The following is a 72,089-nucleotide window of genomic DNA, read 5'->3' as shown; positions in this document are numbered from 1 at the left end:
CCCCTTCATGCATTACCTTGGTATGACGTCCAATACTCATTGCGTCATATTCATGATAAGCCTTGGAAAGGCTGGTGATATCCTCATTGAGCATGTTTCCCTTCTTGCATCTCCTACTATTCTTCTTTGCACCATTGACACACACTTACACCACCCTTTAAGCTTCTATAAGATTATGCACGATTGATGCGTGTAGGAGACTCTAGGTAAACGTTGTAGCAGCAGATTGTGGAGTAGAGCTAAGCATTTCAGGACTCCAGTGTTACTGATTTCTCTCTCTTGCCTTATTACCTCATGTATGTTCTTTTGAACCAATGTAAACTTATAAAAGTTCAAATTCTTAGTGGATTTTGTGATGTGTGCCCTTTATTATTCTCAGATGTACTTACTGTGATCGTGGGTATGCTTATATTGGAAAGTGATTATACTATTATGGAAATCCTCCTTATAGGATCCCAAGATTGGAACCTGCCTCAGGAGCCGAGAATGGGGTACTACGGAGGCTGTCGCAGCCAGAACTGGCCATCGGGTTCCTTGTGAGTCTGGTTACCGAGTCTGGGGCATGACAAAAACTAAACAAATAGGTTAGGTAATTAAAAGATAAAAACATGCTCCTTCAAAATGAAAATCACACACTCCTGTTTGATTTAGAAGAATCTAGAAAAATCGCCAAGATAAACTATAAGTTTTCCCAAAGTGGTGAGAAATTAGAGAAACTCTTAGGAATGGGAAGACCCGGTAAGGACAAGTGTGGCTTAGGATATGAAAAATCAAAATCAAAAACTGAAAAAGTAGCATAAATGACTGTAAGATCTGCCACTTCAGAAAGTAACACAAGAACTACTCCAGTTTGTCATTTATGTGGTGATTCGGGTCATTATAAGTTCGAACGCATGTCTCCTAGGAGGACTCAACATAGCTCTGGTCAGAATCATGTTGGAAAATTCAAGCCAACCAGAGAAATGCAAAATGTTTGGAGTCAACCTAGGAATATGGATAAAAGAGATTTACATCCACCACCACCTAAAATGAAAAACAAGGAGCTATTAAATCAAGTGGTTGAATTAAATAAGAAAACAAAATCTACCACAGTCAAAAATCCTGTCACGAAATGGGTAATAAAAGAAAAGAGAAATTGTCTGGTTATTCATTCAAACCATATACCAGGCAGTGAAACTAAATGGTAACTAGATAGTGGATGCTCAAGACATGTAACAGGTGACAAATCTCTCCTTACAAATTACTCAGATCTTAATAATGGAATTGTCACCTATGGAGATGGAAGCACCGCTAAGGTAAATGGACATGGAAATATTAAAGGAATAAACTTGCTTAAAAATGAGAATACTTTTTGCATAAAAGAATTAACTCACAATCTTCTAAGCATTTCTTAAATATGTGACAATGAGCATATGGTTAGATTCAACAAGGAAAAATGTGAAATCCTAGACCTCTTAGGAAAATCAGTTATGAAGGATTTTCACACAAATAACCACTGCTATGTCATCAAAGATAAAGGAAAGGATGATCCCTATGCCTAGAAATATTGAGCATGAAAGACAAGTCCAGGTCATGCATCAAGATCTGGATATTTGCTGAAATGATGCAATTTTGCTGAGCTCTTAATGATATATCTGAGGTTCCTCACCTCAATCTTTTTGTATATAAACAGTCTAATGTTTATAATTTCGATTTGGATAATGCCTGTATAAAATTTTGCTGTGTATACTATTGATTCAAAGATATTCTATTCTATACATGAGAATTTGGAAGTGCGAAAAAATGAAAATTATTCATTTTCGATATGTCTGTTGATAAGTCATTCTCGATTAATCGAACAATGGTCGATATCATCGACGCCTCTGTGGAATGTGAAAAGTCTTATGATCGAGAATGATATCGAAGACAATTTTGATAACATCGAGTGGGGTATCTCGATATCATTGAAACACTGGTCGATGATATCGAAGATTGCCACCCAATAAAAAGCGGTCGAGTGGAAAAATTCATTTTCTTTTCATAAAGGCATTTCACTTTTTCCTTGCTCATCCCCACTGTCGGAAGAACATTGGTGGGTCCCAGAAGCTCCTCAAAACTGGTATTACCCTTCCATTCCTTCCATTTCAGATTTTATCTTGCTTTTGGTTGGGTACTTTCAGTTTTTTTTGAAAGAGGAATTTCGTCCGTTCTTTCCAAATCTGTCTTTACGGGTAAGGACAAAGAAAAGGTGTCTGGTCTTGGGGAGTCCTATAGAGTCTCTCGATGAAAAACCCTTGCTTCAAAAGAGAAAGCAAGAGCTCCTGAACGGGGGACCCCCACTTGTTAGAGGACACGACAAACTTCACATGGCGAGTCTTAATCTGACATACCAGCCCCTCCTCCGGAGAGAGCAAATCCACTTCCAGCTAAATAAATGGGTAGGAAGCTCATTCATGAGAGGAAGGTAGATAGGGACTGTTTAATACCTAACAATCTAGAGTAACTTTTTGTTGAAATTGGTTGGTTGTCTATTCTTGACTTCGGTGGGCCATGTCATCTTGAATGAACATGCAACTTTCTCACTGCTTGTCACTCACCCGTGTCTGATCCTCCTTCCATCATGGTATCTCTTGATGGTGATGATGTACTGATCACTCCTGCTACAATTGCAAACATCCTAGGGCTAGAAATATCACTCGATGGTCTCCCTGAAATGGACCTCAAAAATGTTGAAATTTGGTCCATGGTTACTAAATACCTCTGTCATGGTAGAGACATTCCTTGGCACCAAGGAAATGCATTAAAATCTAAGTTCGTGGAACCACGATTTTAGATCCTACACGGTATCTTCGCCATAAACATCTATCCTAGAACTACTAACCGGACCGATCTCACAGGATTCATGACCATGATAGTGTATTCAATAGCCAACGAGATAAAAATCTGCCTCCTGACTTTGATTGTACATCAGTTGGTCTACGCCGTTCATATATCCAGGGACCTTCACCTACCCTATCCCTGGATTATAAACATGGTATGCAATGCCATTGGCTTCCCAACGACCAGTGATCTGGAACTTCCCCTCCAAGTCTTCAATAAGAACAACATTCGAAGGATGGACTTGAAGTTCCATAAGTATCCCGAGGATTCAGAGGAAGGCATACAAGAAAAAGGTGCAGGAGGTGTAGGTGATGCTCCCACTGAAGAGACTGAGACGACTGGAGATGAAGCTCCTGGACCTCATCAAGCACCATTGACATCAACTCCCAGGCATGCTAAACGATTTAAGCTCTATAAGGATCGGATTTGAGCGATTTAGCGGGATGTCTCCCAGTTCAGGGAATTGATGAACGAGCATCTTACCATCTTGGAACGGCTAGTCCACGGAGTGCAGCAGACTGTACAATAATTGGTTTATGTGATAACCTGCCGTCGCAATGACACGGCACCATTTACCTCTACTCCTTCGCCTTAGTATGAGACTCTAAACGCTATCACATTCACCCTCTTTTATCTCTACATATGAGCATAAGTATCTTTTTGGATGCTCTACGCTCTCATGAGTGAATGAGATAACTCCTTAACAGTTTGACAATTCTTTTTTGTGTTGTATACGCCCATGGTTGGGCTAAATACTGATGGTTACTTCTGGGTGCCCATGAATGGGCCTTTTTTTTAACTGTTTCTACTGTCAAGGTGGGGCAGTATATGGTTTATTATTTTGGATGTGGTTGGGTATTAATCAGAGTTATTTACTGCCATATTTCTATATATGATCACCTATTTTCTTTGAGTATATGTGTTTTGTGCTTATATTGCAGATGGTATGTGATGCATTTAATGTTGTGTTTATCCAGCTTACCTATTTCACTACCTACTTGGTCTGCTCTGCATACATAAGATCTAAACACGAGATGTCTAATTCACTTTTTTCATCATTATGCATCTATCTTTTATATATGTATGTTCTCTGAATTTTGGTTCTCCCTAAAGCTTCAAACTTCAGTCAATATCTATTATCATGCTATCCTTTGTCAATGACTGTCAAAAAGAGGGAGAACGACTTAAACACCCCGACAGGAAATGTGTATTTGCTTGTGTATGGTGATACAGGTGATAGGGGGAAAAGCTGCACCAAGTTAGGGGGAGTTTGCAGATAGGGGGAGTAGCTTCTGAATCCTTCTGAATGATTATGTGTGTGCCCACTAGATTAAATTGTAAAATTGTGTAAAGGATATGTACACACAATTTAGGATGTCAGTATAGAAGCTGTTCTAGGTTGTTTTGGTATTTTGTCAGGTGTTTGGATATTTTGTCATGTAATTGACAAAGGGGGAGATTGAAAGTGCCTTGGTTTGTCAATTAGCGTGAGTGTTGAGACGGCTAGACTACAGAGCCTTATAGGAAGATCAATGAAAGCGTCTGCCTTAACCGGATGTGTGCACGAACTCGCCACAGGTAAATTTAAGCCTCACATCCCTTGTCCCAAAACTTCAGGTGATTAAAACTGTTAAAACAAATTAGAACATCATAGGATTTTGAGCTAGAAAGCATTTTCAAAATTCTGAAAATCTCTAAGTTTTCTAGCTTTGTCGATTTTATCGATATACTGATTGATATTATTGACATGCACTGTCGATGTCCTCGATGACTAAACGATATCATCGAAATGAGGACAAAATATGTCCAACAACTACATACACATCTGGACGGAATTATTGATGTATCGATATACCTATCGATATTATCGATATTCATATCTCAAGTCTATCGAAGTTGACTCGATAAAATTGATAGCAGAGAGTCTGTGTCCCTATTTTTCCGTGGAAAATCATAAATACCTTCGATATATCGAAGTACTCCTCGATATCCTCGAAATTAAAAAATCGATGATATCGGAAGGCCTTCGATGATATCGATCATGGACATAGTTTATCAGCAATATTTTCAGGTGGTTTTTATCTTTTATCGCGGGTCACTTGATTGAATCGATATTCAAATATCGATGATATTGAGGCCGAGTCAATTGCATCGAGAATGGACATAAACTATCCAGCAAGCTTGATTGGAAAATCCTTTGAATTTATCGATGCATCGACTCAACTACCGTTATCATCGACATTCAAATTCTGATGATATTGAGTGTACCTTGATCATCTATTGACCTGGAATATTTCAAAGCAAGTCTCTCTCATTTTCAAATGTCGAGGAATCGAACCTCATATCGATACTATCGGAGTTCGAAATCCGATGATATCGACACCTATCTCGATTTCCTCGACCAGCTGGCAAAATATTTTAAAAGCGTATGACATTTGAGTTTGTGCCATCGAGTTGCCAGTCAATGCAATCGAGAGTATACGCTCGATGATATCGACCCTGCTAGATGATATCAAACTCGGTCATAAATGTGACTGTTTTATATCCGTTGGAACTTTTTGCCTATATATAGAGCTTGTCTTTAGTTGGTGGTAGAGAAAGAAGAGAGTGCTTTTGTGTGTTTAACCTTAGATCATATACCCAAAGCCCTTTCTCTCATGGAAGTTCATCCTCTAGTCCACCCTCATCATTCACATTCAATAGAGTGGATTGGGGAATGAACTTCCGCATTCAAGGATCCTCCAGCTACCATCTTAATATCAAATCATTGAGCTGGGATTCCTTGAATACATAGATGATTGGAATCGCTCTATCTTCCTTATAGGAAAACATTTAGAAGAGTAGGATTCCATCATAGCCTTGACCCAACCTGTCGCCATGTATTGGTACATATTCTGAGTTACGGATCAAGGAAGCTGAAGTTCTTCATCAAAGGAGGAGATCTTCAACAATGCGTTGAAAGGGACTCATCTGCTTATCTATAAGTTATTAGAGTCCAGAGGACCCTTGTGATCATTCCTTTGTAGGATTGGGTCTAAGGTGTTTCTCACCCCTTGTAAGTCCTCTAGGAGGCCTCTGACGGGAGTTTACGTGGTGGGTGCGTTGTGTTGACCCTTGCTCTGTGGAGAGCATAAACAGTTGGGGTCTTGCAGAAGATCCTTTGCCAGTGTGCCTAAAAGTGGGTGCTTTTGTTAACCCTTGCTCGTGAGAGTATAAACAAGTTAGGGTCTTGTGGAAGATCCCTGGTCAGTGTGCCTAAAAGTGGGTGCTATGTGTTAACCCTTACTTGTGAGAACATAAATAGTCAGCCTAGGTGTAGGTTGTAAAGGTTAAAGGTGAACCTAATTTAAAACCTTGGGTTTGGGGTGAACTGTGGGAAACCTCCTTAGTGAAATTCGGTACACTCAAGGGTTGAGTGCGGTTACCAGGAGTGGAGTAGACAAGTAGTCGAACCATTATAAAAATGACTGTGTTTGAGATTATTTTTGTCTTTCAGTTGTTTATGTGATTTCCTTAAATACTTTCATATCTGCTCATCTAAGATCACACCTCATACACACTCACAGTCATATCCATCATAAACTAGTCTGCATATTGTTTATCTCTCAAATAGTTTGTGATTGGATCCTCTACCGGGCTTGGAAGCCAGTAGAGTTACTCTTGAGCAATCCTAATATATACTTGTTGTTAGGATTAGAGTAATAAAATTTTAAACTATTATAAAATTCTTAAAAAGTCCTATTCACCCCCCTTTAGGACATTTTGGCATATTCTTACTTCAACTAAAGCGGTCTTTATCGCAATTTTACCCTGTGTGTTGATCGTTTTAGGGAATGACCCTCGGTAGAGCACCGATTTTGATCATTTTAGGGAATGACCCTCGACAGAGCACCTAGTGATTAAACTTTTACAATACCTAGGGCAGAGCACCTGCGTGTGTTGATTGTTTCAGGGAATCGCCTAGGGCAGAGCACTCGTGCCGATCCTTTTAGGTATGACCCTGGGCAGAGCACCCATAAACAAATAACATGGTGATCCTTTTGGGGCAGAGCACCCATAAATTGAAATACATTCTTCATCATGTAATAATAAATGAAATAATTGTAATTTAAACATGCCACGATAAATAAAATGAAGTCAATTAATAACTCAAATAAATTATCTCTACAATATGCAATCAAGAAATCAAATAAAATAATATGCAACTAATGACAATGATTAAATAAATTTAATACATAATAACTAATCAAATCAATTGATATGTTAACCTAAAATTTTCAATAGGAAAGATCACTTACCTGATTTAGTGTGACAGATCCCATGTATGGTTGGATTAGGTGAGAAGATCTAAGATCGATACAAATGTGGTCCATTCGGTCCAGTTAGATCAAGTTCAACTCAATTCAACATAAAAATGCTAGAGATCGTTTCTACGTGAAATGCTAGAGATCTCTACAGAAAAACATACACACTAAATATACTTCTATTATCCTAAAATTTATATATTTTAAACTTGAATCCAACTATACAAATACATCGACCCATTGAGTTAACTTGGTGAGTCGACTCAATGAGTCAAGCCTTATGAACTACAACTCTAAATTGATTCCTAAATAGAAAACTTGGAAGGGAAGCTTACTTGATATATGGCTGATGTAAGGCGTTGAAGTCGGTGGTGTATCGACTGAACCCTATGGTAATGAGTTAATTCGGATGCTGTGTGGAGTTCACACCCTCTCTCCCTCGTTCTCAAACTCTCTTACCGAACTCTCTCTGGAGTTTAAATCTGATGGATGGTTCAGATTGGTGAGGTGGGTCCCATGTGTAAGACGGAGTGCAAGACTAGGTCTAGTCATGAGGACGTTTGGCGCTATGAAGAAGAAGGATGGAGAGGAGAGAGAAAATCGAGAAGGGAGTTGGGGTGGGTTACATGAGAGGAGTGACGTGCTGATGCACGTCACTTTCTTTACCTTATATATATATATATTTAACATGGTGGGATCCACAAAGATGATGTGGAAAATCCACTCCGTCCATCTGTCTTACTGGTTGATGTTAGGACATAGGCTAAGAAATGAGGTAGATTCAAGGCTTAAGTGGGCCACACCAAAGGAAAAAAATGGGATATAGTTCCCACCATTAAAAATAGATGGGTTATTACATTATGAGCCAATTAAAGAAATATGGACTGCTTTAGAAAAGAAGTATGTTCTGGAAGATGCAGGTGCTAAGAAACATGCAATTGCTAATTTCCTTCACTATAAAATGACACATGATAATGTTATCACAAATCATATTTAGAATTTTCAAAATCTAGTTCATGAACTATCATTAGAAGGAATTAAGTTGGATGAAGTGTTTTTGTTAGGAGCATTAATAGAAAAGCTACCGCTCTCCTGGAAAGAATATAAGAATAAAATGAAACATAAAAAAGAATGGTATTTCATTAGAAACTACAATCATACACATACGAATAGATAATGCTAATAGAAATAGAGACAAAAAAAGAAAATGAAAATGAGGTAGATTCAAAGGTAAATCTTGTGGAGTCAAGTCAACAAAATAATTAAAATAAAAAGGGCAAATATCATAATTGTAGCAAGCCTGGGCATTATGCCAATGAGTACAGACTCAAATAGAAGAATGCAAACAATCAATTCAAGAAAAAAGAAAATTGGTACAACTATGTAAAACTTGAGCATCACATTAAAACCTGCAGGCTTAAGAAAAATAAGGATAAGCCGTAGGATAATTTTATAAAAATAAGTAATGAGTCTAATATGGTAGTAGTTGTAGTGTCAGAAGTATTTCTCGTAAACAACTTGAAGTGGATGCTAGACATTGGTGTAACTCGACATATGTGTAAGGATCATAACATATTTACCTCATACCAAGTATCAGGAGATGATGAACAAGTGTTCATGGGTACTACTAGAACATCTCCAGTTGTAGGGGAATGAAAGTACTTCTGAAACTCACTTATAGAAAGACTATACTGTTAAATGATGTCCTACATATGTCTGACAATAGAAGAAACTTGGTCTTTAGTTCGCTCCTCAATAAGGTTGGTGTCAATTTAGTATTTAATTCAGACAAATATGTAATGACTAATAATAAAACTTTTGTTGGTAAGGGATAATATAGTGATGGTCTATTCATTGTAAATATATTCGATGAAATAATAAGAAGACATCTAGTTCTGTTTATATCGTTGAACCATTTTACCTATGTCATAGTAGATTAGGTTATGTGAATGTAGCATCTTTGAAGAAAATGAAAAGATTAGGTTTATTACTTAATTTATCAAATGAAGAATTCGATAAATGCGAAACATGTGTATAATCAAAATTCATTAGAAAACCCTTTAAACGAATAGAACGATCTTCTATTCTATTAGAGTTGATACATTCTGACTTAGGTGATTTTAGAAATCACATGTCTAGAAGCGGAAAAAGATATTACATAACTTTTGTAAATGACTACTCTAGGTTCACTTGAGTCTATCTGTTAAGAAACAAGGATGAAGCTTTAGAAGATTTTTTTAAGTATAAAATTGAAGTTGAAAATTAGTTAAATATAAAAATTAACAGACTTAGAACAAATAGAGGAGGATAGAATGAATCTTCTCAATTTAGAGAATTATGTGAAAAGACTAGGATAGTTCACGAAACTACACCTCCTTGCACACCAGAACAGAATGGAATAACAGATCGTAAGAATAGAACTCTTAAGGAGATAATGAATGCTATGTTAATAGTTTATGCTTATCCTCAAATATATGGGGAGAAGCAATTATGTCTGTTTGTTATATCCTAAGTAGGATTTTTTCTAAATCTTCTAAATAAGCACCATACGAACTTTGGAAGAACCATGTTCCTATTTATAAATATCTTAAAGTGTGGGGTGTCTTTCTAAAGTAGGATTTACTGAAATGAAGAAAAGGAAGCTAGGCCTCAAAACGATTGACTGCGTATTTATAGGGTATGTAAAAAATAGTAAAGCTTATATATTTCTAGTTCTAAAGACTAAGAATAATATTCTAAATCCTAATACAATTATTGAAGTTAGGGATGTAGAGTTCTTTGAGAATGTATTCCCTATGAAATTTAAGTTTATAGTAATAGAGGAAGTTAATGGATCAGATATTGCGTCTATTAGTAAAAGTGCTCATGAGTAAGTATTAGAAGAGATAGAACCAAGAAAAAACACTATACTTAGAAGAGAAACTAACCTAGGAGAGTTTTTTTACTTTCTTAGTAGAAGATAATGTTACAACTTATACAGAAGCAATTAACTCTCCATATGCAATATTCTGGAAGGAAGCAATATATGATGAACTAGAATCTATTATATCTAATAACACTTGAAAACTTGTAGACCTACCACTTGGAAATAAATCAATATGCTGTAAATGGATGTTTAGAAAGAAACTAAAACCAGATATGACTATTGATAAGTTTAAAGCTGGGTTGGTAGTAAAAGACTTTAAGCAAAAGGAATGAATAGATTATTTTGATACATATTCCCTTGTAACTAGGATTACAACTATCAGGGTCTTAATAGAAATAGCTTCCATATATATAAACTGGTAATACATCATATGGATGTTAAGACGGCTTTCTTAAATGGAGACTTGGAAGAAGAAATATATGTGGAGCAACCTAAGGGTTATAAGATATCAGGTAAAGAAAAAAAGTGTGCGGGCTAATTAAATTACTACAAGCTCTTAAAGAATTATCTGAAAATTTTGATGGTGTTTTGAAATCAAATGGTTATCATATAAATGATGTAAATAAATTTGTATATAGTAAATTTTCTATAAATAATTATGTTATAATATACATTTATGTTAACTATATGCTTATTTTTGGATCTAAATTAAATTAGTTAATGTGACTAAGAAATTCTTGTCATCTAAATTTGACATGAAAGACTTAGGAGGGGTTAGTGTAATCTTAAGTATTGAAGTAACTAGGAAAGATGGTGGTATTATATTATCACAATCTCATTACATTAAGAAGCTATTGAAAAAGTTTGATTATTTTGACTGTTTACCTCTTAGTACACCTTATGATTATAATATAACTTTCATGAAGAATATAAGTAGTAGTATGTCTTAATTAGAATATTCCAGGATAATTGGTAGCCTTATGTATATGACAAATTGCACTAGACCAAACATAGCTTTTGCAGTAGGAACGCTAAGTAGATATACGCATAACTCTGGAAAAGAGCATTAGAATGCCTTGTCTAAGATTTTGAAATACATAGAAGGCAGTATGGCGTATGGTTTACATTCTAATGGTTATCCTGCTATATTAGAAGGATATAGTGATGCTAAATGGATCACTGATTCAGATGAGACAAAATCCACTGGCGGATATATCTTCACTTTGGGTGGAGGAGCAGTCTCTTGGAAGTCTACTAAGTAGACATGTATCGTTTAGTCAATTATGGAATCCAAGTTTATTGCTTTAGAAAAGTCTCGAGCAGAAGCCGAGTGGCTTAAAAATCTTTTAGTTGGTATACCATTGTGGCCAAAACCTATATCAGTCATGTGATTGTCAAGCAGTTATAGCAAAAGCAAAGAGTAAAACATATAATAGAAAGATCAGGTATATTAGACTCATACACAACATAGTGAAACACATGTTGCATGATGAAGTCATATCTATTAATTTGTGTGAGGTTAGAAAAAAATCTAGCAAATCTTATTACTAAAAGATTATCTAAAAGATTAGTTAATGATACATCGAAGGGAATGAGGCTAAGCCTAATATATTAGTTATCGTGTCGGCAACTCAACCTGTAACATCCCAAATTTTCATGGCTAGAGTTTGTACTCGTACCTGAGAAAATCGATTGTTAATAATGCATAAATTGGATGCTTTACAAATCGCACCCTATTTTATTTTTTTTATTTGGATCACATCTAGATACATTCATGAAGGTACCATTCACGAGAATAAAATCGACTGTGTTGATTATTTCATCAGAATAAAAGAATAATTAAATGCCCTCTTAATAGGAGTTTATTATATTTATCGAGTTCACAGCAAAAGTATCAAATTAAATTATAAAACTATCTTCTTATTCTTTCAGCATAATCTTCCATAGGGAGATTGTCCTCTAGGTCTTCAATCTGTACGTCACCTGCATCATCTATACAGTTGAAGAGGGTTAATGCCCTATTCATAGTGATGGTCATCCTTTAAGATTAACAATAATTCAAGAGAAATATAAAAGTAATGTAAGGATTCTGATACACCTCGTACTCCACTACTACAAGGGATATCAGTATTCGTAAACAACCTACATGAGATGCATGCCTAGCACAGCATGTGCGGCTCATCATACATAGTGATCATCACATAGTAGAATACGATTCATAGATAACTCGACTCGACCCGTATCCCATAACTACGGATATTCACCAACACATCCAACACTACCGTGAATTTATGTGAACACCTCGAGGCGGCACAACACATGAGTCAGAATGAATTACGTGATGTAATTTGTTCATGGAACGACTATTTGCGACATCCAATTCCAGAAGTGATGTAACACGCATTATAAATTACTTACATCGATTTGTACACCACTACCCAAAAACCTATGGAATTACGTGTCGACCAAGAGGGACTTTACTTAGAGTGCATTACATCCATGATAGGATAATTGAATCACTAGTTGTAATACGTACCTCTTAACACATCACTTGCACTTATAGAGAACATAAGCCGAATCATGGGGGTTCTAAAATATCAAGACACATGCTCAAGCTTTAAAGGTAAATAGCACAAGGCTAGTAAATGAAGGAAGAGAGTAGCAATGACTAACTTATAAAGAGGAGAGTGACAATGGTCAACTCAATAAAAGGAGAGCAACAATGGCTAACTCAACAAATAGAAGAGTGGCAATGGCCAACTCAATAACAAGGAGATTGACAATAGCCAACTTAATAAAGAGAATACTACAAGGGCTAACTCAACAAATTGATAAAGGCAAGGGCAAGACTTGTATCCATGGCCCTACATAATTTCATAAAGATCACTAGTAATTAACATCATACTATAATCCCAAAAGGGTAGACAAATGTTGATGATAAATTAAATAATTATAGAAAGGAAGTCATGAAAGCATATAGAAGGCAAGATAATTTACATCAACTTAAATTAATGCAAGCTTAAAGGAAAGACCTTCTCATAAATTTTGAAAGGCCATGAATGAGTATCATCACACCTTATCCATTATTCCTTAAGGATAAATAGTTAATATTGATAAATTAAGCAATTTCAAAGTATATCATAGTGTCATGAAAGCTTATAAATGATAGGATAATAATATCTTATATCATGTAAACTTAAAGGATAAAAACCCTCACCTCTAATGTTATTCCTTCCTTGAACGTAGGTGTGTGTCGAAGGATTAGATCTTCATTCTAATATTAACAACTGAACTAATGGGTTTTTGACATGATTTGGATCAATGTTTTAGGGGAAAGGAAAAGAAAACAGTCTAGGAAGGGAGAGAGTTGGGTGTGGACCTACCTTAAGTCGTAACTCGTCTCCTCTCAAATTGCTTAGGTTGAGTAGGGCCGACTTCCACTTCTTGTTGCCGTAGGTCTCTCTTTCCCTTTCTTTTCTTCTTCTCTTTTTTTCTTTTCTTTCTTCCTTTCTTTCTTTCTTTCTCTTTCTCTCTCCCACATTTTTTTTCTTGTTGCAGTACCTGCTCCCATCATCGGACGGTACATTTTATAGGCGAAAGAGTCTCCAGACTCTTCTATGAAACTCCTTTAGGCAAACTCGTTTGTGCAGCCAGTGATCTCCGACTTTCAGTCAGTGAAACTCCTTTAGGCAAACTTATGTCGTTCTTAGCTTTCTTGCAGAACTGCGTCTTTGATGTTTACAGCTGGTGATCTCCTTCTAAAATTTCCTTCCCTTCCTTTGTGGTTAATCGATTCTGGATTGGCCTGCTCAGGGTTGATAGGCCCACCAAATCAATGACGTGCATCCCATAGTTTCTCAGGCTTTCGCTTCCGCAGGTTGCAATGGTTTGCTCTATGGAAAACGGCGGGTGTTACACTCCTTTCGCAACTTTATCTCTTAATCTCAATGTGGGTGTGGATGAAATTGTCTTTGGCCAAATTTGGATAGCCTTGATTGATTTAGGTGTCCCTCGTTGGATTCTCCTACGCAGAGAAGTTGGAATAGCATCGGCTTCCTTCTCTTGCAGACGAATTTTGGATGGGGATTCGCCCGGTTTCTTGGTGGGTCGGGAGAGGAAAAGACAAGCGTTTGGCCGTTTTGACCCTGTGGTCTCAATGAATAGTTCAGATCATCTTAAATGATCATGACAGTGGCCCACCATAGCTCCCGACATGGATGATGTCTTTGATGGAGAAGTCGAGAGTAGTTCGATCATGGCTAGATTCGTGTGTGTGTGGGAGCTTGTCGGTGTGCAAAACGACCTAGGGTATGGTCGAATCTGCCCTCTAGACAAGAGGACGATTTGGATCATCCATGCAGGCGATAATGGTGGGCCACAACGGTTTTAACCTCCTGCTATCCGTTCGTGTTAAGCGATGGGAGTTTTATTTTGTTTGAAAGAAGTTGGGTCAAACCTTGTTTGACCCAATTTGCTGTTTAGTGCACTACCGGTGCACATGTGCTGTGTACACCTAGGGTTAACATGGGGTCCACAATGATGTTTTAGAGGGATTTGCTCTGCTCATATGAAGGAAAATGTCCAACTACAACTATCTACGAGGTTTCTTCACTCGATGGATGCCAACATCAACAACTACAGGATGATTTCTCAATTAGGCCACCTTTACAATGATATGATGGCTAAAATTTAATGCGTATGGCTAATTTATGATACATAGGCATGGTGTAAATTTTTCGCATTAAATGGATCATGGGAACCATGTGATTTAGAATTCAGGGTTCTAGGTTAATGGCATTTTCATAATTATAACTGATCTGAGAGTTTTGTGAAATCTAATGGTTCTACATGGTTGTAGGCACGTTTTTGAGTAATTCTTATAAAAGAACTTATGCCTAAATCATTACAGATGCAAGGTTATTCGTTGATTTTTGGGAGAATGTACTTATATCAAACCACGTGATTAACGGTTGGATGACTTGATTTATGGATGGAGACTGGTCTCAAGAATTAGATTTGTGTCAAGGAATAGATGTAAGGTTAGGATAGTTAGATTTGTGTCATACACATGAACATAATATGTTATTTTCCATGGTAATACTCGAGAAATTTCAATACTCGGGTATTGAAAAGTTCGGGGTGTTACACAACCTATACAAGTGAAGATCCCGTGAGATAGGTTTAATGGGTAAACAACAAGACATGAGATATCCAATTGTACTAATATAAATGAGCCCCTTTTATGTGTAACAATGCGAGCAACAACGTAAAAAGATGAGTTTTTTAGAACTCTTAATGGATCTATAGCCATATATTTGGTGGTGTATACAGTTGTTGCATACACTTGATGTAATTCACTTATATGGGTGTGGAGGTGGAGGCCGCTTCCTATGAGAATCTAGGTGAATTTTCTAAAGCAGTCATGAAATCCAAGCAATGGTGCATGACCGAAATACACCGAATTGTAGAATCACTTGCAGAGGAAGAGTTGTGTGAGTGGCATGTACTTGCGATTTACACTAAAAGAATTCAGGTTCAAGACCATAATGTCACATGATTCCTGTAAACCTTTCTTGCTTACTCTAATGTCGATTAAAGTTTATGGTGATACTAACACTATTGCACAACTATTTCGTGTTAACTAGAAGGAATTTTTTATTTTGAAACATGTGGAGGAATGTCGTATTTTATTTCAAAATTTATTTTAAAAATTGGAATTTCAAAATTTCAATTTCCCTCCACATTTTTTTTTGCTTTTGACTTGTGGGTTTAGTCCCATATCGGATTTGCCCGAGAAATTCTTCTTGTATATAAGATATAATTTTTACCTTGGGGCTTGAGCCCCATTCAGGGGGCATGTGAATTTGGTGGGTTATAATGATAGCTCTAATCTATGTCATTGACCACGCATGCACACGCCAAGCTGAGTCGAGCCACACTGTGCAGTGTCGAGCCAAGTTCGAGTCTGAGTCCATGTTCGTGTGTACATGCTCGTGCGCGATGCGACGTGACGGGCCGCAGGTGTGGGTGCGAGTGAGAGTGTACTCGCGTAGGTGTTTGTATGGGTACTCACCGGACTTTATTTATGTGAGAGTGTACTTGCACTTGCGTCTTTTCATTTCAAACTTGAGAGATGTGACCGATCGGTTGGTCGCACCTATTGGGTTTAAACCCAATGGATCAAACCCTTTGGAAAGAGTGCTTCTATATAAGGACTTCTGTTCCATTTTCAAAACAATGAAAAATTCTTTCTCCTATTGTGAAAACTCTCTCTGACTTCTGGTTTTCGAGTTTTGGTGGCCGAGTTTGTCGATGAGTTAACTCAACACTTTTGGGTTAAACTATAAGTGGTTTGAGCCTGCATACAGTGAGTGCACCGCTGGGACTGGGTTGTAGTTGTTGTATCCTAGAGGTTGATTGCTTTGGAAACCTATTTCACTTGGGACGCTGTCCAAGGGGATCAAATTCAATTTCAAGCCAAGTGACTCACATCATGCCTCAACTCAACTCTATAAGTCTTTTATCTCAAATTTTATTTTTCTTTTTGGTTCTCGATTTTTAAATAGTCTATTTGATTCAACCAAATATTCCAACAAAAGTCAATGTGAACACCAGATGTTCCATCCTATATTAGGTTCATGATAAAAAAGATAAATAAATAAATCAACACAGCCCATGATGTAGGCAGCGAACACAATTAAAAACAGTGTAGGAAAGACACCTTCCAAATTATTTCTCTTGATGTTGCCCACCTGAATCATGTTCCTACTTTTTAGGTCTCATGTCTAAATTTTTATGTACCATCAATTTCATATAATCATCACATAGACCAGGTAAAAATTAAGAATAGACATCTTTGTTTTAATTGATTCATTTGTTGTGGCCTACCTAAGTCCTTAGGTGGAATTATGTCTATCAAAATAGATCTAACATACACATTATAATAGGCCCCTAAAAATCAAGTGTGGGCAGCGTACTGTAAAATTTCCTTTAACACACACACACACACACACACACACACACACACACACACGAGCTGAGCAGAAATAAGAAGAATTGAGAGAGGGATGCCCACCCTTAATATTTTTTTAAAGGGCCCACTGTGATGCATATGTGAAGAAATCTTCTCTCACCATTAGACGGGTAATCCCATTTTAGGCTTGAGGCAAAAAAATTACGCTTCTAGGATTCAAGTGGGCCACATAAAAGGAAAACCATTAGGAGAGATACATCCACCCTTGCTTTTTATAAGGTTCATCATGATAATTATTAAAATCCACTCCAATTGAAGGCACACCAAGAGAAACATTTGGAGGGTGAGTGCCCATTATGTGGGGCCCACCATCAATACTAATTATCCACTATGTGGATCTTTTTAATGTTCATTACCCATCACATGTAGTACATATTTAATGTATTTGTTCAACCATTGTTTTCTCACATAGTGTGCGAGAGTTCTAGAATCGGATTTGCGGCTCCAATTCGAATAGAACAACAATGACCCCGAGCACCGAGGTAGGCAGACACGTAGTGTATGACCGAAGTCTAAAGAGATTGGTCACCTATTCAGCCACTCGATTAATGCATAAATCGTATCAGGTGATATTCATATGGTGGGGCTCGTCATCTGATGATGGGTTACTCATTTTCCTTCCGTACAAAAGAACTTTTCGATATAGATTAAATGAAACGAGAAAGAGATCCTTACAGTTGGTCGCTACGAACTTCTGGAGAACACCTCTCCAATGATTGGATGAAGTTTAGCGTGGGAGCATAAACTCCAATTATAGCTAATGATTATCAGCTACTTGCTTACCACTATGGATTACACTATGAATTATGTAAATCAGTAGGCTGAAAAGTAAATGATTACACTAAGGAATGTAATTTTCTTAACCGAGCAAGTAAAGGATTACACTACAAAATGTAAATTGATCGGATAATTGAAAGATAACATTGGGTTTGTTTGGTTTGGAATGAGATGACTTTCTTTGTTGCAATCTTCCTTTATTTATAACTTTGATCCAACAGCTCTAGATCCTTCCCACGTTCTTACGGTTATGGTAACTGCCTTTCCCCTACTTTGCTTCTAGATACTTCCCACATTATGCTTGTGTTATTTCTCTTTGCACCACCTATCTTGTGGCTTTTGATCGATCTCAATCACCCTTATTTAGGTTGTCCATTACTCGACTGTTATTCTCGTTGGCCACTTTAATGACAGTAATTGATACGTTGTGACTCCACTTCCCAAGAAATCTCTTCTGTACATATTCGCATATCTTTAAATACACCATGTGTGCTCGTACATATCACACGAAATTGATTCTAATTAGTCTTAGTAGGGCTCGGTTGGGATAGGTAAGAACATTACTGTGAGACCCGACTTGAGTTCGCATGTGTGCATGTGTATGTGTGAGTATGTATCTCATTCATTTTGATCCCGCGGTCCTACCAGTCAAATTTCAGCGACCCGGGAGCTTCGGGTAGTATTTGCGGTCATCCTTGAGTTCGGTCACGTAGACCCGACTCGAATCGACCCAAGACCTATGTCATTATGTCCGCATCATCGCTGTGGTTCCAATGTCGCATCTCATGCATGATTTCGACATGCTCATCTTATGATATCGACCCGAGCATTCTTGACCTTTGATCATGATTGTGGACCCCACTTGTAGGGTGTGCACATTTTTCAAGGTGGGACCCACCCTATGAGCACTTTCTCCCATAAAGCTACCCCACCTAGCTATTAGCCTACCTAGGCCTAGCAAATCCATGATGAGATTTCTTCCAAAACCCATTATTACCTCCTCTTATCAAGAAAGTCATCATTTGTTTTTCTTCCCAATCTCTTACATGGCCATCATGACTTTGCTTTTGCTCTTCCCTAGCCAAGAGAGTAATGAGTGCATTAGTATACACCCGTCCCTCCTCTCTCTCCCCATCTCATTCTTTCATTTACTCTCCCCTTGTAAAAAATGTCCAACCTCCCTTTCCCCATTCTAGCACCTTCTTCCTCCTTTCCTCCACCATCTAGCTACAAAACCCCATCTACAACCTTCAATCACCTTCCCCTTGAAGCAATGAACCTATATCTTAGAGTTTGAAGGCATCTTTAGAGGTGGGTGCTCCTCTAGATATAGAAATCTGATTTTCATGGCTCAGATATCTTCTTTCTTTCATGAGGGAAGTGTGGGACGCACCAATCCATGGTGGAGATTCCACACAATCCCATGGTTGTGGCCTAATGGCCCACCTTATGCATGCATGATCCATGCATGGGGCCTTTCTCTATGGGCCCCATCATGGTAGTTTCCTTTCTTATCATATCGTGTTTGGGTCATCTAGACCTTATAACCATGATGGGGATGGCATCCCCACCATACATTTTGATGTTAAGCCTTGCATGTACAAGATCCATGTTGTAGATGTAAATTTATGTATGATGTGTGGTCAGCTTATTCTTAGGAGGGTTCAATAGCGGTGAAGCCCTTTCCCTACAGCCTGATTGCCCTTCTTTCTCTACTTTTCCTTGTTTTCATTTTTTGATCATGGTGTGTGGCCCACCTTGTGGGCCAACCAAAATCCAGCCACCCAAAAAGGAGAGGACGCCCATGGCATTCTACCTTATGACATGTGGCCCCAAAATCTAACTAATTGGGGCACATGAAAAGGTATTTTAAATGTTGGGATGGTCTGGATAATTGTGGGGCCCACTAGTATGGTCTATCATCTAATTTCCTGGGATTAAATCCCATTTTAATTACTGTTTATAATTATTTCTTACCAATCTATTGTTGCTGTCTAGAAACTGTCTGGACAGATTTTTGGGCCACCTTGGGGCATGATTTCTGGTTATTTGGTGGGAAGAATGATACTAATTGATATGTGATTCTTGTAGCTGCATGACCCACCTACAATCATACCAAATTTCAGCCCCAACAGACCCCATTTAGGCATCCACAAGTGTGGGCCAACATAGTGGACTGACGGAAATTTCTGCTGTGCAGTCCAACAACATAGTCCCTTAAAAACTAAAATTTAAAAATACATTCTCAGATGGTGGGCCATCGTTATGGGTCCCAACTTGTTATAGACTTGATGAGGGACCTTGGGTCCAAATTTCAAGAATTTTGGAGGCCCAGAACCTACCCATTTAGATGGCCCAAATTCAGTACAACAACATGTATGTTGTAGATTTTTATTCTAACTTTGCTGTCTTCTTTGCAACTATGGATCTTATTGGGCCCAGCCCATTGGAGCCTTTATGCATGTCTGTGGGGCCCATCTTAAGGTGTTCTAGATGCCCTTGGGGCCGTGATTATGGGTCCATGTGGTTGGACTAGTGGTCTATGATGGACATCCAGCTGGTGGACGCCCACCATGGGCTGGCCGTCCTTGGCCAGGTGAAAAGGCCAAGCTATATGTCCTAGAGGGGGGTGAATAGGACAATGCCAAATAAAACTTATAACAGCGGAATTAAAAAGAAAATGATAGCCAAAGTAAATCACAATGCAGGAAAGTAAAATAACCTCAAAATTCAGATCTTGAGAGGTTGATACAAACGTTGTTCTAAGGACAACCTTATACCAAAAACCAGAGTTTATGGTAGGACAACCTTATTTCTAGAAAGATCTTTGTATCAAGTCTCAAACCGAGAGGAATACAAAAATAAATACAAATGGAATTGAAATAAATTGCAATCACAAATGTATTGTTCTAGGGACAGCCATACACCATAAAAATGGCAGGGCAACCTTGTTGGAACAACTTTCAAAAGAAATTGAAATATCAAGCTGATAAAGGAATAGCAGAAAATAAATTCTAAACTATTACAACATTCTCACAAAGCTTGAATTAAATGATTCCAACATTTACCACCATACATACATCCCACAAAAGAATAATTAAAGATTAGAAAAATAAATCAATCAAACACAAGCGTTTATAGTGGTTCGCCTGTGTGTTCACCAACTGTTAAACAACAGCCACACAAAATGCTACTCCACTCCTAATATCCTCACATAGGGGATATTAGCGTTCACTAAAAATAGGTTTTCCCAGGTTCACCCAAAACCTTTACAATTGTGTCTTTGTCTGTGGGCTTACACAATTAAAAAACCCCACTTCTGAGTTTTCCTGGCTCTCCTCAGATAACCAATATAACAAGATTTTTCTGACAAATCTTGAAAGAAACCAAAACAAAAAGGAATTTACAATTAAATGTAAAATACCTGATTATCTCCTTCGATGTAGCAGCCCGGTAGAACCAAATCAGAGTAGATGATTGAATGTCCAAGTTCAAAGTCCAGTACTCAATTACAATGGTTCTAATTCTAATAGATTTTAAATTAAGCCAAATAGGGCTTGCCTTAATTGATTTTGATTCCAAAGAAAGGGAATAATAATTCCTCTTACCAAATCAGATTGGAATAGTAGAAACAAAATCAATTAAAATAAAGCTAAGGAAAGAGAATATTAAATAAGCACACTTAGCTTAGATGGAGCACAGAATTATCTCTCAGAAGTTCGACGAAGATTGGCTTGAATAGATTAATTAATTCGATAATTTCTTCTGAGATTCATGCACTATTTATAAGTGAGAAGATCGGGTCTTCGACTGGTCTAGAGTGCTCTTCGACTAGTCGAAGTAATAACAGATATTTGAAAAATCCGGCGGGATATGCTCTGACCGTTCTATGACTGGTCGAAGCTCTCCTACTACTAGTCATAGGTTTCCTTCGACTGGTCGTAGGTCCTGAAAAACTTAGCTGGAATTTGAGTCGAAGATGTTCGACTGGTCGAAGATGCAGTCGACACTGTTCCTACGACTGGTCGAACAATTTCCTGGACTAGTCGAAGCCTAACTGATTTTATCTGGAATTTGTAACAAACTTACGACTGATCGAGGAATTTCTTAGACTGGTCGAAGCAAGTCTAGGACTAGTCGAAGAAGACCTAGGACTAGTCAAAGAACAGAGCAAGCTCATGCAAAATAAACATTCGGTTTATGCATCCGAAATGACCTACTTCTAAGGTCAACCTATGGTCAGTCAAACCTCAACAATGAAGTATGGACATTGAAACATTAGGAACAAGTGACCTTGAAGTATGAGCCTTGAAGTCTTAATGGAGTTGAAACCTTGATGTAGCTCAATCTTGAAAGTGTACAAACTGCCTTGAACTCTTCAGCTTGAGTCTTGTCTTGTGAGCTTTGCTTGTTGTGAGCTTAGCTTGTTCATGAATGTTGATCCTTGAGAGAGCTTCACCTATGCAAGTTATATATAACATAACAGTGATTTTGGCACCACAAATTTGACAATAGACAGGGATATAAACTATAGCACTTACAATCTCCCCCTTTGTCAAATTAGTGACAAAACACATAACCAAGATAAACAAAAAGTAAAACAATTGGTTAATACTTGCAAATCAATATTCAATATTCAATATTCAACTTTCAACCAACCAGTTTCATTCAACAAGATCAAACATATACTCCCCCTGACTCCCCCTGAGTAACATAACCAATGCTACTCCTCTCACAATCACATTAAGAACAAACCATTCTCCCCCTTTTTGTCACAATATGACAAAGGAGAACTAAATAAAGGAATTCATGAGAGTAAACAAGAGGAGGTAAGAGAGTATAGCAAAAGAGTGATAGAGATATTCAGCATAGCATCACATAGAATAAATATCCAGCATAAAACGTAAATAGCATCCAACTCAAAATCAGCCAAGTGCTAAGTTATAAAGTTATTACAGACCAAAAGTCTCATAAAAACTACTCAGAACTAGAACTTGATGACGAAGCAGGAATAGAGGGATCAAGTTGGTGCATGCCTTTGTTCAAGCGCCTAAGATATTTGCTCATGTACTTGAATTGCAAATCATGAGCAACAGACATGTTTTCCAACTTAACATTTATAGTCTCAACTTTACCCTCTAATGCACTCAGACGTGCATCAACATCAGATGGTACAAAATCTGGATCATTTGCTAAGTCAGAATCCAGTTCCTCAAAAATGTCATCCATATTAATGTCAACACCAGCTTCTTCATGACCACCACCACCACCACCACCACTTTGTTCAGGAAGCAGATCCAACTTCATCTTATTGATATTTGTATTGTTGAAGATCAGATGATGGATAGGTGCCTCATCAACTGGCATATCGATTAACATATGTGTAGCCAATACAGTCATTAAATAGGCAAAAGGAATGTCACTATGACCAGGATGGAGTCTAAACTGAAGAATGAAATGACAAATTAAGGATGGTAAACAAATCTGAGTACCATTGGAAATAGCATGGATAACACGAACCATAAATGAAGTCAAGTCAGATTTATTACCCGAACGAGGATACAGATTGGACACAAAGATTCTGTGGAGAATTCTGTATTTGGGTAACAAATACCTTGCGGGAAGCGCATTCCCTTCTTGAGTCCATTGAACATCCATGTTGCACAAGTCTCTAGTGAGCATGCGTTTTTCAGCCATTGAGGGTTTATCAGTTAAATTATGGATAGAAATACCCTCATCATTCACAGGAATTTCCATAAGAGCTTAAATTAAATGACGATCAACGTCAAAGGCCCTTCTTTAGTAGAAATTTGAAAAGTTAAATTATCCTGTGAGAAAGCACTAATACATGTAAACATGGATTGGGCAATGGACCGGTATGTAGGCCCACCCCAATGTAATAAGTTAACCCAACCTACAGCTTCAAGCATAGGAAGGATGTCAAAAGGTGCAATATGATTGACATCAACAGGATGTTCAACGATAACATTATGTGATCTAATGTCCCTAACATATGATGGATCATCATTGGGAACAAGAAGATGACGTTTAGAGATAGCGGTCGATCTGGAGGAAGAAGAAGGACCACGGGAAGTAGTTTTTCTACCTCTAGAAGCCATTTGCAACAAGGATTTCAAGGAATAAAGAAGTTGCAAAGGATTGAGAAGTGGGTTTGCTCAAAACAGATTTTTCAAAACCCAAACCCCAAATCTCAATGAAATCCAAAATAGAAAGCTTCAAGCTAGAAAAGGAAACAAACTAGACACAAATCTGCAAGAAAAAGTGATTTGAAATACTAACCTTGAAGAACTTGAAGGATGGGTTCGACAAGTCGAAGCACGGCTCCAAGGAGAAGAAAGAAGAAATGAGGAAGAAAGGAAAAAATCTCCAATATTAAGTGAAACCCGAGTTCTACGACTGGTCGTGGGTATCTACGACCGGTCGTAGGACGACTGGTCATGAATACTCACGACTGGTCGAATAAACCCCAGAAAATCAAATTTCTTACAAATTTTATAAAAATTGAAATTCAATCTAGCAAATATATACACTATAATACAAGTAGGCATAAATAATCAATTTAAAATGCACATGCCAAGATCAAATTTCATCTTTTTGAACCTGCTTTTATCGAGAGGTTTTGTGAAAATGTCAGCTCGTTGATCTTCAGTAGGAATATATTCTAGAGATATAACTTTTTCTTCTACTAATTCCCTTATATAATGAAATCTAATGTCAATGTGCTTAATACGAGAATGCTGAATAGGATTTTTTTGAAATATTTATCGCACTGAAATTATCACAATGTAATAGCATAGAATCCTGTTTAATTTCATAATCACTTAGCATTCGTTGCATCCAAACAAGATGTGTACATACATTACCACCTGCTATATACTCAGCTTCAGCTGTTGAAAGTGATATAGAATTTTGTTTCTTACTAAACCAGGAAACTAGAGAATTTCCAATATAAAAACAACCACCATTGGTTGATTTTCTATCATCTAGATTACCAGCCCAGTCAGCATCCGAGTACCCAGCTAATTGGACATTGGTTTCATGAGGATACCAGAGACCGAGATTTACAGTACTTGCGACATATCTAATAATTCGCTTGACAGCAATCAAGTGAGATTCTTTTGGATCAGATTGATATCTTGCGCAAATACCAACACTTAGAGAAATATCAGGTCTACTAGCAGTTAAATATAACAAACTACCAATCATACTCCGATAAAGTTTTGAGTCAACATTTTTACCATTAGAGTCTTTTGATAGTTTTAGGGTAGTACTCATAGGAGTATCAAAATTCTTGCCATTCTCAAATACAAATCTCTTGATTAGATTCAAAGCATACTTAGATTGAGAAATGAATATTCCTTCAGATTGTTGCTTTACTTGCAATCCAAGGAAATAAGTCAATTCCCCAACCATGCTCATTTCGAACTGTGATTTCATCAAATCTGCAAACTCACTAGTCAAGTCAGTACAAGTTGATCCATAAATGATATCATCAATGTAAATCTATACCATTAAGATATGATCATTATGTTTTTTAACAAACAGAGTTTTATCGACAGATCCCATTTGAAAATTATGACTTAAAAGAAATTTCGTTAGTTTCTCATACCATGCCCTAGGTGCTTGTTTTAATCCATAAAGTGCCTTTTTAAGCCGATATACATAATCAGTATTTTTGAAATCTTCAAAACCCATTGGCTGTTCAACATAGACTTCTTCATGTAAATCACCATTTAAAAAAGCACTTTTCACATCCATCTGATAGATCTTTATCTTTTTAAAACATGCAATGGATATAAATAGTCTGATAGATTCAAGACGTGCTACTGGTGCAAAGGTTTCATCAAAATCAATCCCTTCAATTTGAGTATAACCTTGCACCACTAGTCTAGCCTTGTTTCTAATTATATTTCCACATTCGTCAGACTTATTTTTGAAAATTCATTTTGTTCCAATGATGTGTTTATCTTTAGGTCTTGGTACGAGATACCAAGCATCATTTCTTACGAATTGGTTGAGCTCATCTTGCATCGCAACAATTCAGTTCTCATCAGCAAGAGTTTCTTTTACGTTAGATGGTTCTATTTGGGATGTAAAACATACATAATTACATATATCCTCAAGTTGTCTACGGGTGCGAACACCGGTGAGAGGATTTCCAAGAATTTGTGTGGTTGGATGATCTTTAACAGTCCTCAACTCAGAATCAGTCTGATTCGATGAAGTATCAGGTTTATCAATGATTAGCACTTCATCATTATCTGAATTAGGAATTGGCGTGTTTAAGTGATCATCAATGATAACATTAATGGATTCTTGAATCACACCAGTCCTTTTGTTTAGAACCCTATAAGCTCGACTGTTTAAGGAATATCCTAGAAAAATCCCTTCATCACTCTTCGTATCGAATTTTTTTAAATTTTCACGATCACGTAAAATATAGCACTTGCTGCCAAAAACTCGAAAGTATTTAATAATAGGTTTTTCATTGAACCACAATTTGTAAGCCGTTTTATTATTATCTTTTCTAGTGTAGACTCGGTTAATAATATAGCAAGCTATGTTGACTGCTTCAGCCCAAAGATTTTTAGAGAGCTTCATGCTATTCAACATGACATTAGCCATTTCTTGAAGCACCCTATTCTTTCTTTCAACAATTCCATTTTGTTGTGGAGTTTTGGGAGCAGAGAATTCATGTAATATTCCTTGGTCGGTACAGAACTTCTCAAAATTGCTATTCTCAAATTCAGATCCATGATCACTACGAATTTTACTGATTTGAGAAGATTTTTCAGTTTGAATCCTTTTAAGAACTTTTCTTACTTCTTCAAGGGTTTCAGATTTGTCCCTTAAGAAGACTACCCACGTATATCTAGTAAAGTCATCAACTATTACCAGGATATACTTTTTCCCACCACGACTTTCCATTCTGGTAGGTCCTATCAGATCCATGTGGAGAAGTTCGAGTGGTATTGATGTGGTATTTGAATTCACCTTTTTGTGTGAGTTCTTTGTTTGTTTGCCTATCTGGCACTCATCACATATTTTATCTAATTTCTGAAGTTTGGGTAAACCTCTTACAAGTTCTCGTTTGCTCAATCGATATAAATTTTGATAATGTACATGTCCAAGACGTTTGTGCCATAAATCAGTCTCGTCTGTATGGACCATGTAACATGTTTGATTAGATGAGCTGGATTCACTAATAATATAACAATTTTCAGACGTTCTACGTCCAGTTAATATTACAGAACCCTTATTGTCAGAATCTCACAGCTTTGATTAGAAAACCGAACATTATGGTTATTATCACATATTTGTGATATACTAAGCAAGTTATGTTTTAAGCCCTCAACGTATAAAACATTTTTAAACACCGGAAGATTAAAAAGTTGAACCATACCTTGGCCTATAATCTTGCAATTGCTACCATCACCAAATGTGACTGAACCATTAGTCATATCTTTCAGATCCGTGAATAAAGCTTTGTCACCTGTCATATGCCTGGAGCATCCAATGTCTAGGTACCACTTTGAATGACTTGTTGCTTTGAAAGCAGTGTGAGCAACCAAGCAGGTAACTTTAGGAACCCATTTCATAACTGTTTTAGGTTTAGGAACATAGTTGGTCTTCTTTTGTGTATATTTGTAGGAATGACCTATAGAGTTAGATTTTAAGAGCTCCTTGAGTAAATCAACTATCTTTTCAGCTAGTGGATTTCGTTTCTGATTAAAGTTGACATGGTTGCTTCTAGGTTTTTGAAAAGTTTTTGAATTTCTAGAAAAATCTTGATAAGTACTTTTCCCTTTTGAGTTTGAGGACTCTCCTTTAACAAACATAGGAGGAGTATACATTTGTTTAGGAGATAAATTTTTATTATAGCCCAACCCGGATCGATCGCCACATTTTCTAGATCCGGATAACAGTTTTTCTAACTTTGGATCACCTTGGGCATATTTCCATGTGTCCTTTAGACTCAGAAGAGAAGATACTTCAATTTTAAGTTTGTCAATTTCAGATTTTAAATCAACAATTAGTGAGTTTTTGAATTCCAAATCGCATTTTGATTTTTCAAAACAATCTGAAATTTGTGATTTTTTTAAGACAAGTGATTCAAAACAATTTTTGAGTTTAGAAAACTTTTCTTTTTGAAGTTTAAGTTTGACAGTAATTTTACAACTTTCCTTATATAGGGCATTGTAAGCGTCTTGAAGATCATCTTCATTTTCACATTCACTATTTAGATTTTCTTCACTTGTTGAGTCATTATCTGAAAATGTGAATTTGGCTAGAGTCATAAGAGCTTTAACCTCATTGCTCGACTCAGTTTGAGAATCTTCTGATTCAGAAGAACCTTCAGAATCAGATGATTCATCCCATGTAGCCAACATACCCTTCTTCTTGGGTTTGTCCCTTTTAGGACATCTATTTGCTAAGTGCCCATATTCTTGACAGTTGTAACATTGACTATCTTTCAAAGATTTTCGAGATTTAGGTCTAAACTTCTTTTTATCATTTGATTTTTGAAAATCAACCCTTTTCTTGCTTTTGAAAATCTTATAAAATTTTTTAGCTAAAAGAGTCATATCATCTTCTGAATTACATTTAGAAGATTTTAGTGCAATAGATTTACCTTTAGGAGCTTTAAAGTTTAACTCGTAGGTTTGTAGAGAACCAACTAGTTCTTCTACCCTCATATTATCCGTATCACGAAGTTCCTGGATTGCGGTTACTTTAGAATTGAACCGTTCAGGAAGTGAGCGTAATATTTTTGCACACACTTTACTTTCTGGGATTTTATCGCCAAGACCCCACATTGAGTTTACAATGTCATTTAATCTAGTGTAAAAGTCCATAAACATTTCATTTTCCTCCATATGAATTTCTTCAAATCTGGTTGTGAGGAGTTGGACTTTAGATTTTTTGACAATTGTAGTACCCTCGTGTGTTATTTCTAATATATCCCAAGCTTGCTTTGCAGTATCACAGGAAATGATTCTTTTGAAATCATCCGGTGATAGTGCGCAAGTAATTGCATTTAGTGCTTTAGCATTTGCACTACTCTCACTTTTCTGAGGAGTGGTCCATTGGTAATATGGTGTGGTTTTCATAGACTTTGAACCATCAACCCCAGTAACTTCCATGATAGGAGGATTCCATTCAGTCACTGTGGCTTGCCACACATTTTCATCCATTGATTTGAGGAAGATCCTCATTCTGGCTTTCCAATAGGCATAGTTGGAGCCATCAAAGGGTGGAGGCCTTGTGACTGAAAGGCTATCAAAATTTGACATCTTAAATAGCTTAAATCATTAGCTCAGGAATTAAATCCAAGAATTAAAAAAAAGAGCTATTAGGCTTTAATACCACTTGAAAAGGCCAAGCTATATGTCCTAGAGGGGGGGGGGGGGGGGGTGAATAGGACAATGCCAAATAAAACTTATAACAGCGGAATTAAAAAGAAAATGATAGCCAAAGTAAATCACAATGTAGGAAAGTAAAATAACCTCAAAATTCAGATCTTGAGAGGTTGATACAAACGTTGTTCTAAGGACAACCTTACACCAAAAACCAGAGTTTATGGTAGGACAACCTTATTTCTAGAAAGATCTTTGTATCAAGTTTCAAACCAAAGAGGAATACAAAAATAAATACAAACGGAATTGAAATAAATTGCAATCACAAATGTATTGTTCTAGGGACAGCCATACACCATAAAAATGGCAGGGCAACCTTGTTGGAACAACTTTCAAAAGAAATTGAAATATCAAGCTGATAAAGGAATAGCAGAAAATAAATTCTAAACTATTACAACATTCTCACAAAGCTTGAATTAAATGATTACAACATTCACCACCATACATACATCCCACAAAAGAATAATTAAAGATTAGAAAAATAAATCAATTAAACACAAGGGTTTATAGTGGTTCGCCTGTGTGTTCACCAACTGTTAAACAACAGCCACACAAAATGCTACTCCACTCCTAATATCCTCACACAGGGGATATTAGCGTTCACTAAAAATAGGTTTTCCCAGGTTCACCCAAAACCTTTACAATTGTGTCTTTGTCTGTGGGCTTACACAATTAAAAAACCCCACTTTTGAGTTTTCCTGGCTCTCCTCAGATAACCAATATAACAAGATTTTTCTGGCAAATCTTGAAAGAAACCAAAACAAAAAGGAATTTATAATTAAATGTAAAATACCTGATTATCTCCTTCAATGTAGTAGCCCGGTAGAACCAAATCAGAGTAGATGATTGAATGTCCAAGTTCAAAGTCCAGTACTCAATTACAATGGCTTTAATTCTAATAGATTTTAAATTAAACCAAATAGGGCTTGCCTTAATTGATTTTGATTCCAAAGAAAGGGAATAATAATTCCTCTTATCAAATCAGATTGGAATAGTAGAAACAAAATCAATTAAAATAAAGCTAAGGAAAGAGAATATTAAATAAGCACACTTAGCTTAGACGGAGCACAGAATTATCTCTCAGAAGTTCGACGAAGATTGGCTTGAATAGATTAATTAATTCAATAATTTCTTCTGAGATTCGTGCACTATTTATAAGTGAGAAGATCGGGTCTTCGACTAGTCGAAGTAACAACGGATATTTGAAAAATCCGGCGGGATATGCTCTGACCGTTCTACGACTGGTCGAAGCTCTCCTACGACTGGTCGTAGGTCACCTACGACTGGTCGTAGGTTTCCTTCGACTGGTCGTAGGTCCTGAAAAACTTCACTGGAATTTGAGTCGAAGATGTTCGACTGGTAGAAGATGCAGTCAACACTGTTCCTACGATTGGTCGAACAATTTCCTAGACTAGTTGAAGCCTAATAGATTTTATCCGGAATTTGTAACAAACTTATGACTGATCGAGGAATTTCTTAGACTGGTCGAAGCAAGTCTAGGACTAGTCGAAGAACAGAGCAAACTTATGTAAAATAAACATTCGGTTTATGTATCCGAAATGACCTACTTCTAAGGTCAACCTATGGTCAGTCAAACCTCAACCATGAAGTATGGACATTGAAACATTAGGAACAACTGACCTTGAAGTATGAGCCTTGAAGTCTTGATGGAGTTGAAACCTTGATGTAGCTCAATCTTGAAAGTGTACAAACTGCCTTGAACTCTTCAGCTTGAGTCTTGTCTTGTGAGCTTTGCTTGTTGTGAGCTTAGCTTGTTCATGAATATTGATCCTTGAGAGAGCTTCACTTATGCAAGTTATATATAACATAACAGTGATTTTGGCACCACAGATTTGACAACAGACAGGGATATAAACTATAGCACTTACACCAGGCCCACCATGATGTATGTTTTTCCTCCATGCCGTCCTTCCATTTTGTGGGGCCCATATGTGTGTGTGGTCCACTGGGGGGGGGGGGGGGGGGGGCAGGCCGTCCATAGCCTTGGACCGTCCCACCCTTGGGACGTCCCTACCTTGGGTTGCTGGGCCCGTTTCCCGGCAGCATGACCCACTTGAAATATGTGTTGTACATAGCCCCTTTCATCTGGTGGGACCTATAGTGATGTGTGTAGGCCATCAGGAATTAAATACATTATAAATTAATTTATTTGCTCAAATCCAACAAGCCCGAAAGCAGGTGGGCTGGAAATTCAGCAATGGGCCTCATGTTGCTGCCCATAAATGTTTGTTTTGGGGCAGCATGACCCACCAGATTTAAGGATGATTTAATCAGTTATCTTACCTTTTTCCTTTGGTATTTTTGGGTGTAATTAGTGCTCATTTGAGGCCCACCCAAGCTGGGTTTTTATTGGATCATTGTATGTGGTTAATTGCTGGTTCCTTAGGCCTTTTGGACTAGAACCTTCTAGACAGGCCCATTGACCTTTGGGCCTATACCCTTCTACCTATTGTGATGGGTTTGTAGGACATAATATGCAAGTAGTTGGGCCCTTGGCTGCCCACCAAATTAACCCTGTACTTGGGCTAAGATGTGAGGCCCAACTCACTTGTATTAAGTGTGAAATTGCCCACATGGTTGAACTACTGGGTTGCCCATGAGGCCCACCAAATATGTGGGTTTATGACCTTTATGGTTGAGCCCAAACCTTGCTTGAGGGCCCATCATATTGCCTATGAGTTGGGCCTTATGTATAACCCATTAAGCCATAGATTGCTTGGGCCTTGGACCTTACTTTCTACGCATAGCGGGCAACCTTTTGGGACCCAGTTGAGTTTGGATGTCCTCCTTGGTGGCCCTAAGGTATGCCCATAGGGTCCTTATAAGTGGTTGAAGGCTGACTTTGGACCTTGTTAGGACGTTTCCTCCATTAAGACTTTATGACTCTTTTAGCTTGTGGGTCACCCCAAAGTATTGGGCCCCCACTAAAGGACTTCACTTCTCCTTAGAGTACCTTTCTATGTATCTGGACCTTGACCCTCCTTGGAAAGGAGGAATATATTCTACAGGCAGTGCATTTACATTATTGTGACCCATATGTATCATCTGTGTGAATCGAGTGCATTGTGTGGTGGTCACTAAGGGATGGGGTTTCTCCCCTCGTGTACATTGAGTGCTTGAAGCTTGTGCATCATCTGTATGTGTGACTCATACATTAACATCACATTTCATGATGATACCGCCCTTACTTCACCTAGGCCTTGCCTCCACAGGGACATTCGTGGATGGCCGTATGTGTGAACACCAGAAATGTTACTTGACCATACCGTGTGCATAGGATGCCCATGGTTGAAATTTTCAAAACTTCCATGGTACCAAGGATCTGCTCCAACGCCGTGACCGGGTGGAAACATGAGCGCACGAGGGCCTTACACCTGCAGGCTGCGACTCCCACTGTCGTGTAGTCGGTTGGATGGGGATATGGCTTTATCTGCCTGTGAGGGAGGGCATTACTATGCTGAGTCTGACCATCTCGTGAAATGGGTCTGCTACCGTCAGGCCTTACTGATGATTAGCTGTCCATAGGCAGGTAGTGAGGTCTCTTATACTCGTTTGATTGTGCGGGTTTGTAGAGCGGCAGTCATCCAGTAGTGTAATGGACCTCGGTGATTTCCTTATGATTGAAAATGTACTAGATATGTGGATTTGTCATGAGCACTGGCATTACTTTGCATCACATTCACATCAGCTACATAAGCCCCTTCATGCATTACCTTAGTATGGTGCCCTGTACTCATTATATCATATTCATGATAAGCCTTAGTAAGGTTAGTGATATTGTCATTGAGCATGTTTCTCTTCCTGTACCTCCACAGATCTTAGGCAGGCGTCGTAGAAGCAGAGCTTGGAGTAGAGTTGAGCTTGAGGACTCCAGTGTTGTAGACTTTTCTCTCATTCTTCTATCATCTTATGTATGTCCCTTTAGACCTTATGAAACCTTGTAAAAGTTTAAATTTTTAGTGGATTTTATGATGTGTGCCTTTGTTATTCTCAGATATACTTGCAATGATCTTAGGTATGCTCGTATTTGAAATGATTATATTATTGTGGAAATCCTCCTTGTAGGATCCCAAGATCAAAACCTGAACAAGGAATGGAGGATGGGGTAATTCGGAGGCTGTTGCAGTCAGAACTGGCTATAGGGTTCCTTGTGAGTCCGGTCACGGAGTCTAGGGCGTGATAATTGTTGTCACACCCCAGACTCGGTGACCGGACTCATAAGGAACCCTATAGCCAGTTCCGACCGCAACAGTCTCCGAATTACCCCATCCTTGGTTCCTGGCTCAGGTTCTGATCTTGGGATCCTACAAGGAGGATTTTGGGGCATAAATCTAATTTGATAGAGCATACCCAAGATCATAACACAGTAATCTCAGAAAGTAACCATAGGAACACATTACAAAATCCATTAGAAATTTTAAACTTTTATAGGTACATAAGGCTCAAAAGGAAATACATAAGGTAAGAAAGGAAGAGAAAAGTCTACAACAGGTCCTTAGCATACTCCAATACAATGCCCTACTGCTACTGCGCCGACCTAGGATCACTTGCACGCATCAATCGTGCATAAGCTTATAGAAAGCTTAGAGGGCAGTGAAGGTGTGTGATAATGGTGCTCAGAAGAAGATAGGGGAGAATGCAGAAGGAAACATGAATGATACTAGCCGTATCGAGGCTAAGCTATGAATGCAGTAAGTTGTACCTAGGGCTATGCAATGAAATACATGAGTATTGGGTGCCATACCAGGGCGATGCAACATAAGGCTTATACAGCCGATGCCAATGCAATGTGAAGTAATGTCAGTCCTTATATGCAATCCACACATTAAGTACAGTTCCATCATAAGGAATCCACCGGAGTCAAGTACACTGCAGGATGATTGCCGCTTTCCAAGAGCTGCATAGTCAAACGAGTGTAGGAGACCTCACTACCCGCCTGTGGACAACCAATCACCAGCGAGGCTTGACGGTAGCGGACCCATTTACGAGCTGGTCAGACTCAGCCTAGCTATGCCCCCTCACTTAGAGGGTAAGGCTAAACCCCATCTCAATCGACCTAACAATAGTGGGAGTCACGACCTAATGATATAAGGCACTCGGGCGCTCATGATTTCCACTCAGTCTCGTTGTTGAGGTGTCTCCTCAGTACCGTGAAGGTTTAGGTGCTTTTACCCAGGGACATCCTATGCACCCCAAATGCTCAAGTATCATTTTCGGTGTCTACACACGGCTATTCATGATATATTTGTGGAGGCTACGACCCTAATGAAGTAAGGGCAAATATCCACATGTTTTACAATATCAGATGCATGAATCACACAATCACCCATGCATCAATCCCAAGCATCCATCGTGCTCAAGAGGGGAAAACTTCATCCCTCGAGGAGATCCCAACATATCCTACACAATGAAATAACCATGGCCAATCATACCTCAACCAAGCATCCATATGATGCGTATGAGAGTAGGCCATGAAGATGAATAGGGGTGCCAATGAGGTGAAGATGAACTTTCTGCCTAACCATGAAGGGTCTAGGTACTTAACCAATTCCTCATAAGGAACAACCTCTAGTGGGGGCCCATTTACCTGGGGTAGCCCACGAGACTAAGTATACAAGCTACGAGCCTAAATGATATAGAGATGGGCCTAACAAGAGTATAAGGTGGGCATTCAACCACACTTAGATACAAACGGGCCTAGAGGGGTCCATAATGGGGACATTCAATCACCATTTTCCAAAAGGCATAACCAACCATAATCCATATAACTAAAAGGCTTAAGGCCCACATCCAAACCACCTACATAAGCCCCACATAAAGGCATAAGAAAAAGGGTCCAATACTACCTTCAACAACATGGGCCCAAAGAGGGGAATCAAGGCCTAAGGCCCAAGTCCCAGTGGCCATAGAATCCATGCATTTAGTTGGACTTGGTGGGCAACCCATGAACATAAATACATGGCCCAAAAATAAGTCTAAGTTGGGTGAAATGGGCCTCACAATATCAGCCCAATAACTGGTAATTTAAGTGGGCACTCAAGGGCCCAATTCCACCCTCACCTTAGCCCACAAGTCTAACAAAATGGTGAAAGCAGCCCTTACATATTACTGGGCCAAGCTGGGACGTTCCAGCCCAATCTGGACCTACTAGGAAGTCCAAAAATCTGGTATATATTTGGGTCCCACAAATGATCATCAACAGAGGCCCAACTATGCATTAATTAAGCCTAAGAATATCTAGAATGAAGGCATGCGACATGTACCCAAATCTCACACTGTGGTGTGCCCCACAACCAACACAAATTCAACCATAACCATGTACCTTTGGGCCCCCTTGCTGGACTTTCAGCCCACCCAACTTCTTGGGCATGATGAAGTCCAAAAATGTGTCAAACTATATGGAAATTTAAGTCATGAGGGCCAACAACACTTAGAGGGAGGCCCCACTAAATTCAAGAATGGGATTCATAAAATCAAGTGGGCCTACTGCTGGACTACAAGTCCAGCAGCAACCCACTAGCAATGGGAGTCCCATGAGGCCTGGATGCCCCAGCCGAAGGCATACATCAAGGTGGGCCCCACACGTCCAACAGTGGGCCCCACAGGGGACATCCACCTAGGGGGTGGGCCCTTCCATGTGGGTCACTCATCAAGAGGGACGGCTGGATGAAACACATATACATGGTGGGCCTACATACTGGACGGCCAACCCCATGCTGGATGTCCCTAGCTGGATGTCCAGCATGGACCACTGGTCCAGCTCAAGGGTCCTCACAATCATGGCCCCAATGGGCCCTAGAACATTAGAGATGGGGTCCCCGATAATCATACACAAAGCCCAATGGGCTGGGGCCTAAAAAGTTTTGCAATAACAAAGGGGACAGCAATGTACAAGAAAATTCTGTAATGTATGTTGCTGTCCTAAATTTGGGCACTCACTGGAGTGGGTCCAGGGCCTCTAAAATTCTAAAAATTGAGGGCCAAGGTTCCTCATCATGTATACAATAAGAGGGAGTCCAGAAAGATGGCCCCCCTATGATAAAAAAATTTAGGAATTAAGGTTTTCATGAGGCAATGTTGCTGGACTGCACAACAGAAAATCTGGCAGTCCAACCATGTTGGCCCACCCTTTTGGAGGTTCAAATGAAGTTAGTTGAGGCTGACATTTGGCAAGATTATAGGTAGGGTCCACACTTTCAAGAAACATATATTACATGGGACCAAACACCCCACAAAACATCTAAAAATCTGGCCTCAAGATGACCCAAAAATCTATCCAGACAGTTCTGGATAGCAACATATAACTGAAAATAAATAAATATAAACACTATTCAAAAGGGGATTTAATCTAGGAAAATCATGGTATGGACCACCCCAGTGGGCCCCATAAACATCCAGACCCTTACCATCATCTAAACCCCTTTGCTTGTGCCCCTTATAGGTGGATTAGGTAGCTCCAACGTCCACCCTCCATGGACGGTCTGGATATTTTTGGTGTATAAGGTGGGCCACACACTCATGATCAAAAGTTTACCAACAAAGGAAGATAAGGGTTCGAACACAAGGGAAGGGTCTCCACCACATTAAGGCCCTTCCCCTCATCACATAAACATGCACAATCCACTATAGTCAAATATGCAAGGATCTACATGGTGAAAGGCTTTCTACTTAGGATCTATGGTGAATATGCAATCTCCACCAAGGATCAAGGTCTAGATAACCCAAAGATCCCTGATCAAAGGAATAAAAGGCCATAAAGGGGTCCATGGAGAATGGTCCCTTGCTTGGAACATGCATGCAATGTAGGATGGGCTACAAGCCATATCCATGGAGTCTTGGGGGACACCACCATCATTTGATAGGCCCCACAAGTTCCAACATGGAAGAAATATGAGGAACTTCTAAGAGACTAAAGAATCTAAAATTGTAAAATACATGCACACCCACCTAAGGATCAAGCTTCAAAACTACATCACCTTGATCTAAAAGCTCCAATGAAGATGATTCTAAGAGTGATATGAGTTAGGAAGGGTTAGTTTGGAGGGTATTTGGGAGAGAAGGGGCTGAAGGATCTGGAGGGGTGGGACATCCTAGCTATCTAGCATGGGAGAGAATGAAAAGAGAGAGAGAAATGAGAGGGAAAGAGAGAGTTAGGAGGGTTGTAGGAAAGTAATCATTGCTCTCTCTAAAAGAGGCTCCTAGGTTAGAGAAATACAATCATGAGGGTTAGGGAGATACAACCAAAGCTCATAGGGTTGTAGGCTCTAGCTATAGGGTTTTTAAAAACCTACACCTCGGCATGACATCACCTATCACATGGGAAAATGTGCATGGCCATGGTGGGGTCCACCAATCACACATCAATGGTCCATACCAAGTGTGGCCCATAACTTGTGATGTACATGTAGGATTCATGCATGGGAGATGGCGTTAGAACTGCAGCACCGATGCGGACGCAATGACATAGGTTTCAGGTCGATCCGAGTTGGGTCGACATGACCAAACTTAAGGATGACCACAAACACTATCCTTTAGGTCGCAGGTCACCGGGAGTTGATTGGTAGGACCGCGAGAGCTAAAGGAACAGCGTGCACACTTGTGTTAGGGTCTTACAATTGCCCCCCCTCCCCCATGTCACTGTCCTTTCGATGAAAGTGGCAGTAACGTTTGACATTTCATTAAATGCTGCAATAAATGTCATTCGAATGTGAATCATTATCCAACTATTTTTTTTCGATACACCGGTGTCGGTCACGTCATATCAAGGTGTCAAGAGAACCCTGTGACAACACGTGTCCCTTATTTAGCTATTTTTCCAAAATCGTAATGATGCTTCAATAAATGTGCTCTCTCCCTTCGTCTATATAAGTGCCACTTCGAAACCATTTTTCTTACACTCTCGACCTTTTTCACTCGCGATCTTCTTCGAAAACTCTCACTTCCTACTACTTGATCCTTGATGATTTCCTCTTCCTCTATTTTTATATTTGATCAGAGAGATATTATGGGTGTCATGAACATCCTTGAAAAGAAGTGTGTTCAGGCTACGATCTTCAAATCTCCTCTGGACGATGACGAGATTTTCTGTTTAGGCCCCACATTTCCTACAGAGGTTACAGTCGATGAAGTTTTTCCTTTAAATCCATTTTCCTGATCTGCTTGGGAGAAGAAATTTTGATCCAATTTGGATTTATACCCTATGCAACTAATGCCCTAAAGACACCTTAGACATGGCCAAAACCTCTTCCAGATTGGGAAGTGTGATTTCTCCAGGTCTCCTCCAGCATGAAGAAATGTGGAGGAAGGTCGGCATCTACGAATGAATAAAGATCTCTCTTCAAGAGTATTCAGCCAATTCAGCCCTCTTTCTCACATTATCAGCAATTTGGAGTACGCTGACTAACACCTTTTCTTTAGATGCGGCTCAATGAGCCCCACTATCAAAGATATATGCCATCTAACTAAACTATTGCCCTTCGGCATGACATTCTATGCCGGTGTTGTCTTTCAATGGCACAAGGATTTTTCAAATAAAATTACTAAAGCATATACTTAGTTCATGAAGGCCTACCACAAACTCGAGGGTTTGGTTGATGAGATTGAACACGTGGCGTTCCTGCTTCTGTGGATCTGTCGATACCTTCTCTGCGTGAGTGCTCAATAGATCATGATAGAATATGCTACTCTGGCCGAGCATCTTGCTTAAGGTCACAAGATCACTTTGGCATCATACGTTCTTAGCCACTTGTATCAAGGTCTTTACGAGATTGACTACATTCTGCAGGAGGAACTCCGTGGCTTCTTCAAATGTGGTTCTATCATACTTCTGACCTACCACTCTTCACCACATCATGCATGTAGGGAGGCCATACACATCCTTTGGCGATCGACTTCTCCACTCGCTCTCGGAGAGTCTCATGGTCGAGCAGTACCTTCATGGCCTCTTCCATATCAACAAAATTAAAGATGGTCGGTCCTTCATGCCCTTCTCAGAAGGAAAGACATATGGTCCAGGATGGCTCACTGGGCAGTACGAGCCAAATGATGAATACTCTGCTAATCGATCACACCACGCCCTGACCAGTTATCTTCTCGGTTGAAACCTCGCCTACGAGGGAGTGATTGAGAGGGGGAAGAATGACAAGCCTCGGGTCGATCAATATCACCCCTCACTATTTACTCAACAATTCAACTTCATTCAATGCATCCCATGCCCTCTTACTCATAAAACTTGTAACTAACCTGCTTACGATCATTCTATAGTGACACGATGTGGAGCTTTACGTAACCTTGAGTAGCATATATCGTAAGGAGTCAATAACTCTGGTGATTCCTAACTATCCCAACTCTCCCAGGGTAATGGATAGCTTCCTTGCTTAGTGGGATCTCCACTACAATAAGATACCGAGCATCAACAGTGCGCTCGATCTCATCAAGAAATTCACCTCCCAACTAGAGGTGAAGAAAAGAACTTCTCCTCCGCCATCCACTCCTACAGCTAAAAGGACGACAAATAGGCTGAAAATCAAATTGGCCACTGCCCTTCCTGTTCTGGCTCTAACAACATAGGGTGTTGTCCCAGCAAGCCAAGAGGTCGCATAGGAGTTGGATATTCTAGCACTGGCTCCGCAACAAAGGGTGGCCCTTAAGAAGATCTCAGACTTAGGAGATCTCTTTGGCTAACCTCCCAAGGTTCCCACATTCTCTATTCAATGCATCGATCCTCTTAAACCATCTTCAAGAACAAAGGATTGACTGTCACCAGCATTCGTTAGGCCCCGCTAATCGACAGGTACATCTTTGGCTGAGGCCTTATCTACTTTCGAAATGTATTTCAAAACAAAGTATTGGCCCGGTCTCACAATTGTAGACTACTCAAAAGAAATCGAGGAGGGCTTGAAATGACATAAAGAAACTCATTTTAATAAATGTTGAAACAAATAGTGGCAAGATAGAGAAAGATTAAATAACCCTTCTCTTCCTTTTGATGAAAAATACCATATGCCCTGTCGTCTTAATCCGCCACCATTCCCTACTTCCACCCGACTATTGGCAACCATAATAAAAAAATCCTCAAGCCATGAGGGATCACCCGATTGTCTACTATTCACAACCCCAAGTACAGGGCTGTGTTGTAGTAAAAACTCGGTGAGACCAAGGTTGAATCCACAGGGAATGGGGAACACGATCTATAACTAATCTAAATCTAATGAATTGTCTAAGTTTTTAATTCAGTGAGATAAAAAGAGTATAAACAAATAAATAAAAGCCTAAGGATCCAAGAATCCACTTGTATTAATTTCAACATCAGATTACTAATTCAATATAAGTTAACTTGACTGGAATTAAAGTCCTAATTTATCCAGTCAGATGATAAAGCAATTAAATCATTCGCAACATTAAAAGGGATGTGCTTTCAATTGATAGGTTCTCTCATGAATCACTTAGACATCAATCACAGGGAATTGAAAGCATCTAAAACACCCTTAGGCATTATTAGATCAATTGATTATATAGATTGATTTCTTCTCTAACTTAATTTGAATAATTGTTAAATTAAAGTATCCATCATACCGAAAATGCACAACAAATTTAGAAATAAACAACTCAAATACTAGAAGTAAATTCAAACAAAATCAAACTACTATCATCATTTAATTTAATGTCATTGAATTCAATAAACTAAATATCAAAATCAACTATAAGCTTCATCCCTTAGCCTTTGCTAAGAGATTAGCCTAACAAGAATAACATTCTAGAAGAAAACCAAATGAAAGACAAATTAGAACTGAAGGATTGAAGAGGAGAGAAGACTCCTTGAAGCTCCATGCACCTTGCTCCACTTCTACCCTAATTTGTGCTTAGGAACTCTTAAAAGACCCTTATTTATAAGCTTTGCTTGGACCAACATTGAAACTACCTCAATTTTCGTAATCGACTTACGCTTCAGCTGCAGTTGGTTGACTTTGGTCACACTGAACTTTGTACTTCGGGTGGACCGAATTAACCTTCAGTTGGACTGAATTAACTCCTTTTCACCCCTGAACTCTTTGTTCACTTTTAGTTGCATCAGGCCATCCTTCGATCGCACTGAACCTCGCTTCGGCCACACTGAACATGGATTTGATCGAACCGAATTTGCTCTGAAATTCTCTGTTCCTTGTTAGAATTTTTTGTGCAATTTCAGTCGGACTAAAGATTGAGCCGAACAATCTATTTTCTGTTGTTGCTTCTGTAATTTTTTCAGTCTTTTCTTCCTCCTTTACACTTTGTTTTCTTGGACCTTTATCATGTAAGTTCTTCATTATTGACCTCCAAATATCCAAGCCTCGCTTTGGTAATCTTTTTAGCATTAATTCACTGCTTTAAGCGTCATTTTCTCTAAAGCTCTCGAAATCACCTCATAAGAGAAATATGTGAAAATAGGTTGATTAAGTGCATTTATGTTGTTAAAACCAATGAATAACAAGGGAAAAATATGCAATATTTAATGCTCAACACACCCCCCAACTAACATTTTGCTAGTCCCGAGCAAAATATGCGAAGAATGAATGTTTCAAATGTTCAGTTTTCAAATCTTTTCCATAAATTAGTATCCTGTGCAATCCTATATATGTCATCAATATAGAGTTCAATGTCAATAGTAATATTTTTAAAGCAAGTTCATTTTCATCAATCAGTTAGTAAAGTGCATTTAAACATCAAGTTTCTAGTGTGCTCAGTGACTTCTACCATATATTCGAAACAAGTTAACCTTATATCACAATGTTATCCATGCTCATCACTTCCAAGTAGACAGATTAACACAAGTTACTGATTTCGAACCTATCTCATTCTTTCTTATTTTTCCAGCTTCTAATTTTATATCGATGGCTTTCACACCATTCATTCTTTTCCTTTGACTTCTCATTGAAACGCATCTAACAGGTAGCCATTTTCAATCTTATTGTTTTCTAGTTGGTCTTTTTCTTCTTATTTTCATGCTTAAGGTAGACAACAATTTTCAGAGTTGGTTCATAATCACTTTTCAGTAATCATCAAGCTAAAACTAAGATTTCAAGTTATATTTTCAGAATATGACTTTGGTGTGAATTTGTAAACTAGACTCAATTGATGTTTAAACTTTCTATTAATCAATTCATTAAAAGAACTTATTCAAAACTCTACTAATTAACTCAATTCTACATTTTCAAAAAGTACTCTATATCTTCTCCTAATGCTCATAATATAATCAGATTTACAACATAACTCTCTTCAAAAAGAGTTTTGAATTTTTTTGATAATTTTTCTCAACACTAAGAAAATACTAATTAGATCTAACTAATCTCACCCCAACCTAAAATTTAAGTTGTCCTCAATGTAAGAAATATGTTGTTAAGACCCAAATATTGTACATTTAACCCTTCAATTACATTAGTTATCCTTTCATTTAAGTTTTAGTTTGATTTAATTATACTCTCAGATAAGACACACTGAACTTCTCCCAAAAAGGAGATGAAACTTTCTTTAAGTGTTGGGAACGATTCGAGGAATTACTTCTTGCTTGCCCACACCATGGCTACAAGATTTGGTGAATACTTAACTTCTTCTATGATGGATTAAATCCAAATATGCGCCAATTCGTAGAGATGATGTGTAGTGCGAATTTATCAGGAAGGAACCGGAAGATGCCTGAGATTACCTAGACATGTTAGTTGAAAATGCCCAATCATGAGACACATCTAAGCAAGCTAGCAATCCCAAGGCAATGCCAAGAGAGAGGGGAGTACATGCATTAAAAGAGGAGGAATATGTTAGTTTAAGGTTGGATGATCTCGCAAGGAAGATTGATGCCTTGAAATCTAAGAAAGAAGCGATCCGACCCAAAGCGGTTGTTGAGATCATTTATGGTATTTAGGAGAGTGGTGTTGTAAGTGCTATGTTTTCTAGCTCCTATGATTGTCAAATTTTGTAGTGCCAAAACCTCTTGGAATCTGTATGTTGTTTAGTTTTTCTTTAAGTTCAAGAAGTTCCATTTTAAGATTCAAGTACAAGTTCAAGATGATTCATTTCAAGATTCATGCATCACAAGTATAAGAGTTCAAGTACAACATCAACTGATAGTTTAAGCTTTCAAAGCTTCATCTAAGTCAAGACAATATACTTTACTTTGGTACTTAAAGCTCAAAGTGAAATACAACTCAAGTACTTCAAGTTCAAGCTACAAATTCAAGCTTCAAAGTGTCACAAGTTCAAGCTCTAAAAGTACTTCACGTTCAAGATTCAAAGTACGTCAAGTTATCAAGCTTCGTGAACGTCAAAGATCAACTATCAACTAAAGCAAAAGATGTTTCAATGTTCAAACATCACTTATAAGGTATGAATGACCCTAGATTGACCATAGGTTAGGTCATTGTTGATTGCATACTTTAATTAGGTCACTTCATAAGTGTATAGACTATTTCTCAACTAGTCTTAGACTATGTTCGACTAATCCTAGTACTGGCTTGACCAGTCCAAGAAAATCCTTGACCAGTCCTAGGTTTGTTACTAATTTTCAGAATTTTCTGTTATTGCTTCTGTAAGGCCCGTATCCTAGCCTGTACTGTTTTATTGACTCCTGCGATCCTTCCCGATGAATTTTGGCAATCCGCGACCTATAATTGACGTTTGCGCGTAATCCTAAGTCGTATACCATATATTTGAGTCGACTTAATCCGAGACCTGTACCATTACGATCGCACCGTCGCCGCGTTTTCGATGTCGCGTCTTACACATTGATTAGATACCCTGGCCAGGAGATGTGGGCCCACGTTTATTTCAAAGAAGCGTAGCACATTTATAAACCAATGAGAATCTCTATAACCCATCCCATCAATCAATCAATCAATCAAAGTACACACCCATGCTTTCTTTCTCTCCAAGTCAAGTAACCACCCTAAGTCAACTCTCAAGTCAAGTACATCTATCAACTCACATCCATCACCTCTATCTTACAACCACCATTTCTCTCTCTCTTTCTCAACGTAAATTTTAAGCAAAAAAAAAAGAGTGGATGTCCAAGCAATTCCAAGAGAGAAAGCGTGTTGTGTGTGATCCACTTCCCACCCTAAGATCCATCATCCTAGCCCTTTATTTCTCATCATCCACCATCTAAGTGAGACACAAGAAGATTGGCGTTTCATTGGACCAAAAAGATCGAACGGTGGGTGCTTCTATAGGCCTAGATTTTATTTTTTTTTATGATGGGCCAAGTGAGGCCTACCGATTGATGGTATGGATCTCACTTTGGACCCTAGATCTAGCCCATGGCCCACCATGATTCACATGATCATTCCATGATGGGACCATTCTCCACGAACCCCATCATGATGTTTGAAATTGCGGTATAAATCGCTTTAGTTGAAGTAGGAATATGTCAATTTGTCTTGGAGGGGGGTGAATAGGACTTTTTAATAATTTTATGATATTTTAAAATCATATCATACTAATCCTAATAACAAGCATATACTAGGATTACTCAAGAGTAACTCTACTGGCTTCCAAGCCTGGTCAAGGATCCAATCACAAACTATTTAAAAGATGAACAAAATGCAAACTAGTCTATGATGGATATGACTGTGAGTGTGTGTGAGGTGTGATCTCAGATAATTAGGTATGAAAGTAATTAAGGAAATCACGTAGTCAAATGAAAGACAACAACAATCTCAAACATAGTCATTTTTATAGTGGTTCGACTACTTGTCTACTTCACTCCTGGTAACTGCACTCAACCCTTGAGTGTACCGGATTTCACTAAGAAGGTTTCACAGCGGTTCACCTCAAACCTAAGATTTTAAATCAGGTTCACCTTCAACCTTTACAACCTACACCTAGGCTAACTGTTTATGCTCCCTGAGCAAGGGTCAACACATAATACCCGATTTTAGGCACATTGGCTAAGGATCCACACAAGGAACCTCACTGTTTATGCTCTCACGAGCAAGGGTCAATACAACGTACCCACTTTTAGGTACACTGGCCAAGGATCTTCCACAAGACCCTAATTGTTTATGCTCTCCATAGAGCAAGGGTCAACACAACGCACCCACCACGTACACTCCCGCCAGAGGCCTCCTATGAGGGCTTGAAGGGGTGAGAAACACCTTAGACCCAATCCTAAAAAGGAATGAGCACAAGTGTCCTTTGGACTCTAATAACTTACAGATAAGTGGATGAGTCTCATTCAGCACGTTGTCAATGATCTCCTCCTTTGTTGACGAAGAATCTTTTGCTTCCTTGATCCGCAACACAGATGATGTACCAATACAAGGCTTCGGGTTGGATCAAGGTGAAGATGGAATCCTACTTTATAAAATGTTTTCTTATAAGGAAGATAGAGTGATTCCAGTCATCTATGCATTCAAGGCATCTCAGCTTAATGATTTGCCATTAAGGTAGTAGCTGGAGGATCCTTGAATGCGGAAGTTCATACCCCAATCCACTTTATTGAATATCAATGATGAGGGTGGATTGGAGGATGAACTCCCTTGAGAGAAAGGGCTTTAGGTAAATAATTTAAGGTTAAACACTCAAAAGCACTCTCTTCTTTCTCTAACAGTAATTAAAGATAAGCTCTCTATATATAGGTAAAAGGTTACAATGGATATAAAACAGTCACATTTATGACAGAGTTTGATATCACCGAGAAGGATCGATACCATCGAGCGTATACTCTCGATAGAATCGACGGACAGCTCGATGACACAAACTCAAATGTCATACGCTTTTGAAACCTATTACCAGCTGGTCGAGGGCATCGAAACACGTGTTGATGTCATCGAATTTTGAACTTTGATATTATCATAACGAGGATCGATTTCTCGATATTTGAAAAATGAGAGAGACTTGCTTTGAAATTTTTAGGCTAAAAGATATGATCGAGGAACACTCGATATCATTGGAATTTAAATACTGATGATATCGAAGGTAATGTTGATGCATCGATAAATCAAAAGAATTTTCCAGTAAGCTTACTGGACAAGTTTATGTCTATTCTCGATGCTATCGATCTTGCCTCGATATCATCGATATTTGAATATCGATTCTATCGAGTGACCCTCGATCAGAAATAAAAACCACCTAAAAAATGTTACTCCAAAGACTATGTTCAAGACCAATATCATCGAAGGACTTCTGATATCATCGATATTTGAATTCCAAGGATATCGAGGGTACTTCAATATATCGAAGGTCTTCATGATTTCATATAAAAAATAGGGACACCTATACTCTGCTGTCAATTATATCGAGTTTACTTCGATAAACTTAAGATTCAAATATCGATGATATCGATAGGGGTATCGATACATCAATAATTCCATCCAGATGTACATGCAGTTGCTGGACACTTTATGTCCTCATTCGATTTTATTGATTGAGCTTTCAAGGACATTGACAACATATCTCAATTATATCGAACCTGTTATCGATAAATCAAAAAAGCAAGAAAACTTAGGGATTTTTTTATTTTAAAAAAGTTTTCTTAACTTAAAAACCCTATGATGTTCTAATTTGTTTTAATGGTTTTATTTACCTGGTATTTTGGGACATGGGATGTGAGGCTTAGATTTACCTGTGGCGAGCTTGCACACATTCAGTTGAGGCAAACGCTTTGAATTGATCTTCATATGCGGCTCTGCTGTCTAATTGACTCAACACTCACGCTAATTGGCAAACTAGGGCACTTTCAATATTTACTTTTCTAAGTTTGAAAGAGGTCATCTAGACCTTCCATTTTGATGGAGAAGGAATCTACACCATTGATTTTGATTTGGTGGGCCCACATGTATTAGGACCCACTTGATGTATGATTGAATGCATGGAAAGGGAGGGCTCATAGTGGCGGAGCCCTCCATCATCATGTCTCTCTCTCTCTCTCTCTCTCTCTCTCTCTCCTTCCTTTATTTTGTGGCTCACATGATGAGTATATGTGATATCTAGACCGTCCATCAAATGGACCCCATGGCTGTCCAAACATGGGGACTAACCCACTTTGCTACCCCTCTTGGAGGGTCTAGATGATGGGAAAACGTAAATATTAGGTTGTTCCAAATCAAGTGGGTCACGTCCATGGGTGAACCACCTTGAGGAACATTCACACCGTCCAGCGTCCCTGGACACTGGATGTGGACTAGTGAAGTGTGAACTGATAGTGGGATGCATTAAAAGCAAGTAAAAATATCAGCTTGATTCCAAACTTTTGGGTGGGCTGCCCATGCAGATCCCACCTTGATGCATGGATCTAATCCACGCCATCCATCCTATCTCTCAGCTCATTTTAGGCGTTGAGCCGAAAAATGAAGCCAATCCGATTTTCTGGCCGGCCATAACATAGAAAATAGGGATTTCTACCGTTCAAATCTATTAGGACCCACCTTGATGTTTCTATATGCCAAAATGTACCAAATATTGGGCTTGTTTGGTCTATCTGGAGTCCTAGAATCCAATGGTTAGGTTGAATTCTCCTGATGTGGGCCCACCTACGAAAAACCCCAAGAATATATATATATATATATATATATATATATATATATATATATATATATATATATATAAAGTAATAGGTGCTGCTGCTGACATCCAGAGGATGTGCAACAGCGTCCTGCTGTGTTGGGATGTGAAGGGGGGCAGGGACCGTGGGTCCTAGCGCTAGCCCCACCATGGTGTATGTGTTTTATCCACACCGTCCACACCACTGGACGATGAGACTCACCATGATGTATGTGTTTTATCCACAGCGTCCACACCACTGGACGGTGGGACCCACCCACTTGATGTATTTGTTTTATCCACACCATCCACTGTTTGGATGGTGGGCCCACCATTATGCATTGCGTTATATCCCTACTGCCCAACCATTTTGAGATATCATTTCATGATATGAGGCAAAGAATGAGTCAGATCTAAAGTTCAAGTAGACACTACCATTTTAAGTAGTGGACAGTGACGTCCACCGTTCAAACTTCTAAGGACCACAGTAGTTTCCAATTAAGCTTATATTTTTATTTTCACTTCATCTATCTCTATGATAACTTATGAAATGGTTGGATCTCAAATACATCATGGTGGGCTACATCGTGATGCGTCCAGCCTAGGATCACGTGGACCACACTATAGAAATAGTGGGTTTGAATGTCCACCATTAAAACCCTTGGGCTACAAGGTTTGGAATATATGATATTTGTTTTCCCCTCTTAATCCAGGTCTTTATGACCTTATGATTAGATTGGTTGGGAAATAAACTTTATAGTGGGCCCTGTGATTTATTTAACCATGAAAATTATTATCTCCATTGCTATTTGTGGTATGGTCTAAATGATCCTTCAAATATGATTCTTTTTGGGGATGTGATGAGGCCTATCTTGATGTATTTATGGCCCGTCCGTTGTGGCCCGGTCGTTGATACATAAGGCCCATATTGATGTATTTATAGCCCATCTGTTGAGGCCCACCTTAACATATATGAGGCCCATATGATGCGGCCCATTTGATGTATCTAAGGCGCATGGGTTGAGGCCCAATGGGATGTACACAAGTCCATTGCAATGTGTGATTCTACCATGGTTTATGTAATGATGTTTATGGCGGGCAATGCCTTGGGAGCAATGATGGTTTGACGCCCACATTGTAAGTACAATGTTGGTTAAATGTCTGCATTGCAACTCTCCTTAGGCCCATTGATAGGCCCCTACTTGTTGTGTGTAGGCCGTCTAGGCCCATCTTCGTTGTGAGGATAGTTCATCACCATATAATATGCTTAGTATAATTCCATGATTCATACCCATTCACCTCATATGTATGCTTGATATGAGGAGTGACTGATCATAGCATATACCATTGAGCAGATTATTTATGGGACTCACTGATAGGAGTTACCCACATGAGCGCATGGTACGCGTAGGATTGCTGCATGACTGGATAGTATGAGTCATGCATCTCGTATATGTGTGACATGACCATTGTATGCCCTATCGACATCAGGGACATGGCCTCCCCAGGCACATCGTGGATGGTCATATCAGATACCGAAAACACTTTTCTAGCACTGTGGCACTTAGGATGTCCTTGGGTGAAAGTCCCAGAACCTTTTTGGTACAAGGAGATGCTCCAACGTTTAGACCGAGTGGATACATGAGCGCAAGAGTGCCGAATACCAGTAGGCCGTGTCTCCCACTCTGTCGTTATCGATTGGAAGAGGGTGTGGCCTTATCCGCCCGAGTGAGGGGGTTGTAAGCTAGGCTGAGTTTGACCATCTTGTAAATGAGTCTGCTATTGATGAGCCGAGTAGATATTGACAGACTACTGGTCAGGCAAATAGTGTGGTCTATTCCACTTACCGGGCTATGCGGCTAAGGAGGCGGCAGTCAGTGTGAAGTGTATTTGACCCCGGTGATATCCCAGAGAGAAACCGTACTGGTATGTGTACTTGATGAGGACTGACATGCTTGCTTTGCATCTCTCATATGACAGTTGGCTACATAGGTCTCGCATCGCATGGTCTTGATATAGTCGATAACATTCATGCCTTGCATCACATAGCTTTGGTGCGGCTGATTGTATTCATGAACTTACCCGCATTTTTTCACATTACTCTGATATTGTATATCTGGCGCTTACCTTGCGCACACACTTACACCACCCTCTAAGCTTTTGTAAGCTTATGCACGACCGTTGCGTGCAGGTATTGTTAGATCGCAGCAGCATTGAGGCAGGAGTGCGTATCAAATTATTTTGGAGCTTTTTAATCACATTATATTTCCCTTTCTGTATTGTACTTAAAGTTTTTGATATAGTAGATATGTGGTGATGTTATTTTCTGACTTGGTTATGCTTGTGGTTATGCTTCATTAAAAAAAATTATACTAAAAATCCTCCTTGTAGGATCCAAGGATTGGAATCTGGCATATGAATGACGGGAGCTGAGAATGGGGCACTACGGATGTTGTCGTTATTGGATTCGATGATCAGAAATTTTGTGAGCTCATTTTTCGAGTTTGGGCATGACAGAAGTTGGTATCAGAGCATAACTTGGGAATACCTGAGGATCACATCACATATCTACTATGAACTTAGAATGAATAGGTTCCGAGTTCGAATAACTTAGCAATTTTCCGACATAGACCCTTAATGTTTATGCCTTCACGAATTCTCAAGGCTGATAAGCCCTTGTTCCTTCCTGTAGGACATGCCGCCTAGAAGAGCGACCTGAGCGACTCTCGCTCCACCACCTGCGACTCCCGCTCTACCACCTGCTAATCCCGCTCCACCACTGGATATTCCTGCTTTCCAGTATGAAGATGCCACTCCCCTACTTGAGATCGGTATGCAGATGCTACAGGTGGTGACCGCTATTCTTTAGGGGCAGAGTAGGTGTCCCACTGTTACGCCAGCCAAGGTAGAGTAGAAGTGTGCAAGCGACCTTCTCAAAGACTTCCGACAGCACGATCCCTTGCATTTTCAGGTTGAACCAGACCCTACTACAACAGAGATACGGTGCTCCGAGGTGGAGAAGATATTCAACACCATGAGATGTACGACCCAGCAGCGGGTCCCGTTAGCCGTATTTCTTCTCCAGGGTGAGGTTCACCATTGATGGGCATCTGTTGCCTGATTGGTAGCAACTGATTTCGAGTGGACCTGGGAGGACTATGTAGACCGGTTTGAGCGGAAGTTCTTTATCGAGCATGTGTGGTAGCATCGTGCATTAGAGTTTGAGACTCTAGTCCAGGGGGACATGACTGTGTCCCAGTATGAGGCACATTTCATCGCGCTATCGAGATTCACGACGTACCTTATTGACGATGAGGGGAGGAAGGCCCGCCGTTTTGAGAACGGCTTGCGTCCTGCCCTCAGGAGCCATGTGGTCGGACACATGCTTTCGATGTTTGAGTAGATCATGTAGAGGGCCCAGATCTACGAGGCAGATTGGGCCAGTTTGCAGAGGGCCCGTGACCAGAGAGGAGATCAGAAGAGGAAGGCACCCTCTGGTAACTCCCAGCGGCAGCAGCATAGTCCACAACAACGACGCATAACCTATACAACATTCCGAGCACCAGTGACACCCCCAGCACCACCTCCGGGATCATTTTCAAGTACTTGATTTGGGTGCGGTAGTACAGGACATCGTAGGCACAAGTGTCCCCATCCGCATCAACAGCAGCCGAGGGCACCATATCAGCCTTCGCGACAGCGCCTACAACAGCAGCAGCGACTGCAGCACCACCCTCTGGGACCTCCCCCACAGCAGTAGAAGCAGTAGATTAGGCTGCCACAATGGTAGTAGCAGTAGTAGAGACCTCAGAGGGGACCTACACCTCCCCAGCAGGTCTAAGGCAAATTTTATGCCACCTAGCAGGACCCTCAGTCATTAGGAGGGGTCGTCGAGGGTACTCTCCCTGTTTCTACATGCATTGCACATGTATTATTTGATTCTGGTGCATCGTATTCCTTTGTGGCCGATGATTTCTCTCGATCGACTAGTTTGCCGATGGAGTCTATCCGCAAGGGTTTATCAGTATCGACGCCCTTGGGGAAGACTGCAGTGTTAAACCGATTTTACTCGTCTTGTCCCATTCTGATTGGGGATATCTTTTTGCTTGCTGGTTTGTTTGCATTGTCGATGTCCAACTTTGATGTCATCCTGGGCATGGATTGGCTCGCCGAGTACCATGCCATATTGGACTGCTCCTCGAGGACAGTCACATTCTGTATACCCGGCCTGCCAGAGTTCCAGTTTGTTTCCGAGCCCAGAGGACAGTAACTTTCTTGCATGTTGTCGTGTGTCGTTGAGGAGTCAGTTGCTTTGAATATCGACCAGCTGCCAATCGTTTGTGGTTTTCCTGATGTGTTTCAGGAGATTTCGGGGTTACCACCTCATCGGCACATCGAGTTTCAGATTAATCTCGTGCCCCGTGCCGTGCCTATTTTGAAGGCCCCGTATCGTATAGCACCGTTGGAGTTGTAGGAACTGCAGAAGTAGTTGGACAAGTTGCACGAGTTAGGCTTTATTCGTCCGAGCAGTTTGCCGTGAGGAGCGACAGTACTCTTCGTGAAGAAGAAGGATGGCTCGTTGAGGCTTTGCGTAGATTACCGCGAGCTCAACAAGGTCACGATTAAGAATAAGTACCTGCTTCTAAGGATCGATGATTTGTTTGATCAGCTATAAGAGGCGTAGTTCTTTTCGAAGATAGACTTGCGGTCCGGTTATCATTAAGTTCGTGTTTGAGATGAGGATATCCCAAAGATAGCCTTCAGGACTCTCTATGGTCATTTTGAGCTCCAGGTCATGTCCTTCGGACTAACCAATGTGCCCGCAGTATTTATGCAGTTGATGAATAAGGTCTTCCGTCTGTATCTCGACCAGTTTGTTGTGGTATTCATCGATGACATTCTGATATATTCGAAGACCCGCGAGGAGCATGAGCGACATCTGGAGATTACCTTGCAGACCCTTCGTGCACACCAGCTTTACGCGAAGTTGGAGAAGTGCGAGTTCTGGCAAGAGGAGGTGAAGTTCCTCGGTCATGTGGTGATGAGGTAGGGTGTCGCAGTGGACCCCTTAAAGATTGATGCCGTGTGTCAGTGGGACCAGCCCACGAACACATCCAAGATTCACAATTTTCTTGGTTTGGTGGGCTACTACTGACGTTTCATTGAGAGATTCTCTCGTATTGCAGCCCCATTGACCAAGTTGACTCGGAAGGGTGCCAAATTCGTTCGGAGCGACACTTGTGACCAGACATTTACGGAGCTGAAGGACTGCATCACGTCTGCTCCTGTCCTCACTCTTCCCTCTGGGAGTGATGGATTTGTTGTATTTACTGATGCCTCATGAGTTGGCGTAGGTGTTGTCCTGAGGCAGTACAGGAAGCCGATGGCTTTGCATCTCACCAGCTCAAGGTCCATGAGCTAAACTACCCTATGCATGATTTGGAGCTGGCAGCAGTTGTCTTCGCCCTGAAGGTGCGGGGGCACTATCTCTATGGGGTGAGGTTCGAGCTCGTCTCCGACCAGAAGAGTTTGAAGTGTCTATAGGAAAGAACAATGACGCCAATCACCCTTGAGAATTGCACTTAGAACTTAATCGCCCCACACTCATAGTAAACATGTGATGTTGTTCTTGGTTACTCCCAAGTTATGCTCTGATACCAACTTCTGTCACGCCCCAAACTCAGAAACCGGGCTCATAAAATTCCCGATCATCGAATCTGGCATTGACAGCCTCCGTAGTACCCCATTCTCGGCTCCCGGCACCCATACACCAGGTTCCGATCTTAGGATGCCACAAAGAGATTTTCAAATCATCGGTTTAATTCATAATGAGCATAACAAAAGCATAACCCACAAACAATAACTACAAGAACACCATCACAAAATCCACCATGATCAAAAACTTTGAGTACAATGTGTCTGAAAGGAAATACAAGATAATGCGAATAACAAAACTCCAAAGGCTCGACCGCACACTCCTGCTACTGCTATGCTATGGCTGCGTCCTGGCGTCACCTGCACGCATCAATCGTGCATAAGCTTATAGAAAGCTTAGAGGGTGGTGTAAGTGTGTGCGCAATATGAACGTGCTCAGGATGCAAGGTCAGAAAAATGCAGGGTCATGCTGATGAACATATGTATGAAATCAGCCATACCAAGGCCATGTTATGCAGAATGTAAGTCAAGCATGTCAATCCTCATCCACATATCAATGCAGCTCCTCACTAGAGCATCAAATAGTACGGTTCTCAGTATGGATAATCACCGGGGTCAAGTACACTCTACGCTAGCTTTCCGCCCCTATCTGGACACACAACTGGGAGGGTGGAAGAGACCTCACTATCCGCCTGCTAATATCGGGCCCGGCTCGTCGATAGCGGATCGATTCATCAAGCTGGTCAAACTCAACCTAGAAATTGCCCCCTCACTCAGGTGGGTAAGGTCACACCCCTTTCCAACCAACCACGACACAGTGGGAGACGCGGCCTACTGGTATACGACCCTCGTGCGCTCGTGTATCCACTCGGTCTCGACATTGGAGTCATCCTCTAGTACCATCGGGTTTAGGGATTTTCACCTAGGGACATTTATGGCGCCCGTATGCTAGAACCAAATATTTTCGGTATCCAATCTTGCTATCCACGGTGTGTTTGTGGAGGCTATGACCCTGATGTCACTAGGGCATATAGTAACTACAATCACACAAATGCAAGTGCATGAGTCATACTACCAGTCATGCAATAGTCTTGCGTGTACCATGCACTTATATGGGGCAACTCTGCCTATTAGGGAGCCCACAAACAGTCCGCCCGAGGGCATATGCTATGATCGGTCACTCCTCATATCAGGCATACATATGATGCGTATGATCATGAATCATGGATCTATACTAAACATGTATAAAGAGATGTGCTCTGTGTATAACGAAATTAGGCCTAGACGACGTACTTACTACAAGTATGGGCCTATTAATGGGCCTTAGGGAGAGTTATAATGCGAACATTTAACCAACATTATCCATTCAATGTGGACGTCAAACCAGCATTGCTCCCAAGGCGTGGCCCGTTATGAATGTCAATACATATGCTATGGTGGAGTCACACTACAAGGGACATTATGTACGTCCTATTGGGCCTCGACCCATGGGCCTCTAATACATCACATGGCCTCATACATGGGTCTCACATATACATATCAAGGTGGGCTTCAATGACGGGCCACAAATGCATCAACATGGGCCTAGTCGCATGGGCCTTGCATACATCACAATGGGCCTCATAATATAGGCCTTATACAAATCAAGGTGGGCCTCAATGGACGGCCCACAAACATACCAAGATGGGCCTTATCACATGGCATAAAAATATTTTCCAAATGATTGGACGATTTGGATGAAACACATGCATCATGGTGAGGGCCACCCTAATGGAGGGTGTGGATTACAATGCATACTTAAATGGGTCCCAAGTGGGCCTACCATAATGTTTATTTTCCATCCATCCCATTAATAAGGTCACTCAGACCTGGGGCCCAACCTAGGCCCATTGAAATGTTTATTTTCCACTCAACTTGAGCCCACTGTAATGTTTATTTTCCATACAACCTGTTGATAGGGTCACGTGGACTAGGGGCCTACTGGAATATTTATTTACACCCAACCGGTTCATAGGGCCACGCGGTCAGGGAGGGGCCCACCATAATGTTTATTTTTCACCCAACTTGTTGATGAGGTCACGTGGGCAGGGAGTCCACCGTGACATTTATTTGAGGTTCAACCTGTTTATAAGGTCACTGGACCTGGGGGTGGACGTGGGGCCCACCGAAATGTGGTTCACAAATCTAGCCCACCCATTATATGTGTCCCACCTGGCTGACGGTCCAGACCAAGTTTCAGCAACAACCCAAACTCAGGTAGGCCCCACCAAATGATTTTATATGTTTTAGTCATGTCTTCTCATGATTTTAGATGGTGTGGCCCAACTGAGTTCCGTATACGGCTGATTTTTGGTAGGGAGGCTACTGCCCTAAGGGTCCACCCAATGTACGGAATTGATGTTTGAAACGCATCGCAGTTGGGCCCACAGCTGGGGTCATGAGCCCCAGCCCAGTTGTCTGTCAACAAACAGCGCAGGCAGCACCTGCGTGCACTAACAGCAGCAGCAGCGCTGTTGCTCATTGTTGTTTGTTTGTTTGTTTTTTTTATTTTATGATTTTCTCCAGTTTTTAGTAGATGGGGCCCGCATCAGCAAGATCCACTCCAGCCATTGGCCCTTGTGGCTCGATACAAATTTATCGAGACCAATATTGAACGGTTTTCTGATGTACAGCAACATCGAGGTGTATTTCAATGATAGGAAACTTGTCTACTATGCTAAGGCCCACCATAAATTCGGATTGAGATCATTTTTCAGCTCAACGCCTAAAATGATCTGGGAAATAGGATGGGCGGCCTGGATTAAGTACATGAATCAAGGTGGGGCCTGCATGAGTGGCCCACCACTCCCTTCCTCTATATTTTTTTTATTTGCAAGTACACACCCATTGTCAGTACATGCACTGTTAGCCACCCCCGTCCACGGCTACACATCCAGCGTCCCTGGACGCTGGACAGTGTTACTACAACACATGCACCATGGTGGGTCCCACATGTACGTGGCCCACCACCATGTATAAATATATATATATATATATATATATATATATATTAATATAAGAATAAATATAATATATTATATAACATGTGAAACTTTCCACCATCCCAAAATGGATGATGGATTTCACCTAAAATGTGGTGGGCCACACCATTGATGAATGGAGTGGATTTAACATGATTTGGTAGGGCCCACTTCATTCTAGGGAGAGGAAAGAAAGAGAGAGAAAGAGAGATATACGGTGATAGAGAGGAGGGACCCCGCCACTATGGGCCCTCCATTGATACATACATCAAAGTGGGTCCCACAACAAGTGGCCCTTAAAATTGGAAACAACGGTAGATCACCCACCTTATCTTCCTTCTTCTTGGTCCCTTAGACTCCAATGCTCCTTAGCTTGCCTTTTGATGGAGGTTGATGGAAGATTGATGGTGTGGATGAGAGATGAGAGGGTGGGCCACATTGGCTTTTGGGAAGAGTTGGAGAGGCTTGGACGTGTGAAATTTGTTGCTTAGAAGAAATGAGGGAGAGAGAGAAGTGATGGGATGATAAGGATGGATGATGTAAGGAAGGGTATGGGTTGGGTTGAAAATTTTGTAAAAGATGTGTGGTTGTTGTTGAAATTTGAAAAAAGAGGAATGGTGAGGTGGAGAGAGAGTGGACTTTTGAAAAAAGTAAGGATGAGTTGATGTACTTGGGGTAAGGCTTGTACTTGACATTGATTAATGGGACATATTGTAGAGATTCCTTCTAGATTCGCAACGCGAGGCATTTCTTCGGAATGAATGCAAGTCCACATCTCCTAGCCTGGGTATCGGTTTGGTGCGCAAGTCGCGGCATTGGAACGGCGGCGACGATGCAGTTGCTAAGATATAGGTTTCGGTTCGAGCCAGCTTCGGTATGCGGGACCTGGTTTAGGATCGTGCGCAATCATTGGATACGGTGCGAAGGTTGCCGCAATTAGACTGGAAGGACCGCGGAAGTTAACGGAACAGTACGGACTAAGACACGGGTCTTACACGATACCCTGGTCAGGAGATGTAAGACAGCGTTTATTTCGAAGAAACGCCGCGCATTTGCAAATCCAAGAGAATCTCTACAACCAATCCCATCAATCAATCAATCAAAGTACACACCCATGCTTTCTTTCTCCCCAAGTCAAGTAACCACCCTAAGTTAAGTCTCAAGTTAAGTACATCTATCAACTCACATCCATCACCTGTCTCTTACAACTACCATTTCTCTCTCCCTTTCTCAACATAAATTTCAAGCAAAAAAAAGAGTGAACGTCCAAGCAATTCCAAGAGACAAAGTGTGTTGTGTGTGGCCCACTTCCCACCTCAAGATCCATCATCCTAACCCTTTATTTCTCATCACCCTCCATCTAAGTGAGACACAAGAAGATTGATGTTCCATCGGACCAAAAAGATTGAACGGTGGGTGCTTCTATAAGCCTATATTTAATTTTTTTGATGATGGGCCAAGTGAGGCCTACCGATTGATGGTATGGATCTCACTTTGGACCCTAGATGTGACCGATGGCCCACCATGATTCACATGATCATTCTATGATGGGGCCATTTTCCATGGACCCCATCATGATGTTTACTTTACTAAGTTTGAAAGAGGTCATCTAGACCTTCCATTTTGATGGAGAAGGAATCTACACCACCGAGTTTGATTGTGGGCCCACATGTATTGGGACCCACTTAATGTATGATTGAATGCATGAAAAGGGAGGGCTCATAGTGGCAGAGCCCTCCATCATCACGTGTCTCTCTCTCTCTCTCTCTCTCTCTCTCTCCTTCCTTTATTTTGTGGCCCACATGATGAGTGTATGTGATATCCAGACCGTCCATCAAATGGACCCCATGGCTGTCCAAACATGGGGATTAACCCACTTTGTTACCCCTCTTGGAGGGTCTGGATGATGGGAAAATGCAAATATCAGGTTGATCCAAATCAAGTGGGCCACGTCCATGTGGGACCCACCTTGATGAACATTCACACCGTCCAGCGTCCCTGGACGCTAGACGTGGACTAGTGAAGTGTGAATTGACAGTGGGATGCATTAAAAGCAAGCAAAAATATTAGCTTGATTTCAAACTTTTGGGTGGGCCGCCCATGCAGACCCCACCTTGATGCATGGATCTAATCCACGCCGTTCATCCTATCTCTTAGCTCGTTTTAGGCGTTGAGCTGAAAAATGAAGCTAATTCGATTTTCTGGTGGGCCATAGCATAGAAAACAGGGATTTCTACTGTTCAAATCTATTAGGACCCACCTTGATGTTTCTACACGCCAAAACGTACCAAATATTTGGCTTGTTTGGTCCGTCTGGAGTCCTAGAATCCAATGGTTAGGTTGGATTCTCCTAATGCGGGCCCCACCTACGAAAAACCTCAAGAAAAAAAATATATATATATAAGTAACAGGTGCTGCTGCGACATCCAGAGGATGCGTAGCAGCGTCCTGCTGTGCTGGGACGTGAAGGGGGGGCAGGGACCGTGGGTCTCAGTGTTGGCCCCACCATGGTGTATGTGTTTTATCCACACCGTCCACACCATTGGACGGTGGGACCCACCCACTTGATGTATTTATTTTATCCACACCGTCCATTGTTTGGATGGTGGGGCCCACCATGATATATTGAGTTGTATCCCTGCTGTCCAACCATTTTGAGATATCATTTCATGATATAAGGCAAAGAATGAGTCAGATCTAAAGTTCAAGTGGACCTCACCATTTAAAGTAATGGACAGTGACGTCCACCGTTCAAACTTCTAAGGGCCACAGTAGTTTCCAATTAAGCTTATATTTTTACTTTCACTTCATCTATCTCTATGATAACTTATGAAATGGTTGGATCTCAAATACATCACGGTGGGCCACACCGTGATGCGTCCAGCCTAAGATCATGTGGACCACACTGTAGAAATAGTGGGTTTGAACATCCACCATTAAAACTCTTGGGCTACAGGGTTTTGACCTATATGATCTTTGTTTTCCCCTCTTAATCTAGGTCTTTATGACCTTATGATTAGATTGGTTGGGAAATAAACTTTATAGTAGGCCCTGTGATTTATTTAACCGTGAAAATTATTATCTCCATTGCTATTTCTGGTATGGTCCAAATGATCCTTCAAATATGATTCTTTCTGGGGATGTGATGAGGCCCATCTTGATGTGTTTATGGCCCGTCCATTGATACATAAGGCCCATATTGATGTATTTGTAGCCCATCCATTGAGGCCCACCTTAACATATATGAGGCGCATATGATGCGGCCCATTTGATATATCTAAGGCCCATGGGTTGAGGCCCAATGGGTTGTACACAAGTCCATTGCAATGTGTGATTATACCATGGTTTATGTAATGATTTATGGCGGGCTATGCCTTGGGAGCAATGATGGTTTGACACCCACATTGTAAGTATAATGTTGGTTAAATGTCTGCATTGTAACTCTCCTTAAGGTCCATTAATAGGCCCCTACTTATTGTGTGTAGGCCGTCTAGGCCCATCTTCGTTGTGAGGATAGTTCATCACCATATAACATGCTTAGTATAATTCCATGATTCATACCCATTCACATCATATGTATGTTTGATATAAGGAGTGACTGATCATAGCATATGCCATTGAGTAGATTATTTATGGGACTCACTGATAGGAGTTACCTACATGAGCGCATGGTACGCGCAGGATTGATGCATGACTGGATAGTATGAGTCATGCATCTCACATATGTGTGACATGACCATTGTACGCCCTATTGACATCAAGGTTGTGGCCTCCACAGGCAGATTATGGATGGCCGTATCGGATATCGAAAATACTTTTCTAGCACTATGGGCACTTAAGATGTCCTTGGGTGAAAGTCCTAGAACCCTCTTTTAGTACTAGGAAATGCTCCAACATCTAGACCGAGTGGATGGAGTGCTGAATACTAGTAGGTCGTGTCTCCCACTATGTCATTTTCGGTTGGAAGAGGTGTGACCTTAACCACCTGAGTGAGGGGGTTGTAAGCTAAGCTGAGTTTGACCAGCTTACAAATGAGTTTTCTATCGACAAGCCGGGTAGGCATTGGCAGACTACTTGTCAGGCGGATAGTGTGGTCTATTCCACTTACCAGGCTATGCCGCTAAGGAGACGGCAGTTAATGTGAAGTGTATTAGACCCCAGTGATATCTCAGAGAGAAACTGTACTGATATGTGTACTTGATGAGGACTGGCATGCTTGCTTTGCATCTCACATATGAAATTTGGCTACATAGTCCTCACATCGCATGGTCTTGCTATGGCCGATAGCATTCATGCCTTACATCAGATTGCCTTGGTACAGCTGATTATAGTAATGGACTTACCCACATATTTTCACATTACTCTAATATATATTGTATACTTGGCACTTGCCTTACGCACAAACTTGCACCACCCTCTAAGCTTTTGTAAGCTTTTGCATGACCATTGCGTGTAGGTGTCATTGGATCGCAGTAGCACTGAGGTAGGAGTGCGTATCAGATTATTTTTGAGATTCTTTATCACCTTGTATTTTCCTTTTCGCATTGTATTTAAAGTTTTTGATATAGTGGATATGTGGTGATGTTGTTTTGTGACTTGGTTATGCTCCATTACAAAAAAAAAATATGCTGAAAATCCTTCTTATAGGATCGTAGATCGGAATCTGGCATATGAATGCTGGGAGCCAAGAATGGGGCACTACGGAGGCTGTCGTCACTGGATTTACCGATCGAGAATTTTGTGAGCCCGTTTTCTGAGTTTGGGGCGTGACAGCTTCGACCAGTTCTGGAGACTGCTCGACCAGTCGAGTGAACAATGCTCGACCAGTCGAGTAGGCTCGACTCATAGTCCAGCAACTAAATTGGGTCCCACACGACCAGTTGTGGGCAGGTCTCAATCGATCATGGAGTCCACTTGACCGGTCATGCAGGCCCTTCGACCAGTCATGGAACAGCTTTATCTTATCGCGCCCAAATTTTCAAAAGTTTGTTGGTCCTTCGACTAGTCGAGCTGACCTCTGGGGTTGTCGAATGAGCAATTTCTGCACTTATAAATAGAGCATGATTTTCAGAGTTTCATATTCAATTCAAGAAAAATCAAGACACCACTCTTAGAGATAAGTTAGTGATATACTTAAGCTATTTAGTGCTCATTTAATAATCTCTTTAATTAACTTTTTTTCATTTGATTTTGTATTCTACATTCCAATCTTATTTGAAGAAGGGATTGAAGTTTTCCCATTTCTTGGAATCAAAATCAAATCAAGCTAGCCCAAAGTGATTTAATCTAAATACTCATTTAGAACTTAGAACCATTTCATAAGTGAGTGTGAACATTGAACATCTAGGTTGAACTTCTACTCCGAATTGGTTCTACCGGGCTGCATCAAAGTTGAATATCCAGATAAGTATTTTACAATTCTATAAATCTATTCTTTTGGTTTCTTTGAGATTGTGCCAGAAAAATCTCTTTCTTTTTTGGATTATCTGAGGTGATCCAGAAAACTCAGAGTGTAGGGTTTTTGAATTGTGTAAGCCCACTTGAAAGACACAATTGTGAAGGTTTTAGGTGAACCTTAAAAAACCTATTTCATAGTGAACGCTAATATCCACTATGTGAGGATTTTGGGAGTGGAGTAGTTGTGTGGCTGTTTTTCTAAACAGTTAGTGTACATACAAGCGAACCACTATAATTTCTGGTCTTGTGGTGATTGATTAATTGTGGCATTGTGTGGATGTTATAATTTCCTTTTTAAGTATTTGTGGAGAATGTTGTAATCTTTTTATACAAGTGTGGGAATGCTGTAATAGCTTAGTTATTTTCTTTGCTATTTTATTCTTTATTCCTTTGTATTAGTTTGGGATTTTGATACACAAACCATTCTAGAAATCTGGTTGTCCTACCATAAGTCATTGGTTTTTGGTGTAAGGTTGTTCTTAGAACAACATTTGTATCAACCTCTCAATACTTGTACATTTGAGGTTGTTATTGTTTTCTACTTGTGGGATTGTTTAAGTGTTATCTTTATTTATATTTGTTTAAATTTCGCATTTATTTTTTAATTTGGCATAGTCCTATTCACCCCCCCCCCCCCCTTCTAGGACTCTTAGCTCAGCCTTTTCAGTTGTCCACTTAACAAAAGATTGTCCTACAATCCCCGCATTTCAAGAAGGATTGCACACTCAAGCAAATGCTATGAACGCATATGTAACACCTCGTACTTTTCTGTACTCGGGTATTACCATGAGAACCTGAGTTAGTATAAATACAATCCCGATTTACGTAAGCATTCACACTCTGGCCTAAATCTAATCATCGAGATGGTGGAGCAACTATGAGATTCAAGGTCTATCGTCTACTGCATCCTTGATGACCTAGCGATCAATCCACACCTAAAACCGCACGATCCAATTTAAGTCTAACCACTTAAAGAATTTGAACCAACATATCAAAGCATACATCACTAGTTTTGGGGCCCAAATCAATAGATCCGCTGATCATCGAGTCTAGGTAATTTGATTAGGCGAGTCAGCCAATTGACTACACCATTGGGACATCTGCGTATACATCTAACCAGCAGATTTCAGTTCAACAATCCATAAGAACCTTTAGGGACTGGTTTAGTCACATTTAATAACGATCTGACCGTTAAATCATTCAAGATGACCACTTGGACATGTGAATGGATAGATATGGCCCACCTTAACTATGGATATGCCTAACCTTTGGTCAGGTGTTGTGCCTGGACCTATGAAGTCGAATGATCAGGCTAGACTTTGAGTAGACATCTTAGTGGACCACTATCGATCGGTGTTGAAGCAATCCAACCATTCAAGTTCAATATCATGTGCGCAATTGAGATATAGGATTGACAAACCATAAATGTATTTGACAAATTCCCTCTAAATTGAACTATAGACCTTCATAACCGTTGATGACCCCATTCAGATATAATCTAACCGTCGGATTAATAAAACCTATAACTAAGGACCCCGAATCACAAAGTATGGTCCACCTGAATTTCGAATCTGCCCAAACTTTGGACTAATGGCCTATTAGGAATAATAGAGGTTGGTCAATGGAATGGATCCATCAAAAGGATCATGGTGGGACCCACAACATGACACAATAAAAATAATTAAAAAAATGGATAATAATAGTAAATGGTTCATGATAGAGTAATAGTGTAAAAATTAATATTAACAATTAGTATTTGGATTGTAATATATTATAAAGGTGTTATAAAAGATCCCTTGGACCTTTTTACCCATTGGCGTTCAGCTTCAGAATCATCCGACCATCAGATTGATGGGAATTAGTAAATAGGACCCTAATCCATCTATGGAGCCCACCTAAAACTTTATATCTACCTTGTATTTGGCCCAAGGCCCTAAGTGAACTCCTAGGAATGAATGGATGGTGTGGATCCCACCTAGCAACGCGTGTGTACACCAACATGTGCACATGATGAGCACCAAGCTAGTGGACTCATTCAGCTGGCGCTGACCCGAAACTCCTCAAAATAAAGGGATTTCCCTCTGTTTTCTCATTTCAAACAGCGGACGGATAGGTAACCAAAAATTTTGGATCACGGCCCACCATGTGGTCCCATCTTCAAGATCCAAACCGTCCATTTCAATTGGAAGTCAAATGCATCCTAGCCAGAATAATGCTTGATCCACTGCATGTCTCGCACTTGTGTGAGCACAAATGCCTGTGAAAATAGGCTGTTTGTGTTTCCTTCCTTTCCAAAAATGGAAAGCCATGTTTTTCCTCCATGCTGGCAATCCACGTGAAGGTAAGGCTCTGCATGCCGACCGTTGGAGTAAATCCATCCTAGCCATCCATTCTCTTCGTACAGATTAGGGCTGTCAGTGGAAAAACAATGCCGATTTTTATTACGCCAATAGTCTCCATCTACCTCTCTGCCATGGAATGAATCCGGGCCATCTGATCTCGATCTAACGGATCTGGGAGAGTCTAAGGTACGCTTAAAATCAGAAAGGATCGAACAACAGTAGGTTTTATCTATTGCTCATGGTCTTTCAATGAAAACTCGCTCGTTTCCTTCTGAGCTCAAACCCACTTGGAAAACCTCCACCGAGCTTCGTTTTAATCATACTCCAAGCTCCCATAGGCCTATTTACACCATCCTTAGGCATCATTTTGAAGAAAGGTGCGGCCGTTCATGATCCGTCATTAATGGCGAGTCATCTTCCTTACTGGAAACTCAGTCGTTAGTTCCTGTTGCAGCCCCAAATCTCAGATCAGTTGATTAGTGGACCATCTCTCTTGTGGTCTATGCAGACCGGAGAAAAAAAGAAGAAAGAAAAAAGAGAGAGAAAAAAAAGGAAAAACGAGAAGATAGAGGGGGAGAAGACACTGCACTCCCCGCCTACTGTCGCACCGAGTCTCGGGTTTGGCCTGACCGAGTCTGGGTTGTGCATCCCCCTTGAAGCTCCCTGTTCCATTGTTGGACTTGCAAAAGAAGAGTAAGAAAGGAAGGAAGAAAGATGAACGAGAAGGAGAGGAGAATCGGTGGTGACAGTTACACCACTCCGTCTCTGTCGAGTCCAGTGTGACTCGGCCTCAGTTTGGTCTAGATTCTGGTTGGACGTTCCAGCAGTAGGTGGTAGAGGAAGAGAAGAGAGGAGAGGAAGAAAGGAAGAAGAAAAAGGGAAGAAAAGAGAGAGGGAAGGCTGTCACCTGGTTGAAACCGAGTCGACTCAGCTGGAATCGAGTCCAGCGAGTTGAGTTGGGTTGAGGCCTGGTCCAGACATTGCTAGACATTCCAGCATTTAAAGAAGAAGAAGGAGAAGAAGAAAAGAGAGAGAGAGAGAGAGAGAGAGAGAGAGAGAGAGAGTTAGGAGTCGGGTCGACTGGTAACCCTGACTCGCTGCCGAGTTGGGTCCGAGTTGACTCGGTCCAGGTTCTTGCTAGACGTTCCGATAATTAAAAAAAGTGAGAAAAGAAAGGAGAGGAGGGAAAATGGTAAGAAATAGGAGAATAGGAAGAGAAAGGAAGGAAACAGAGAGGAGGAAGAGAGCGGTTTGAGTCGAGGGTCGCCACACGAGTTGACTCGGCTATCTTGCGAGTTTAACCTAAATTGGGGTTATTCAAAGGTGAGTTGACTCCCTAAACACCCTTTATTAACTAAAAATATATTTTACATGTATATAGTAATAATAATAAGATGGGTTATTAATCTGCTTGTATTGGTTATGTATAGGTATTCAGTAGAGGCTACTTTAGATCCCTCTTATTAAAATCAAGTCGGTGTGGACATTGCGTTTGGATTCAAGTTGATCCCGTCTAAGGTGAGGACTCACCCTTTGAGCTTCCCACTTGATTTCAACAATCTAGATATAGATGATGGCATGATTCCCTTAACTAAGTTTCTTACTTTACTATTGAATATGCTAACTTGTTGTATAGTTAATTCATATGTTGGATGATAAACGTTTCTTTTAAATTATAATATGTATGAATGGTTCGATGATAACATGATATCCTTTATTGTATATGTATTAATTTATTTATATGCTACCACTTGTGCTTGAATGATGAATTGAATGGAACTTACCTTGGACTTATTATCCTACGGTCCACATTTGCCTTACACAGCTTGAATCGCACATTTGCCTTTGTGGCTTGGATGGGTCATTGGTGCCCTTTGTGGCTTATTGGTTATATTTACACATCTGTTGTTTCCTAGCCATCTTGCGGAGTTCAGTCATATCATGATTTTCGGGTGGAGCTGAAGCTCGTTTATCTATTTTCTAGCCATCTTGCGGTGTTCACATACGATTTGACTTCCGGGTGGTCTAGAGTTGTATGTTTGTTTTCCTAGCCATCTTGCGGTGTTTAGTAGTACCATGATTTTCGAGTGGAGCTAAAGTTCGTTTATTAATTTTCTAGCCATCTTGCGGTGTTCATGTATGACATGATTTTCGGGTGGTCTAGGGTTTGTTTGTTGTGTCTCTTCATCTGCGATGTCAATCATACCATGATTTCCGGGTGGAGCTGAAGTTCGCTTATTGATTTTCTACCCATCTTGCGAAGTTCACGTACGACATGATCTCCGAATGAAGAAGAGGTTTGAAGGTTGATTTTCTATTCACCTCATGGATTTCACTTGTACCATGATTTACGGGTGGAGCTAAAGTTCGTTTATTGATTTTCTAGCCATCTTGCAGAGTTCAGTACAAATGTGATTCTCGAGTGTAATAGAAAGTCGTATGGTTGATTGTTTGGTTATTTGGACATGTTCCTTGCATTGCAACTGCCATTATACTTTGCTTATGATGAAATTTTGTTGATTGGGTTGATTTTCTTAATATGAGTATGACTATGAAATGCCCTGTTTAGTGTATCTAATTTCATAACTTGTAATCTATATTGGATTATGAGTGATGCCTATGTAATCTTAGAGGGTGCTCCTCACTGCGATAGCCATTGATGCTATCAAACCTAACAGTTGATGCAGGTATAGGGCAAGCTAATGTTATTCACTAGGTTGCTGGAGCAGATTGAGTAGCTAGGGAGCTACGCGGGAAGTCAATGCCATTTGGCCAAAATCCATGGAATAAAACCCTCTAACTCTCTCTCTCTCTCTCTCTCACTCACTTCCACAGCAAATCCAACAGTAAAAGAGAGGAGAGAGAAAGAGAGAGAAGAGTGAGAGGAGAGAAAGGCGAGAGAGAAGAGGGAAAGAAGAGAGAGAAGGAGGCTGTAGTTAAAGGTGGGGCCCAAGAGAAGTAGAGCCTTGCAGCTCCTCTTTCCTTTTCCTCAAGGAACCCCATATCCACAACTACAAGCACAACTTTCGACCGATTGGGGAGGTAACTACTCATCTTCTCTAGAAATTCTTTGTGTTGAGTTAGGCCTTGCATGTAATCCTAACATGCAAATGCATTTGACTCAGGACCTTAGCAAATCAACTCGCGAGTTCTGCACCCCTAAGATGATTTCGTAAGATCTCAGCAATCCATAGGTGCGGATCATTATCCTTAGGTGGCCAAGTTCCAATTTTAAGATAAATTTAATGATTGTGGATGCTAGATTGATGTGCATGCATAATTTAGAGAAAAATCTAGTTAGGAACTTATATAAAAAGTCTACCCAACATGCATGCAATGATAAATTGATGTTTGATTGGTCTTCAAATCGTTTTGGCATGAAATTTGTGTTGCATGTTCATTCTTGCATTTGATTTTTTTGCATATTCTTCCCTGTTGTATCCATGATTGTATTTTCCTACACTATGGATGATGTGTGATGTTTTGTCTCTAAGATAATCAGACACCACATGCACATACGTCTAACTTATGCTGTTAAGAGTAGTTGCATTTATTTTAATATCCTGAAATTCTATGCTTGATGTATTGTATGCTTAATCCCATCTGTACTAGAAGATGAAACTCTTAGCTACTTAGAAGGTTATTGAATACAGCCCATTCTCTAGGTTGATCAGGAATCTGTGATTTGTGAGGGTGGTCCCGTTGGTTGGGCCATCCTGTGACTAGAGTGACTAATTTTGGCGGATGTGAATGGGCGACAGTAGTAGGACTACATGGATTGCTTGCACTCGATGTCATACATTTCGCACTCACCTGAACGTAGGTGACCTAGTCCACCGACTGACCGACCATATTTTTTGACCATGTTTGCTCACGCCTATTTAGAACCTGGAACACCCCTCACCCACTAACGCCCACTGATAAGAGCTAAAAATTGATCCACAGTCTCGTGAGCCGGACATGGTGGAATGGGACACTATGTCCAAGCTGTTGGCCTATGCTTGGGTGACGAGCCTCCCTGTAGTGATCCGCAAGTGATCCCACTTCTAGCACTCCTCATGTGCTTGCAATCGATGGTGAGGAACCCGATGGGATCAAGGATCGCGGGGCCCTGGCCTCACATGTTGAGGGGTCATGGCCTCGTAAAAATGATAAGGGCATTGATATCGTCGAGGCATACCAGTTTCCCCAACCTACTGGATGAACGGACATAACTAAAAAACTCAGCTAACATATTCACGATCGCATTGTATTATTTAGTTTGGCGACTCAGCAGTTGAGGTCGCAATGAGGGAGTGTGGTCATGCGCGATCGTTAGACGAAGTCGCTCTAGGGAGTGTTGTTGTGAGGTCATGCATCATACCATAATTCATGCATATGTATTAATATGATTAGTAGAGATGTGTGAATGTATGCTTTTCATTAAATTCATCATAGAATTGATATTTGATGTAACTTATGGCTAATGGCACCCACTGAGTTGATCACTCCACTCTGGGATGGTGTTTTAAAACACCAACCAGATACTTCATTAGATGTAGGAGATGGAGAGCTCAATGAGCTGAGCGGGGTGAGTATAGACAAGGAAGAGGAGCTTTCCTACTTCTATCTTATGGGCGGGTCACTGTAGACTGAGTAGGCCGACTATGGACTGTTGAGTAGGAGATTTACCGCACTATTCTTTTGGACATTTTATATATATATTTTGTCGGGCGATGCCTTGTGTGACCCGTTGATATTTTTTTTAGACTCGTATACCTTAGCCACTTTCATTTTAGTAGATTAGGTGTGGTTGTGGTTTATGTTCTAGTCGATTCCATTTCTACTCATTTAAATTGGATTATATGTTAATTACTAAAATTAGATTATAAGTGACACCCGGGAACTTGGAGGTCGAGTGTTTGCGCAACCCCTAGATTTTAGGGTGATACAAGTTGGTATCAGAGCAATGGTCTGGAATCAATTGGGTCGTGGGCCATAAACTCATTGTAACACATCCGTTGATGTATGAGAGACCGCAGTAGTGATACTAAAACAATAGAACCCACCCTAGGTACCCTGAATCAATAAGTCTTAGATGGAGAATCTAATTTACGAAGGGCTTAGACTGAGGGGATAGAGAGAGAGAGAGAGAGAGAGAGAGAGCACAACAATACTGGGATTAGATCTGGGAGCCTTACGACACGTTTTAACCCATTCTTGGGCAAGAGCTCGGGAATTTAATGGCAAGACCCGATTTGACCAACTATGTAATTTGAGTATCTCATTCCACTCAATTTCTAAGTCTCAACACCTCCTTTCAACCCATCTCCCTTAGGAATCTCACCTTTCACCACCTTATTCTTTTAATTTTTCTAGTACTTTTCATGAACAACATAACTCCTGAAGCTCAGGGGATGAAGAGTTATAATTAAACTAAAACTTACTATAAATAGTAAAAATATAAATAAATATTTTTGACCATTAACCTGATGGAATCTTGCTAAATAACCAGGTTATTTTGGATAGAGTAGTTTCTCCTACCCCAAATTCATATATGACACGTCAAATAACTCATTCTAGTTTGCGAGATATGCGTGTCGAAAGGTCTTAACAATCCGGGAGGCCAGAGGCTGGAGTGGCCCCCGCCTGGGGAGCCAAACTGCAGCGTGGCCCCCACTCGGGGAGCCAGTCCCCCGCGTGGCCCCCACCGAGATTTGGATAGATTTTGCATCAACTTTAAAAAATCATATCTCCCTCGATATAACTCTGATTTTGGTGATTCAAAAGTTAGATTGAAGCTTAATAAGTTTAGTTTCATATAAAAATAAAATAAAAATTATAATATATTTAAATTTAGAATAATTTGACAACTGTCCAAAAATTATTAGTTTCAGACAGTGGTTACTTCTAGTATTTTTATAATTTATCTACAATTTTAAATGAGATAATTTTTTAAAAGATGGATTTAAACTTAATGATGAATCATTATAAAAATTTTTAAAGTAATTCAAGTACAGAAAGTATAAGAAACGTTACAAGGAATATATACATTTCGCCATTAAAAAAAATCGTTAGTTCAGACAACTATCACTTCTAGACTTTTTCTACAATCGAAAATGAAATGAAATTTTGTAATATGAGATTAAACTTACTGATGAATCATAATAAAAATTTAGAAAATAATTTAATTACTTTAAGTATGAAGAACATTACAAGCAGTAGTGGTGTTGTAGGAGCAAACAGAAATTCGTTGGTTTTGGACAACTAGTACTTCCTAAATTTTTATAATTTTTATAGAACTTCAAATGAAACAAAATTTTATGAAATAAAGGTCATTTTAATGATGGATTACTATAAAAATTATAAAAATAATATAGCAACCAAAGGTGACGAATATGTTACAAATAATAGAAGGGTTGAAAATAAAAATTTCTGCAACTTCGAGTTGCCAATAGACTAGTCATATCTTTTCATATTAAAGTTTAACATTGGGTGTCTATTTAGAAATTATTTATAATCATGTTAGGAATCATCTTGTGATTAAATTTGATTACATACATATATACATACATATACATACATACATACATACATACATACATATATATATATATATATAAAATAATAGAAGGGTTGAAAACAAAAATTTCTGCAACTTCAAGTTGCCAATAGACTAGTCATGTCTTTTCATATTAAATTTTAACATTGGGTGTCTATTTAGGAATTATTTATAATCGTGTTAGGAATCATCTCGTGATTAAATTTGATTACCTACATACATACATACACACACACACATATATATTTGTTTAAGTTGTTTTGGTGTACTTAAGCTAGGACCCTTAAGTAGGATTAAGTTTCATAGTTTAATACTCTATAAGCTCATGTTAGAGGTGGACTACAATAAAATATATTAAGTTTTTCTATTCTCTTATGGACTCAAGGCTTAAACAACATCGAGAAGATGATATCCTCCATCTTTGCCTTCTCACGTTCTTATTAGCGTTATTAGTACTCCAAACCTCCAGAATACTTTAGAACTTTCAATTATTCCTTCCTTCTTAAAATTTATGAAACTGAATTACAGTTTGCTCATAACCCACTAGTCATAAGATCGAAACGGTAATATACATATAAAATTTTGTGCCTTTAGAAGCCCTTAGAATGACCTTTGACCATAGACATATGGAGAGATTTGTTAACCCCTAATTTGGACATAAATTAAAACAAGAACTCTCTTAGACTAAGACCCAAAGGATAACCTTATAAATAGGAGATTTAAACTTTTCAATGATGGCCATTCCCTAAACATTTAGATTGATCAGACTACAGAATTATGAAACTATACACCTGTGAAGCATTTGTGGCTTGACCCAATTCTCAATCCTGGGCGACTACCAATGGACTCATTGCTATGACCGAGTAGAAGACCAGGCAGGATCCACCAGGACTAAGAAGGGATACAATGGGCCTTCTACCCTAATTAAGTAGATGATCGATGTATCGAGTTCGAGCCCACTACAACCGTCTCTTCGTGTTGGCCGAACATTGAAAACATATATTTTTACACTAAATAGAGGGGAACCGTCGTCATAAATCCAAATCTTACCAAAAAAATAGAATATATAAATAAATAAATAAATAAAATTATAGTAAACCATCACTGTGAAAAAGTTTTAAAGGGGGTAGACTACAATAAGCTACACTAGCATAGATAATATGCACCTTATCATGCACATGAACATGAAATCAATGACACTTAGGCCACTCTGAACCATTTTGCTTTTCAAGAATGAGGGACCACAGTTTCATGCCCCCTCAATGT

At 39.9% G+C, this 72,089-nt stretch overlaps 1 non-coding gene across 1 annotated transcript; it reads right to left on the bottom strand.

Annotated features, from left to right (window-relative positions):
• Window positions 1-42,752: 42,752 nt before the first annotated feature.
• On the bottom strand, window positions 42,753-42,859 carry LOC131219786 (small nucleolar RNA R71). Its single transcript, XR_009158430.1, has one exon. It is a non-coding gene; the product is annotated as a small nucleolar RNA R71 (small nucleolar RNA).
• Between the last annotated feature and the right edge of the window lie 29,230 nt (window positions 42,860-72,089).

Source organism: Magnolia sinica, chromosome 11 (assembly GCF_029962835.1).
Source record: "Magnolia sinica isolate HGM2019 chromosome 11, MsV1, whole genome shotgun sequence".
Classification (NCBI taxonomy): Eukaryota; Viridiplantae; Streptophyta; class Magnoliopsida; order Magnoliales; family Magnoliaceae; genus Magnolia; species Magnolia sinica.
This window is presented reverse-complemented; position numbering and strand designations above follow the sequence as displayed.